Below are 72,089 nucleotides of genomic sequence, written 5' to 3'. Positions count from 1 at the left end.
TTACAAGGTGATGCCTCTCAGACTTAAAAATGCTGGGGTAACATACCAAAGGCTAACGAATAAGATGTTTGCACATCAGATCGGCAGGAACGTACAGGTTTATGTTGACGACATGTTGGTAAAAAGCCTTTATGAAGTTGATCACCTAGACGACCTCAGAGAGACATTTGACACACTTTGATCATTCAACATGAAGCTGAATCCAAACAAGTGCGCGTTCGGAGTGACTGCTGGGAAATTCTTGGGCTTCATGGTGTCCCAAAGAGAAATAAAGGTCAATCCAGAGAAGGTGCGGGCCATAATGGATTTGAAGCCACCAAGGACGGTTAAGGAGGTCTAAAGTTTAAATGGAAAGATTGCAGCCCTAAGCAGGTTCGTCTCAAGGGCAACGGACAGGTGTCTACCATTCTTCCGCACTCTAAGGAAATCATTCGAGTGGACGAATGAGTACCAGACGGCATTCAACGACTTAAAGGCATATCTCTCATCTCTACTGTTACTCAGTCCATCCATGCCGGGAGAAGAGCTTTATCTATATTTAGTTGTTTCACAAGCTGCTGTAAGCGTAGCTTTGGTAAGAGAGGAGGATGGATCCCAGAAACCAGTCTACTTTACTAGCCGAGCACTCCGAGGGGCAGAAGAGAGGTACCCTCAAATGGAGAAGTTGGCTTTCGCGTTGATAATCGCGACGCGAAGACTTAAGCCCTACTTCCAAGCGCATACCATCATTGTCTTAATGGACAAGCCATTGAGAAAAGCCATGAGTAGCCCAGAAGCAGCAGGAAGAATGGCTTTGTGGGCAGTAGAGCTGAGCGAGTTTGACATCCAATACCGTCCGCGGACGGCCGTAAAAGGGCAGGTAGTAGCTAACTTCATCGCCAAGTTCACTCTTGGAGATGGCTAGGTGGTGGAAGAGAAAGGACAATGGAATATCTATACAGATGAATCTTTGAATAGACGAGTCGGAGGAGCCGACGTAGTGATCCAAACTCCAGAGGGAGACAAGATCCAATGCATGATCTGACTAGATTTCCCCACAACCAACAACGAGGTAGAGTATGAAGCCTTAGTGGCAGGGCTAGACCTCGTAAAGGCTGCGGGTGTAGAAAACATAGTCGTACGCTGCGATTCACAGGTGGTAACGAGTCAGATCAATGGCGACTACAAGTGCAAGAACGATAGAATGAAGAGGTATTTAGAAAAAGTAAAATACCGAATTAGCGACCTCGAAGTCAAATTCATTCAAATCCCAAGGGAAGAAAACGAATGTGCCGACCATCTAGCAAAAGCTGCATTAGCCGAGTTTATGCTTGTCCCCGAACAGGTATTATCATTCATTCAACTCTCCTCACTTATCGATGACGGAATAAGTATGCAAGAAGTAGACTCTGAATGCAATTGGACTACGCCATTGATATCCTACCTAAAAACTGGCGTGTTACCAGACAAGAAGGGCGCCGCAAGAAAGTTGAAGGTCTAGGCATCACGGTTTGTGCTGATGAAGGATGTCTTATATAAAAGAGGGTTCTCTCGACCGTACTTGAGGTGTTTAGGCTAAGAAGAAGCAAATTACGTAATGAGAGAAGTACACGAGGGTATCTGCGGAAACCACCCAAGCGCGCAATCATTAGTACACAAGTTGATCCGAGCAGGATACTACTGGCCTACAATGCTGAAAGATGCACAAGCTTATGTCAAGTCTTGCGACAAGTGCCAGAGGTTCAGCAATTTCATCAGACAACCGTCCAAAGAACTGACCCCTATGACAGCACCTTGGCCGTTCGCACAATGGGGACTTGATATCATGGGCCCATTCCCGACGGCGATCAGACAACTAAAATTCCTGGTTGTGGGCATAGACTACTTCACTAAATGGGTAGAAGCGGAAGCCTTAGCCACAATCACGGAGAAGAACATCCGATGTTTTTTTTGGAGGAATATCATATGCAGGTACGGGATACCCAGAGTGCTGGTCTCTGACAACGGTAAGCAATTCGACAACAGCGCATTCAAAAACTTTTGCTCGGAGCTATGGATCAAGAATCACTACTCGTTGCCCGCACACCCACAAGAAAATGGGTAAGTCGAAGTCACGAACCGGTCCTTACTCAAGATAATCAAGACCCAGCTCAATGGGGCAAAGGGTATCTGGCCGGACGAACTACTGAGCGTCCTATGGGCATACTGGACCACAGCAAGAATACCCACTGGAGAAACACCATTTCGACTTGCATATGGAACTGAAGCTATTATTCTCGCAGAAGTGGGGCTCACGAGCTACCGGGTGGAGAGCTACGACGAAGATAAGAACGAAGAGGCCATGCGCCTCCAGCTCGACCTAGTGGACGAAGTCAGAGCGGTAGCAAAGCAGAGGTTGGCGCGTTATCAGAATCTCATGGCAAAACACTACAACACCAAAGTGAGGCATAGAGACTTCAAGGTCGGTAATCTTGTACTACGGAAAGTAATGGGTGCCGCTAGAGATCCTTCGCAAGGAAAGCTTGGCCCTAACTGGGAAGGACCCTACAGGGTCGCATCATGGCAGAGGAAAGGGACCTACCACCTCGAGACAATGGACGAACAAAAGTTACAGCACCCATGGAACACGGAGCATCTACGGAAATACTACCAGTAGAGATAATACGATAAACAGCGATGATCCCCAATTTCCCAGTTTATTTAATTTTAGCTACAATTACTAGTTTTCCTTTAATAATTTTTGCTACAATATTTTGTGCCTTTTAAGCCCAAGGGGGCAGGCACTTTTCCTACAAACGCATTTTCATTTAAAGAGGAATTATTCAGACACAACCGTGTTTTTCTACTTAAATTCTCAAAAAAAAGGGACGGATAACCATGGGTGCAGATGACTACCAAAGTCCACAAAGTGGACGAATCACCCATAGGGTGAAAATATTTACAAAGTTCACAAAGTGGACGGATCACCCGTAAGGTGAAAATATTTACAAAGTTCACAAAGTGGACGGATCATCCATAGGGTGAAAATATTTACAAAATTCACAAAGTGGACGGATCATCCATAGGGTGAAAATATTTACAAAGTTCACAAAGTGGACGGATCACCCATAAGATGAAAATATTAACAAAGTTCATAGAGTGGACGGATCACCCATAAGGTGAAAATATTTACAAAGTTCACAAAGTGGACGGATCGCCGATAAGGTGAAAATAGTTATAAAGTCCACAAAGTGGACGGATCACCGTAGGGTAAAAATATTTACAAAATCCACAAAATGGACGGATCATCCATAGGATGATAATATCTAAATATACAAAGTGGACAGATCACCAGTGAATGGAAATACCTACCTAGCCCACAAAGTGGACGGATCACCCATGGGTTGGAAATAATCACCAAGTCTAAAAAATGGACGAATAATCTTAGACGGGCAGCAGTCAAAGCCCATAAATAGACGGATGAAAATAAATTACGCTAAGTAGATGAATCGTCACTAATGCGAAAAAACTCCTTGAGTCAACAAAAATGGACGATTAGAACAAAATCCACAAAATAGACGAGTTGTCCTAGACGAATGGCGTTTAATATACAAAAACCACCAGTTGGGTGACAACTAGCCCATAAAGTGGACGAATGACAAAAATTCTAATTGGACGAACACAAGCCCATCAACTGCACGGATCACCCTGTTTGGTGAAAGTTTCCAAGTCCACAATAAAGGACGGGATAGGTTACCTAAATATTCAAGTAGGACGGATCGTCTAAAAAACAAAAACTATACAAGTCCATAAAAATGGCCAGTTCTCCGTATAGTGAACAACTTGAAGAGGACAGATATTTATGCATCATTCAAATAACAAAGATTGATATAGCAAGCAAATAGTTGCAAAATAATGTAGTAATGACGGATAAAACCCTCAAAGGGTAATTGTTTAATACACAAAATTAAGGACAAATCGTTCTCTAAAATAAATAAAAAATAGCAATCTACATTTTCAGGTCGGCATCTTGAATATTTTTTGCTAGAGCTGATTCTCCGTCGCCTTGAACTGTCTCCTCAGCAAAGAGGTCGTCTATGTTCTTTGAGGTGACGGGCAAAGCAGATGCCTAGTCTTGGTCGTTAACATTTATCATTGACACATCCAGTTCAGGGTAGGCTTTCTTAACTTGACAGAGCGCGTCATCAAAACCTTGAAGGAACGAGCCCCCCAGCTCGCCTAATAAAGCGTCGGAATCATGGTACTCTCGGACCGCTACCTCCTTAGCCTGACGGAGCTTTTCCTTCAAGTCTTGGATTTCCTTTTCTTTGACCTCTAGGGCCTTCCCCGCCTCATTCGTCTTTTGCTCAAGCTCTTTCCTTACCTGTTCTGAAAGGTCAAACTTCTTCTCTATAGTGGACTTCCACTTGCTAAGTTGACTCAGCTCACCCTCCGTCTGCTCTGCCTTTGCTTGAACACGTCCAGGGCCACCTCACGGTTAAGGCACCGATCCATTAGGCCTTTCATCATGACCAAGGACTGGAACAAACAAGTTAAGAGTGTTAAACAAAAACAAAGTAGAATGGATGGGCGTAAACCGACGGATAAACATTACCTGTGCAACAGCAAAGAGACCTGTCTCCCCCATTGCCTCCGTCGAGTAATTTCCCAAATCCTCGTAATCCTCAGACGAGATTATAGAAGAAAGCTTCTCCAGGGCAAATTTGGAGTCGTCACGAAGGAGAGGAGGAGGCTTCTCTTGGCTTGAGGACGGGGCTTTCATCAAACCTTTGCCTGACCCATGCTTTAATGGGGTGACGGTTTTCGCACCCTCGGCTATTAACCCAACGACGGGTTCTAGAGAGACTTTCTGCTGCTTAAGCGGACGGTCAGATTTGGACAGAGGCTTTCTTTTTATCGACGGAGCCGTCCCTTTAGGAACCACCTCGCCAGACTCTTTTCTTTTGGCAGACTGTGCCTTTATCAGAGCCCTCCTCTTAGCATCATCCATCTCTGTAAAGAAGGACATATAAAGTTATTAACTAAGTTGAAGCTGTTTATACAAAATGAAGGTTGACAGACTTATGTCTGTGAATTCTTTCGTTATATCTGACGGCTTCAGCAGTGGGTTCAGGACCGTCACAATACCAATGAATGGTGCTTGGATTTACCAACTTCGCCCAAGTCCTTTCTTCCGGCTTGGTCTTTTGAAAAATCTTCTCGAGGAAACCAAACTCCTGAATACTAACTTGTGGGCGCCGTCTACCTGCAGAGGAAATGGACGGTTAGAAGCAAGAATCATAACTGACGAATATAAAAAGAATTTGCAAATTAGGACGGATGCATACGAGATGAATGTAATACTCCCCAAGTTGTGTCGACGGGCATATACTCCGTCTCTCCTGGACGGCTCATCCACTCGTCACCCTCTAGGAAGAAGTAACGACTCTTCTAGTCTCTATTTGAGTCGGGTGTTTCAAAAATAACCTTCAACAATGGGCTCCTACTGGCAAAACTATACATTCCCCTTGACCTGTCAATTTCGCCTGGACGATAGCAATGAAGGAATTCACACACCGTCAATCTCCTAGCGCCGTCTGTCATAGCACCATAAAGAATCTCCATTACTATAAAGACCCTCCAGGCGTTTGGGGATATCTGGGTGACGGACAGACCCAAATATTTTAAAAGTTCTCTATGTAGTGTACTTAGCAGAAACCTAAGTCCCGCCTTCAGCATCTGCTCGTACACTCTGACACCTTCTACCCCCTCGTAATAACATTTCTCTGATACGTAGGGTAGACGGATTGGAATGTAGTCTGGAATTTGAAAGTTAGCCCTAAAAGTGCTGAAATGTTTCTCTTTGATGACGGATGTGAATTTATGCACCGTCCACTTTGGTAGCACGATGAACTCCCTAAATCCATCAGCACCGATGACGGATCCCAATGGTTGATCCTCGCCGTCATCGGACATATCTTCTAGCTTAACCATCTCCATATCCTCATTTGTTGAGGACGAGGAAGAGGCAAACAGGCTCCTCTCTTCGTCGGGACTCTCTGGGTCTTTATGACCGAACGGGTATACTTCCTCGTATTTCGCCCCGTCACGAACTACTGACTGATTACTTGACACACTAGACATCACCTATAATTGACGACAAAACCTAAGACTGACGGATCTAGTAGTGTTGACAGGTGTGTAGGTCTAGCAAAATATAAAGCACAAAATGCAAGACATGTAAAAAATAATAATAACAATACTCACCACTCTCTGAGTAACTGAAGTTCAACGATTGTATAGTTGACGGGTACAGATGTTCGACGGAGTGCTTTGACAAGGTTGATGATGGCGCTTTGACAATATGTTTTAGCTGAAAAATGTAGAAATGAGGGAGGAGAAGTGTGTTATATATATGTGAAATGCACGGAAGACAAAGCGACACTTCGATCCGGTACAAAATCCAATCAAAAAGTGACATGTGGCATGCCTCATAAGTGCTTGACAACCTATCAACAAATGATTACAATTCGTGTCCTCTTGAAGAACCGTCAACTTCAAGAATCTTTAACCGTCAACTTCAATAATCTTAAACCGTCAACCCTAAATAATCTTAAACCGTCAACCCTAAATAATCTTGGAGACCCCAAATAATATTGAACTGTCACCCTAATGGTCCGTCCACCTAAATCTTGATGGACCATAAGGTGAAGGGGGCAGTTGAAGGGGTAAAAATTAGCATAGCGAACCTTCACCATGTTGGGCCTGACAGATCCGAGCCCATAGGCCGGCAATAGGTGAGAGCCTAGGGCCTGACATGACTTAAAATACTTGTTACACACGTTTGAAATCCGGTAGAATCCCAAAGGAGATCAGAATCCTAGTGCAAGGAGAATTCTGGAAGATACGCGCAAAGACCTCCTTTACAAGAAAATGTCTTATCTATCACGTTTGGGATTACTCAAGTAGAGTCCTATAAGGAAAAGAATCCTACATCAAGGAAAAAGGCCAACCTTCTACGACTATAAAAGCCCCAATACCCTCACAAATCGAGGTATGCATAATTTCCCCTTCTCTAGCACTCTAGAGTTAAGAATAGTTCTAACTTGACATTCGGAGGGTATTTGGTCGGCACCACACCGGTGCCCTCTGTTAGATCACTTCTTTCTTCTTGTAGGTTGTTGGTTTAAGCGTGCGAGGATCGTGTAGCTCACTGGTGATTTTACGGCATCATCACAAACTTAGGGAAAATAAATTCTTTTGTCAATCCTAATTTCCATGACTTCACTAAGTATGAGAAAGAAACAAAACATATTGTGTCTCAAAATAATGGTTTGACTGATGACACCTATTCCTCCTTGATGGAAGGCTTTGCATTTGAAGTCACTACTTTTTAATTTTACTCTATATAATCTATATATATAATAATAGGTGAAACTGAGAAAAACTCAAATTAAAATTCAAAATTAGAGTTCCAATTTTGCACCATGTGTCCTAAATTATTTATTCTTAAAGAGTTTTATTTCTTAATTTTAGAATCAAATGTGGGACCATATTATAAATATTCATCCAAGTGAGTTATTAAGTACAAAAATCAAAGAGTCTACAATAAATGAATCGTAAAAAAATAATAAAAAAATAAAAAAGGACAATTTACATTTTATACCTAATTATATCCTTACAAAGTTTTATAAAGAATTAACAAAATATAAAATTGACTATCAATAGTATTTAATTTTATATATAGGAATTATATTATACATCTTATTGTATATCTTTAACTGCATCCATGCATATGCATAGGGTTACAAGCTAGTATCTAAATAATGGAAACTTAAAAATTAATTTTGTTAATCTGTCACTATGCCAAAATTTTTCCTTCTTAAGTGGTTTGGAAAATGAAATATGTTTACAAAATAGTTTGATATATAAATGAACATTTTAACCCAAAAGCCTGCTGAGGAATATTTCTGGTTGTGGAGGCGATGAAATAATGTTGTCGTGCGTTAATCATGGATTACTTAGATGCGGCCATTAAAATGGATAGCTCTTGGGTGTACATTAGAATTTGAATAAAATCTGATTACAATTAAAATAGTTTTGCCTTGTTTTTACAAAGACAAAATGCATGCTGATTGACTAGAATTACAACATAGGTTTGAGTGACTATCTAGTTAAGTAAGATTAACAATGGACTTGTTCATACCATTGACTATACTTAATAGATGATGATATGCTAAAACAGTCACACTTGAACTGTTTCTTCTCAAACTCCGGTCATAAATCCAAACTCAAAAAGTGATTTGGATGGGTACCCCGATCGGTTGGTAGTTATTTCTTACACACAATTTTTTCAGATTATTTGTGTATTGGATCTAAATTTTCTTGTAAACTTCAATATTCCACTATAATAGGTGTTAGGTGTCTGGTAGTTATTTATTTATTTTTTTTTATAGGAACTGGTAGTTATTTCTTACACAATTTTTTCAGATTATTTGTGTATTGGATCTAAATTTGCTTGTAAACTTCAATATTCCACTACAATAGGCGTTAGGTGCACCTAACGCCTATTATAGTGAAATAATGAAGTTTACCAGCAAATGGTAGTTATTTCTTACACACAATTTTTTTCAGATTATTTGTGTATTGGATCTAAATTTGCTTGTAAACTTCAATATTCCACTATACTAGGCGTTAGGTGTCTAGTAATTATTTCTTACAATTTTTTCAGATTATTTGGGTATTGGTTCTAAATTTGCTTGTAAACTTCAATATTCCACTATAATAGGCGTTAGGTTCACTTAACACCTATTATAGTGAAATATTGAAGTTTACCAGCAAATGGTAGTTATTTCTTACACACAATTTTTTCAGATTATTTGTGTATTGGATATAAATTTGCTTGTAAACTTCAATATTCCACTATAATAGGCGTTAGGTGTCTGGTAGTTATTTCTTACACAATTTTTATTCAGATTATTTGTGTATTGGATCTAAATTTCCTTGTAAACTTCAATATTCCACTATAATAGGCGTTAGGTGCACCTAACGCCTATTATAGTGAAATATTGAAGTTTACCAGCAAATTCAAATTCAATACACAATTCTTCCACTATAATAGGCATTAGACCTAACGCCTATTATAGTGAAATATTGAAATTTACAAGCAAATTCAGATTCAATACACACAAATAATTTGAAAAAATTAGATTCTTTTCTAATTAATGGAAAAATAATTTCATGCTTGTAAATGCGCATCATCTAGCATGAATTGTCTAGGAGTAGGCTTGGTAACTTTGGAGTATTGTAACTTAAGGTATGCTTTGTACTTGTGGAATCTTGTAATTTGGTATTTGTAATTCGTTACGATATCAATAATAATATATGTTATTGTTCTTCAATTCTTGGTTAATTTGTACTTTAAAGTCCTATTAAATTAGGCATTGACAAAGTCTATCTTTTTGGTGCCAAGTCCTTTCTTGCATATGGACACTTAGTACGAACAAACTTATAAAATTATTTTGTACTCCAAACAGATCTCAATATCAAAACAGTTTTCATTCAATTTCAGAAGAAATAATCCCTATACTCTTTTCTAAAATGATATCCTTTTATTACTTAATTATAAGTGGGTCTTCTAAAATAAAATTATAAGTGGGTTTGTTTTTTTAAAAGGATTATAAGTGGGTTGTTACTTGTTGGACTTAAAAGTAGAGTGTGGCTATTTTCGTAATTGGACTTAAAAGTAGACAATAAAAATAGAGTGTGGCTATTTTGGTAATTGGACTTAAAGTAACCTAAACATCTATTTAGTACTTGACATAATTTAGTTACAAAATTAGTTGTAATCTAAGGTTACAACTTTACTCAATAAAATAAATATTACTACATATTTTGAAAATATAATCGTTAAATTGCATATTTTTTACGCTCTTAATACACATGTCAAATTTTGTGTTAATCAAATATAAAAAATTTACAATTTAAATAATTTATTGATGAAATATCTATTGTTCTTTAATTTTTTAGAACTTTTGTGAGCATGGAGGGTATAAGAAGAAAATGTAATCTAATGATAGATTTGTCAAAATTTTTATTCACTAAAAAAATATTAAATAAGATTGTAATCTAAAACCCCAACCAATTTTGTAGTTAAATTTTATACTTTATTATTTTCTTTTCTCCCTCGCAAGTCTCCCTTTTCCCCCCTGGACCAACCCGCATCTGTACTGACTTCAGTCAACACTAACTTTATACCCATCTTCTTTTTTTTTTTTTGCTACAAATCTTTTACCCATCTTGTTAGCTAGTCATGGTCTTTTACAGTTTAGTCAATGTGAGCTATTTTTGGTGGGGTTGAGGGTTGTTGGGCACTTCACGCGGTTATACATATACTAGTAGGCTAGGATCACCATATTAATTAATTAGTAATTTAAGAAGAAAAAAAAAAAAGTATGACCAAATGAGTTTATACCCGTGCTTTGCATGAAAATTTTTATTAGTAAATATATAAATATTAATATTTAAAAGACAAAGTGTAACTACAAAATTAATTATAGTTCAACATTATAACCTTACTTCATATCTTTTTATTGGAAGTGAATTTTGACAAATTTATCAGTGAATTACATTTTCTTCTTATATCTTCAATACTTGCAAAATTTCTAGAAAATTAAATATCAATAGTTATGTTATCAATAAATTTTTTAAATTACAAGTTTTTTTGTAGTTTAAAATTATACATAAAATATAATCTTATAGATCATATAGTAAATAATATCCGATTGGCACAGAATTTGACATGTGAATTAAGAGTATAAAGAACATACAATCCAACAGTTAGATTTTTAAAATATATAATAATGTTAATGATATTGAGTAAGGTTGTAGTTTTAGGCAACAATAAATTTTGTAGCTAAATTTTGTCTATCTTTAAATAGCTATAGTGGTTTCTATTTTTTTTTTTTTTTTTTTTAAGATAGTTATAGTGTTTTTCCTACAACAACATCATTCAAACCTTATTTATTTAGGAAATGAGAAAAATTTATTGCCCTCATAATAAGCTCTAATAAAAAAATTTGTTATTGCTTTCATTAATAAGTAGCTCAAATGAGAATGTGAATGCTCTAAAATGTGTGAAAACACAAGAATTGTTCAGACCACAAGTTAAAAATTACGACTCGATAGATTTTACTCTAACTTATACTAAGTGCGGAAAAGAGTAAAAGTGAGCGGATGAACAAATAAACTACTTTAAGCCATAATCAATATAACACAGTAGTAATATGAAAGCTAAAAGAGTAGGGAAGAAGGATGCAAACACAAAGACAACATAGTGATGTGTTATCGAAAAGGAAATCGAAGTCCTTGGTGTAAAACCTCTCTGCTGCCCTCCAAGTGGTAATCGATCCACTAAACAATCAGTTGGGATACATGAGTTAGCAAGAGACCCTCTAAGCCTAATCTACCCGATGTACCTAAGCCCTCCAAGCTCCTACTCCAGCAAAGCTACTCAAAACCGTGTCTTGTCTAGCTCTCCAGATCCTGCAACAAGCTCCATTTTGCATCTACCATCCTTGGCTTCTTCCAATGCTTCCCAGCAGCACCAAATTCTCACTTGACACTCTAAAAGGATGTGGTAAGTGTTTGGGCTATCAACCTCTCAATGGTATGGAAATGGAGAGGTAGGAGTTGAGGAAATCCACAAGCAAATGTATAGAGATATGTGGGTATTACAATCTCTAACTCTTAAGGTTTGTGGTTAGGGTTTTCTCTTAGAAGCACTCCTCAACATCTGTGGGTAATATGGGTATAAATAGTGTAGGCACAGAAAGTGTGTATTAGAATTGACAGTCTGGCAAAACAGAATGTTTCGAGGGTGTCTCACGGGAAGGCCTTACCCACGAGCTACTCGCGAAACACAGCTGTCTCCATTTGTCTTGACTCTTTGCATTCCAATCATGTGCAGGGCACATGCATCATTTCATGGGATGCTTAGTTGCAAGCTACCCGTGAAAACTCTTCTTTCTTCAATAGCTTGAGTCTTCACACTTCTATCTCTCTATCACACAACCCTTACAACTAAATCCCACAATAAATACAGGGTACAAAAGATTGAATAAAATTACAATCAAACTTGGCACGGAATAAAGCCAACAAAACACATAGTTATAAATTACAACTTTACAATCTCCCCCTTTGGCTATTCCGTGACAAAACTCCTAAAACAGACTCTATACTTAAATGTGAGTTTAGGAACAGTGGCAAAACTCACTCACACCTAATCTAAAAGCTGTAAAGCACTTGCACATATATACCTGTAACCCGAAACATTCGCACACAAACAAAACTTTCATTAAGCTTATGACAAGTTGAATACACGGTACGTACATGAGCAAGTAAAGTGCGATCAAGATTGTAAGTACTATAAAAACATATAAGCATAGTTTGATCAAATAAGTTCAGTCATTAAAGAATGACCACAATGAACATTTATTAAGTAAATGCTCATCTGGACATGTAATGCAATAAAGACCAATCACAATGATCAATTGCATGTCCAACACACAACCAATGCAAAATACACGAAGTATTTGCATCTAGGAACAAGATCCTATTAGGGTACAAGTGTGAAGTACTTAAGACATAATAGCAATATCTTAAAAGTACTAAAAAATGCTACAAAGCATTAAGATAAACACAAATACTGAATATAAAACTGAAATTAAGAACAATGTACTTAAACATAAAGAAAAACAATGGAAACAATAAAACCAAATAGTAGCTACTAGCTTCTCCTCCCCCTATCAATAACACTAGCGTGCGTCTTCTCCCCCTATCAACAACACCATCTCCCCCTTTTTGTCATGGAATAGCTAGTCTTCATGTTCCTCTAACTTCCTCTGAATTTGGTCCATCTGAGTCTGCAGAGATGTGAACATGGTGTCGAAGCAAATGTGTTGGGAGTGCATGATGTTATCTAACTAGTCCAGATATTTTGGTAGTGATCTCTTGAATAGTAGTCATGATGTTATCTAACTGTTCATCATAAGCATGGGAGGTAGAATTTGAGCTTCCCTGAGTAGCATGACTTTCTTGCTTGGTACTTTTCTTGGTGTGACTCATACTTGCATGAAGAGTACGGATGTTAATTGGACTTGGCCTTGGGTATGGGCGCTCATCTTCCGAGGGATTCACACCTTTGAGTTTCAAAATCCTTGAGATAAGGCGACAAAAAGGAATACAATTCCTTGAAGCAGTCCGTTCAACAATTTTTTCCAAAATGTGGAAAATATGAGAGCACACATCAATCTCCACGTCAGTGATCAGATCATGCAAGAATAATGCTCGACCAAGATTCATGTAACCGGTGTTAGACAAAGGATAGAGGTTGCTAAACATGATCATTGTGAGCAGCCTTAATTTGGGAGAAAGAGATGCCACACTTATTGACTTCCCATTAGAGGAGAATTCCAAATTAGCTCATAAAGCTTCCCGAAGAACCTCTTCATCCGGATTCAGTTCATCATATACCGGTGGGATAGGTAATATTGGCCTGTTGATGTGTAGAATATCAGCCAAGTATACGGGTGTAACTAAGAACCGCTTTCCTCTCACCCAGCACTTGATTTCCTCTCCTTCCTCTATGGCATTGGCATAAAATTCTTTCACCAAGTTTTTGTATGCATCCTTAAGATTTGAGAGAATAAAGTTCCAATCCTTGGTGGCAAACCATATGGAATATTGGTGTCTAAGAGAGATGACTAATCAACAACCCTTTCAACTAGCAATGGAGCATCTCGAAAGTAGTTCGTATAAGTCTGAAATGCAGCATAATTAGTTCAAAACAAAAGTAAAACAACGCACAACAAAACATAACAAACTCAAAATAGAGAAAACAGACACAAAATAACATGCTATAAGTGTTTAACCATGTAAACAAAAACATAGTGCATGAATGAAGTAATTGTGATTGTGTGTGCTAGAGCTGTGCATGTGCTGATGCATGAGGATGCAGCATGAGATGCATGAGGTGTGCCTAGAGGGGCCTAGTGTGTGCATGGCATGGCATGGCATTGAGGCACAAAATGGGCAAAGTGTATAAAACACACAAACATTGACCAAAACATGGTAAACATGATCAATCATGACAAACATGATCGATCATGACTAAATCCAAGCCAAGGAACTTACTTGAATCCAATTCAACACAGAAATGTCACTAAGACATTTTGTCAAGCACCTAACGTGCAATAGAGTACACAACTTATAAAAAATGCATGAACATAGTGAAAAGCTGCCTCAATACATGCTCAATTTGCCACATAGGGCCAACACAAGAACAATCACAGCAAATGGGACTCAGCCCAATCAAAATTTTGGAAAAATTTTCACAAATTTAAGAACCCCAACCCATTTTCAAAAAATCCCCAAAATTTTAGAACCCTAACTTAAATTTCTGCATAAACTCAGGAAAAAAAAAATGAAGAAAATGTTTTAGAAAACATACCTTGAAGTTGGAAATGTAAAAAATAAGCTTGAGAGTGATGGGGTTTGAGTGAAAAGTGGTTTTGGGTTGAGGGGGGTTCGAGAGAGGCAGAGCGAAGGAAGTTAAGAGTGTTTGAAAACATGTCACATCTACTACATAAAAACTGAAAACACGCGTTTTTCGCGGGTTAGGCAGTAGTGATCCAGTCGTGAGACAGTCGTAAGAATGGCCACTGAAGCTCAAAAGCTTTCGCGAGAAGCTGTTAGTAGGGAATCAGTCGTGAGATAGTTGCGATAGCCTCTGTATGAATTGGAAAAATTCCAGTTTTTGCCTAAAAACATTTCGCGAGAAGCTATTAGTCGCAAAATACTCACGAGATAGTAGCGAGACCCTCTATATGAATTGACAAAAAGTTTGATTTCCCTTAATCAGCTTTCGTGGGAAGCTCTAAGTCGCAAGCTTCTCACAAAACTGCCTCTGAACCAGTTTTTGGAGAAAAACACAAAAATGCATTTTGATCAAAAACTAAAGACACAAATGTAAAAAATCACTTTCAAAAATATATAAAATACTCAAAAATATTTTTGGGTTTGATCAGCAAGTACTTAAGCATACACATCACATTTGAACATGTACAATCATACAAATGAAATAAGTATTATCTAAACAAAGTCTTGTGTGTTGTGGGTGAGTATCAAATGTGGAATAGTACTTAAACCAGAGTGAAGCTTCAATGATCAATTCAATCAAGTCATACATAACTGATACTAAATCAAATGGTCTATCTCAATTATAGAAATAAGCATATATGACCTCCCACAAGAGAATGATTACAAAACTTAGAAGCTTTTCATTTGGCTTCTGCATAAGTCATAACTTTTGATCCTTTTTGGATAATACATCTCTTTTTGAGATCGGTGCTTAAAATTTTTGATATTTCAACATTAAGAGTTAGCCTTTGGCTTTTTGAGCACCATACATTTCAAAACAAAAGTCGTTTTCCCTTTTTCCTAGTCAAATACTAGTATGTGTGACAGGCTTTTACAGCTCATAATCTCTTTTTCATTTTGAGATTTTCATTTGGTGAGCTCTAAAGCAAAAACATAAAAATAAAGGTGGAAAGATATATAGGCACAAGTCTATGCAAGTATCAAGACCTTCAAGACTATTGATCAATCATTCATGACAAGCTTGAAGATCTATTTACAACAATCACCCATAGATTTCAAGATTTCTCCCACAAAGATATATGTGCATGCAAAATAAGTTATGCTCATAAATGCACTACGCCATAAGTACGAAGGTACTAGGCCAAACTCACATGTGATATACACAAAACAAGCGATCAAACTTTTTGAAGATTTTTCAATTTTTATGGTTTTTGAATTTTTGAACACACTCAAAAAAAGAACAAGAAAAGTAAGATCAAAAACATTTGGAGTTAATACAAAGCAAACAGAACACAAAAAAAAAAAAAAAATGTGTGCCCTACAAAAGATAAATTTAATCAAGATAAAGAGATAGAGCACACATCACACATGAGATTCAAGGAATTGTACCAACACCAATGGTCTTACGGAGTGATTCGAACCATATACCATCAAGAGGCTTGGTGAAGATGTCTGCCTTTTAATTATCTGTATGTATGAATTCAAGACATACAACTTTATCTTCCACCAAATCCCAGATGAAGTGGTAACGTATCTCAATGTGTTTTGACTTTGAATGTTGAATAGGGTTCTTAGAGAGATTTATAGCACTGGTGTTATCACAAAAAATACACATTGTATCTTGAGGAATCCCGTAGTCATGGAGTAACTTCTTCATCCAAAGGAGTCGTGTGCAGCAACTTCCAGCTGCTATGTACTCAGCTTCTGCCGTAAAGAGAGACACGGAGTTTTGTTTCTTGCTCATCCAAGAGACAAGATTGTTACCAAGGTAGGAGCAGTCAACTGAAGTACTCTTTTGATCATCCACACTTCCTACCCAGTCTGCATCTAAATAACCGACAAGGCAAGCATTTGAGTCCTTTGAATACCACAACCCATAATTTGGAGTTCCATTGATATATCGTATAATTCGCTTTACTGCAGTCAGGTGGGATTCCTTTGGAGCAGCTTGATATCTAGCACAAACACCTACTCTAAATGCAATATCCGGTTTACTAGCTGTAAGGTAGAGTAAACTCCCAATGATACTCCTATACAAGGTTGGACTCACTTCTACCCCAGAAGAATCAACATTCAGCTTTGTAAACGAACTCATGGGAGTAGAGGCATGCTTTTTGGAGTCTAATCCAAACTTCTTGACAATATTTCTAGCATATTTTTCTTATGAAATGAATATGCCTTCCTTCTTCTGTTTGACTTGAAGGCTCAAGAAAAATGTAAGCTCCCCCACCATACTCATCTCAAATTCTTTCTTCATCTCCTTAGAGAACTCTATAGCCCGAGCATCAATGGTAGCTCCAAATACTATGTTATCAACATATACTTGAGCCACGAGAAGATAATCTTCATCATTCTTGACAAATAAATTCCGGTCAGCAAACCCCCTTTTTGAATCCTCTATCCAAGAGGTAATGGGTAAGCCGATCATACCAAGCTCTAGGAGCTTGTTTCAAGCCATAAAGGGCTTTCTTCAGTCTCAGCACATGGTCTGGGATGTGAGGATCTTTAAAGCCTTTTGGTTGTTCAACAAACACTTCTTCATTTAGGTATCCATTTAGAAATGCACATTTCACATCCATTTGGTAGAGTTTGAAATTCATAGTGCATGCAATTGACATAAGAATTCGAATAGAATCAATTCTTGCCACAGGAGCGAAGGATTCATCAAAATCTATTCCTTCTACTTGAGTGTATCCTTGAGCCACTAACCAAGATTTATTTCGGATGATCTTTCCATCTTCATCGGTCTTGTTTTTGAAGATCCATTTGGTACTGATGACATGAACATTTTCAAGCCTAGGAGCAAGTTCCCATACATCATTTCTCACAAATTGATTCAGCTCTTCATGCATTGACTCAACCAAATTTACATCTTGAAGAGCTTCTTCTACCCTTTTCAGCTCAAATTGGGCAAGGTAACAATGGTATGTTACATGATTGGCTAGAAGAATGTTTCCTTTTCTAAGTCGAAGACCTTCATCTAAAGTCCCAATGATGTTGCTGTCCGGATGGTTTTTAATCACTCTTGATGATGGCTTCTTTGATGTGGACACTTCATCATTCCGGGAGATAAGAGGATGAACTTCCGAAGGAGTGAGAGGACTTGCTGTTCTAGACATGGATCTTGTTTCCACTCTTGAGTTCACAAGAGTTGATTCCTTTTTCGGTGTAGGATCTTCAACTTCTATATCAAGAGCTTCAACCTCAACTGTGGGTTCTTTGATACTTAGTCCTTCTTCATCATTAACCATCTCTACCTTTGTTATGGCATCATCAATTTCTACATTAATGGATTCCATTACCGTCTTTGTTCTCTTGTTGAAAACTCTATATGCTTGACTAGTAGTAGAATATCCAAGGAAAATGCCTTCATCACTTTTTGCATCAAATTTTCCAAGGTTCTCATTTGCTTCCAAACACTCGGAAGCATTGTTATTAAATCCGTTCCATTCCGGCTAGAAAATTTCGTACCGGGATGCAATCTGGAATGGTAATACCACCCGTTCCACCTTAGCTCTAATTCCAGCCAGTTTCGGGTCATTCTAGCCATTCCGGAAAATTTTGGTCAATTTCAGCCAAAATGTAAATATCGGCCGATACCAGCTTTTAGAAGAAAAAAAGAAAAAAGAAAAATCCCTAAACTTACAAACTCATTAGCATAGGCATGTCATTACCTAGTGACGATCACCTAACAAACAAACCCAGCCATCGTAGTGGTCGCCCCTTCTCTTCTTCGCTTCATCTCAAACTCTCTACTAGTCTGCTCTTCTTTCCTTTTTTACTTTAGTTTTTGCTTTGTCAAGTATTTTTTTTTCTTGTTTCATATTTGTGTTTGCCTTGTAGACTTTTAGTTTTCTGACCCCACCCACGTGACAAAGTTTTGGAAATGACAAAACTGAAAAAAGCTGACAAAAGAGTTTGATTTCAAACTTATATTTGTTGAGTCTTGCCTGTCCCCAACGTGATATATATATATATATATATATTGTACTGTTTTTGGTTGTTATTTTTAATTTTTTAATTACATATTTATGTTTTAATATTCTAAAACAGTAATTGTTATGTAATAACTAAATGATTTGTGTTTTTTGAGGTTTACTTATTTGGATCAATAATTTTATGTTGTATAAGAAAATATAAATATATATTATTTTTAATTTTTTTAGAAACCCCGAAACACCTTGAAACGGTACACCGAAATAGACCGGTACCGAAATATTCCGTTCCACTAGACAAATCGAAACGGGGTCCGAAACGGTATTCATAACATTGCTCAGAAGTACTTCACCCTTGGCTTCTTTCCATTCCAAATTTCATAAGCAGTCTTCTTTATTCCCGCTCGGAAGAATATTCTATTACTAATGTGACATAAGGTGTTCACGGCTTCTCCCCAAAACTTTTGAGGAATTTGCTTGTCGAGTAGCATAACTTTTTCCATTTCTTGAATCACCCGATTCTTCCTCTCAACCACCCCATTTTGTTGAGGAGTTTTGGGAGCTGAAAATTCCTTTTTGATTCCATTCTTCTCACAAAACGACTCAAATCTAGCATTCTCAAGCTCCTTACCATTATCACTCCTTATCTTGACAATGGGAACCCCTTTCTCGTTTTGTAGTCTCTTGCAAAGAATTTCCAATCTCTCACATGCTTATGATTTTTCTCTAAGCAATTCAACCCAAGTGTATCTTGAGAAATCATCAACAATGACCATAATGTACCTTTTTCCTCCTAGACTTTTAGTTATTGTAGGCCCCATTAGATCAACGTGAAGAAGCTCTAAACAACGTGAGGTAGCAATCACATTCACCTTGGGATGACTTGCCTTTGTTTGCTTTCCCATTTGGCATGCACCACAAATAGTTTTCTCCACCTTTCCAAACTTTGGAAGTCCCTCAACCACTTCAAGTTTAGATACTTTAGCTACTTGTTTGAAATTTGCATGCCCAAATTGGTGTTGCCAAAGTTCCAACATATCAACACGAGCACTTCTACATGAAATGGGTGCCGTAGGAACTACTCCGTAGCAATTTTCGGTAGTCCTATTTCCCTCCAAGACTTGAATCCCTTCTTCATCAATGATTATGCACCCCTTCTTTGAGAATTGAACAATGAAGTCCTCATCACATATTTGAGTGATGCTTAAGAGATTTGCCTTCAGCCCTTTGATGTATAAGACATCTTTCAACAGAGGTAATCCCGGTATCTCAACAGTCCCTTTGCCAAGAACTTAAGCATGACTTCCATCGCCAAATGTCACATAGTCACCAACTTTCTCTTTGAGAGACTTAAACAATAGTTTATCCCCTTTCATGTGACAAGAACAACTGCTATCAAGATACCATAAACATGAATTGAAAACTTTCAAAGAAGTGTGCACAAACAAGCAAGCATGAGACAAGCACTCTTGACCTTCAAACAGAAACTTGTCTTCATTTTCCATGCTCTTGTTAGACTGAATTTTCTTTTTCAGATTCTCAACCTTATCACACAATATTCTATTTCTTCTTTTATACTTCTTAATCACAAAATTAGACTCACATAGACTATTGTGTAATATGTGATTCTCATTTTCAAAATATTTCAGCATGTGAACAAACATTCTAGCATGTTTCTTTGTTTTTAATAACTCTAGGAGTTCATTGTTAGGACACCCTTCAAACATACTCCTAGAGTCATTATCACAAACATTTAAGCCACAATTCAGCATAGCCTTTTCCATAGCTTCATCCATAGCTAAGGGGTCTAGGATCGCACTTAGATAATTAAACCACAGTAAGTGCACCTGCTCTGATAACAATTGAATGCTTTAAAATGTGTGAAAAAACAAGAGCTGTTCAGAACCCAAGTTAAAAATTACGGTTCGATAGATTTTACTCTAACTTATACTAAGTGCGGACAAGAGTAAAAGCAAGCGGATGAACAAATAAACTACTCTAAGCCATAATCAATATAACACAACAGTAATATGAAAGCTAAAAGGGTAGGGAAAAAGGATGTAAACACAAAGACAACACAGCGATATTTTATCAAAGTGGAAACCGAAGTCCTCGGCGTAAAACCTCTCTCCCACCCTCCAAGTGGTAATCAATCCACTAGACAATCAGTTGGAATAGATGTGTTAGCAAGAGACCCTCCAAGCCTAATCTACCTAATGTACCTAAGCCCTCCAAGCTCCTACTCCAAAAAGGCTACTCAGAACCATGTCTTGTCTAGCTCTCCGGATCCTGCAACAAGGTCCATGTTGCATCTGCCATCCTTGGCTTCTTCCAATGTTTCCCAGCAACACCAGATTCTCACTTGACACTCTGAAAGGGTGTGGTAAGTGTTTGGACTATCAACCTCTCAAAGGTATGGAAATGTAGAGGTAGGAATTGAGAAAATCCACAAGCAAATGTATAGAGATATGTGGGTATTACAATCTCTAACTCTCAAGGTTTGTGGCTAGGGTTTTCTCTCAAAAGCACTCCTCAACATCTGTGGGTAATGTGGGTATAAATAGTGTAGGCACAGAAAGTATGTATCAAAATTAACAGTCTGGCAAAACAGAATGTTTCGCAAGTGTCTCGAGGGAAAGCCTTACCAGCGAGTACTCGCAAAACACAGCTGTTTTCATCTGTCCTGACTCTTCGCATTCCAGTCATTTGCAGGGCACATGCATCATTTCGCGAGATGCTTAGTCATGAGCTACCTGCGGAAACTCTTCTTTCTTTAATAGCTTGAGTCTTTACACTTCTATCTCTCTATCACACAACCCTTACAATTAAATCCCACAATAAATACAGGGTACAAAAAATTGAATAAAATTACAATCAAATTTGGCACGGAATAAAACCAACAAAACACATAGTTGTAAATTACAACTTTACAATTTGGAATGGAAGACAAAAAGGTTCAAAGAGAAGATATTTTCTTTATAGGGAGGTTTTTTTAAGGAATAATTTAATTAGAGTAATTTGAGGAGACCCATTTACTATATATATTAAAAAAAAAATTATAACACCCATTTACTATATATAAAATGATATTGTACTTAATTAGATATTTAGATATTACGGAGAACTCCTTGAAATATTGAGCAGTTTCAAATTCCAACAAGGAATTGTTTCTCTATCGCTAAGAACGGTGGTCCTCCATCTTCTCTTCCCCTCTTGTAACAGTGTTACTTGTAGGGTTTGTGGTATATCTTTTTTCGAGGGCTGGGAAACAGTCTTCTTTCTTTTCTTTCATCATTATCTCCCATTCTTTCCACAACAAAACAATTCCGTTATACCTTTGTCCCATTTTTCTCCTATTATCATGGATGATCTCACAAAGCACTGGAATTGTCTTTCTCTCTCCGAGAGAGAGTGTGATGATATTTGTTTCAGAAAAAACCATTGTTCAAAGGAGCAAATCATAGCAGCAAGGTTCCTAACTCGACGTGCTCTCAACATGGAGCAGTGGCAAGGACGTTTAAACCACTTTAGAGGGCTAATAATGGTTTTACAGTCAGCAGTGAGGGTTCTCATAAGGTCCTATTTGTTTTTTATAACAAAGAGGATGTAGATCGCATTCTATCTAGTGAACCATGGAGTTTCGACAAATCTTTGGTTGTATTACAACGTTATGATAGGTTCACTCCCTTTGATGAGCTGACCTTGGACAAGGCATCTTTCTGGGTTCAAGTCCAAAATATTCCAATCGGATACAGGAATAAGTCAGTCGCAGAGGACATATGTGAATCTATCAATCTAGTTGATTGCTTAACTAATGCTCTGGAAAGTGAGTGTGGAAGCTATGTCTGGGTCCAAGTCAATCTCGATGTTTTTCAACCCTTGTGCTGAGGCAGGATAATAAAGCTCAAGGATGGAGAAAAGGTTTGGGTAAATTTCAAGTACAAATGTTTACCTAATATTTGTTATTGGTGTGGTTGTTTTGATCATGGCGACAAGGATTGCAACCTTTGGATTCAAAGCCCTTACTCTACAACCAACCTCACAGCAATTTGGCTCGTGGATTAGAGAAAACCAGTTAGGGCCGTCAAAGAATAATGTTTTTCGAGTTTTTGGTTTCTATAAAGATAGGGCTGAGAATATTTACACACGGGCGGGGAAGGGAAGGCAGACCAGCTACGATTCTAATACCACCATCAGGCACAATGAATAATCCAAATAAGGAATATGGAGGCGGATTCTGTGGAAATTCAAAATAAAAAATCCCATGAGTCCACGGTTTTGCAAGGAAACTCAATCCCACATTTTCAGGATCACAGAAATAAAGGAGAGTATTTTTCGCAAAAATTAAAAGAGATTGACAAGGATCTTGGGATTTATAAGGATCCCTTAAAATCAACTATTGCTGAGGAAGTTAATTCCTATAAGGAAACATCCCCATTCTTTAACTTGGAAAATTTAAAGAATTCCCTTGATACAAATCCGAGTTTTCCAAAATCTCCAACTCTAGTACCCCTGCTTCACAAGGAACGTACCACCTATCTTCACAATATAACCAACTCACCTAGTGCAAACTTGTTTTCAGAAACCTCTATGCAAGCCAAATGGAAACATTACCCGTGTATCTCTGAAGGTATCACAGCTACCATTGATGATCCAATCAGTTCAAATCGTCCAATTGGTTTGGTTATTGATCAAAGTGAGTTACCAAGCAAGAAGTATCAAGTTTCTCACAATGATAAAGAAAATTCTCCAATATTGGCAGAGGCTCGTTCCCAACCTCGCTAGGCCCAATGAGTTGCATAGTTTGGAAATGCAATGGGCTTTGGAACCAACTGGCAGTTCAAGAGCTTGTGAATTTGGTGCAAGAAAAAGTGTCCTCTATCTTGTTCTTAGCTGAAACACTGGCAAACGAAGCAAGGCTAGATTACATGAAGGATCAAATTCATTTTGATAATAAATTTTTTGTCCAGAGAGTTAATAAAGGTGGTAGACGAGTGCTTTATTGGAAAAATAATATTGAGGTTGATGTTGAGTCTTCATCTTTGAATCATATCAATGCAACAATAAACAAAAATTCGAGGGAGGCTTGGCATTTCACTGGCTTCTATGGTGTGCCCAAAACTCACAAAAGACAAGAATCATGGGATCTGCTCCATAGCTTGCACAGCCAAAGCTCACATCCCTGATTATGTGCCGGAGACTTTAACGAGATCATTAAGCAATTAGAAAAGCTTGGGGGGAGATTAAGACCTCATATACAGATGCAGATTTTTCGGGTTGCTTTGGATAAGTGCAGATTCATGGATCTAGGGTTCAAAGGTTTTCCGTACACTTGGAGTGAACATTACAATAGTGGAGTTTCAATTTGGGAAAGGCCAGACAGGGCAGTTGCATCGTATGAATGGTTTTTTGAATTTTCCTGGTACTCGAGTACATCATATTGATAATACGATATCTAACCATAAAATGCTGTGGATTGAACAATCAGACTTGGAATTCCAACAAAAGAAGAAAGTCTTCTGGTTTGAAGAGATGTGGTTGGCAAACAAGGGATGTGGAGAAATTGTTGAAGGAATTTGGCAAGCCAACTATGATGTAACCGAGAATAGAAAGGTGCTCAAGAAAATTGAAACTTATGGAAAAGAACTGACTAGATGGAGCAAAGATTGTTTTGGTAACATTTGAGGAAAAAAAAAAAGAAAAAAAAAAAAACCATCTCGAGCCGAGAAGCTAGCTGCACAAGGTGGAGGTTCAACAATTCTCTTACAGTTGAAAAAAGAAATAAATTCTCTAATGGATAAAGAGGAGAGGATGTGGAGACAGTGGTCACGTGCCTTATATATCAAAGATAGGGATCACAATACCCACTTCTTACACTATTGAGCCATACAAAGGAAGCACAGAAATTTCATTTCAGGTATTAAAAATCAAGCAGACGAGTGGTGCACCCAACCTCACCAGGTTTCAGCTATATTCCTAGACTACTACCAACAACTCTTTACATCCTCAAACTTGGAAGAACTTCTTGTAGACCTTGACTTAAGATTTGAATGTTATTATGAGTAGTGAATTTCAGGCACGGGAAGTTGAGAATGCCTTGAAGTAGATGGCTCCACTCAAGGCGGCGGCAGGTCCTAAGGGGATGCCACCGCTATTTTCTGAGAATTTTTGGGGTTTAGTAAGCAGTGATGTTATTAGCTCTACTCTGCATTTTTTGAACTCGGGCTCATACCCACTCCACTAAATCACACCTTCATCACCTTAATTCCCAAAACAAAAAACCCGAAAAGAGTGCTGAATTTCGGCCTATTAGTGTCTGTAACGTGCTCTATAAAAAATTTTCAAAGGTCCTCGCCAATAGATTGAAAAGAGTGCTACCTCATCTCATCTCTGAACATCAAAGTGCTAAAGGTTGCCTCATTACCTACAATATCCTGGTAGTTTTGAGACATTGCACTATATGAAGAATCATAATTTGGGTAGTTTGGGCTTCATGGCTCTTAAACTAGACACGAGCAAGGCTTACGACCGGGTTGAGTGGTCTTTCTTAAGAGATGTTATGATACAAATGGGCTTCAATGATAGATGGGTGGCTCTAGTAATGGAATGTATATCCTCCATGACATACTCCCTTTTGATTAATGGGGAACCTACGGGGAATATTAAACCAAGTCGAGGTATCCGCCAAGGGGACCCACTATCCCCTTACCTCTTCTTGTTGTGCTCAGAGGGTCTCCATAGAATGATTAAAAAAGTAGCGGGTAATGGTGACATTCAAGGTGTGTCTATTTGACGAAATGGCCCAAAACTAACACACTTATTATTTGTAGACAATAGTCTCTTGTTTTGCAAGGCAACATATGATTGTCAAAAGGTGTTAGAAATTCTCTCTTCCTATGAACGAATATCGGGGCAAAAGCTAAATAGAGACAGGACTTCTCTATTTTTTAGTAAACCCACTTTCGTTGAAATGCAAAATCAGATCATGGGTGATCTTGGAGTCACAATTTTGAAGCAATAAGAAGAATACCTAGGCTTGCCAACCATGGTGGGAAGAAACAAAAGAGCAAGCTTTGATCATTTGAAGCAAAGAGTATGGAAGAGACTACAAGGGTAGGAAGGAAAGCTCTTATCCCATGCCGGAAGAGAAGTTCTTATCAAATCACTCATCCAAGCTATACCTACTTACACCATTTGTTGTTTCAAGCTCCCAATCAGTTTGTGCCAGGATATCTAGTCACTTGTTCATAAGTTTTGGTAGGGATAAAGGGGAGATCAAAGAAAGGTACATTGGGTGAAGTGGGATGATACATGTCAACACAAAGATCAAGGGGGTATGGGATTCAAGAACCTTGTTATGTTCAATGAGGCTATGTTAGCCAATTTAGCTTGGAGACTCCTTCATGTTGATAACCCCTCTTTTATAGTCTTTAAAGTGAGATTTTTTCCTAGGGGGACTATCTTAGAGGCGAAAGATTCATCTTCAACGTCTTATGCTTGGAAAAGTATTTTAAAGGGTCGGGATGTCATATCTAAGGGAGCAATATGGGAGAGTGGGAGATGGGAAGCAAATTAGAATCTGGGGGGATAACTGGCTGCCATCAAGGAACGCAGCCGAAATCACCACACCAATTATGTTAGGACAGGAAAACTCTAGTGTGGAAGTGCTCATAAATCCAATCACAAGACGTTGGAGGTCTGACATCATTGACCACGTTTTTGGTGCAGCTGAAGCAGATGTAATTAAGAGTATACCACTGAGTTCATCGAGCCAACCTAATGTTCTTATCTGGCCTTTCACCCTGACAGGCCATTACTTAGTTAAATCGGGTTGTAGGTTCTTGCAGGAAAGTTCATATTCTGCACAACGATCAACTCCGGACTCAGCCTTCCGAAAAAAAATTGTGGAGTTTAGAAGTTCCTAGCAAAGTTAAAAACTTTGTGTGGCGTGCTTGCACGGAAGCTTTGCCCACCAGGAAGAATTTAAATCGAAGGACAATCACCCCTGATGGCCTTTGCGAAAGCTGTAAGGCGGGAGATGAAGACAGCTCACATGCTATTTTTTTCTGTTCTGATGTGCAGGTTATGTGGAGCTCAGTCACCCAATGGACATGGCTCTCGGCTTTGCAAGGTAGCAGCGTGAAGGAGATTTTCAACTACGCTTTCTCGAAAAACAAAGATGCTGCACTCCTGGCCTTCACGGGTTGGGCAGTGTGGAATCACAGGAACCAGATTCGGTTTAAGGAAAATGCGTGCCCTTTAAACCAAATCTTACCTTTGTTGAAGGAACGAAAAGCTGAGTTTCAGAGCCATCACCCAGCAACTTTGAAGATCTAGCACAGGAACCATACCAGATGGAAGCCACTTGATCGAGATTTTTGCAAAGTGAACTATGACGGAGCGGTTTTTTCGGAGTAAGGAAGAGCTGGGATTGGAGTCGTGATTTGGAATTCTGATGGAGCTGTTATGGCCTCACTGTCCCAGCAAGTCCACCTTCCAACAACAGTAGCTCAGACAGAAGCACTGGCAGCTAGGAGAGCCGTGGAATTTGCACTAGAAATTGGCCTTACCAAAGTGATTATTGAAGGCGACTTGGATATTGTTCACAAGGATCTCAGCAACGCTAACTCCTCTCTGGCTTTACATGGACACTTGATTCAAGATGTTAAAACTTTGATTCCCTATTTTTCTATCAGTTTTAATCATGTATGTCAGCAAGGAAATAATGTTGCTCATGAATTAGCAAGAATTAGATCGCCCAATTTAATTGTCTGGATAGAAGATGTACCACCAAACATCCATTCTGTTGTTCAGACTGATATTAGCCTGCTTTGATTTAATATAAGCACAAGTTTTTTCTCAATATATATATATATATATATATATATATATATATATATAGATATTACTATATCTAAACTTAACAATTTTGATGGGTGGTGGCTTGGGTGTGGAAGGTTGAAGCATTTCCTAAGATTCAATTCTTCCTTTGGCTTTGTCTTGATAACAGTGTGCCCACCGGGGAAGTTTTGGGTTCAAGGGGTTTAAGTCTTGATCCCATATGCAGTTTATGTCATCAAAGCATTGAAACAATTGACCATCTTTTAAGGGGCTGTGAGTTTGCTCGGGATTTTTGGCAGCAACTTCAATTCCCGATTTGCATGAGGGAGACCTTCAACTTACCGATTAGTGAATGGCTTGAAGCCAGTTGTAAATCAAATATTAAATCCAGATGGATGGGCATTCCTTGGAAGACTTTGTTTCCCATGGGAGTGTGGAATTTATGGTTGCATAGAAATAATTTTATTTTTAGGACAGGTAAGGTGGATCGGTCATGCTTTAAGAGAAGCATTAAAGATAGTGTTGAATTTTTCTCTGTTGGGTTGAATGCTAAGTTGCCTAAAGCTAAATCTGTTATTGCAGTGGGTTGGGAGAAGCCTCCAATGGGGTGGGCAAAGCTTAATTCAGATGGGTCTGCTTTTGGTAATACTGGACGTGCAGGTGGAGGCGGTGTTATCAGGGACCATGATGGGCATTGGTTGAAAGGCTATGCAAGGCCTCTTGGGTGCACTAACAGTTGTATAGCAGAGCTGTGGACCCTAAGAGATAGCCTTCTAATAGCAAAGGAGATGGGGCTAAATAATCTCGTCATTGAGTTGGATGCCTTAAGTGTTGTTTTGCTTATGAACAATAATACTGCCAACTTGTTAATGGAGTCATTGCTTATTGATTGCAGGAACCTGGTAAGAGAGATTCCCAACAAGTAGATAGTTCACATCTATAGGGAGGCCAATCAATGTGCTGATGCATTGGCCAAGTTTGGTGCTAATAGTTTAGATTCTTTTGTTATCTTTTTGTATCTGCCACCTGTGGTGGAAAATATTTTAGCTTATGATAAAGCTTGTTTACGTTGTAATAGACTTATTAATTCCTAAGTTTAATGATATATCCTTTGTTGACCAAAAAAAAAAAAAAAAAAAAAAAAAAAAAAAAAAAAAAAAAAAAAACAATTTTGATGGGCGGCCCACCATTTCAGAACGTGGTCTTTAATTTTTAGTATAACAAACTAAATTTTGTCATAAAAGTTCTTACCCATGCTACTAATGATTTCCCAGATGTTGAAGTAATGATCAAAATAACTAATTTCGATCCTTCCATAGTTCCATGCATACATCTTTTGTAATAATTTTTGCAAGGTCTTTCCACAATGTAATTCGAACCTTGTGATTTCTACATATTTAGTTATTTTAAGTATTAAATAATTAAATAATTTATTTGAAAATTTCCCATTCTAAGTATTAAAAAATAATTTGAGTTCAACTAACCTTTTGTCTTCAATCTCAACGATCCTTCTCTTCAACTGCTCTCCATTTACGTCTTTCTCATACAAAGGGGAAATGGCTGACACTTTCCAATGACATCTACATAATTTACATGGTCATAAATATTTAGCACATACAGCTTTTCCCCCCTTAATTGTACCTTGCAATAACCTAACTAATATGTATCAATACCTGTTAATTGGGCATTTTTTGTCGCATCGGTCACTCAGATGTTCAAATGGGACTAATTCAAATTTATATATGTTCATTGGTGACTATTTTGTAATTATTCTTGTTAAGAATCACAGCAAAACTATTTATGAAATAAATATTTCCTTCTTGTAATGATTCCCTAAATTGATGAGTAAATGCATCCTTGATCGTTGCATATATAAATAAGTGTATAAGCATGTACAGTAACAATTGTTCGATAACATAATAATAATGTGAGGCTCACCTGTTCATCTAGCAACACCATATCCAAGCTCATAAAATCTTTATTCTTGGGATTGAATACATCCCATAGCCGTGTGATTCGCTTTAATCTTCCAATCCTCCTTCTCACCATTGAGCTCATGAAGTAAGTTATAATGACCTGTCATCTTACCCATTGGTTGATGTTATGAACCGTGTCAAAGTAAATAGAGAAAATAATTTGAAAATAGATGCAAATGACTAAACCCAATTTGCTTAATATATATATAGTGCAAGGTTTATTAAGTTTTCATTTACTATTTAGGTTAATGGTGTTTGTATTTGGGTTAACGGTGTTTTGTTATTGTAGGAGACCAAGAGCCATGAGTTACTAAAGTTCATAGGACAATCCAATAGGCATGGATTACATGAACCGGTTTTTTTTTTTTTTTTCGTTGTATATCCCATTTGAATAAGCACTTGATTTAATGCACGTTTTTTTTTTCTTCTTCAGATATGCAATTGTATTATTTGTTCACTATTCAGATTCCTCACATAAATGGTTTTGAATAAGTAGTTGATATTCTGTAGGCTTGATTTCAGATTCTTGATCTAAATGTTTTTTTAAGGCGAAACTACAATGTTGATCCCTTAAGTTTACCTATTGTGCACTTGTGGTCCCTAAAGTTTCAAGTGAGTGGTATTGGTTCTTGAAATTTAAAAATGAGCATTATTGGTCATTCGGTTAACTTCAGTTAGTTTCTTTACCCATGTATCTAACAAAGCAATGACATGAAATTTTTTTAAATGGCGCGTGGAAACCCTTTTATTATTAAATAATTTCCCATTTTTATGCCCAATTGTTTTTTCTTCTTCTTTCTAGTTTCTCCTACTACACTACTAAGCACTGCAGTAGCTTTCTTTAAATTACGAACTTGGGATTTGATTAGTTTGAGGTGTTTGACTTTTGTTGTTTTATAATCATTTTGGTGAAAGAGATGATCAGTCCGTTAGAGTGTGTCAAAGTTTGGATAAATGCACAGATAAGAACAAGAAGAAGAAGACAGATGCCAGTGATAAGAAATAGAAGAAGAAAACAGATGCAAGTGATTCAAGTCAATTAAACTGAAGAATATGTAAAGGAGTTAGCTCAGGCAGAGTAACGAAACAGAGCATTGGAAGAAAACTAATACTGCTTGCTAAATGACTGAGATAGTATACAACTTGTAGTTTAGGCTTAGATTAAATGACAGATATATACTTGAACACGTGTAATATAGTGATTGGTTGTACAGTTGGATCCGAATAGTGTGGAGAGTTAGTTAGAGTTAGTCATTCTCTTTCCTGTGTTAGTTTTTAGTATAAATACATTGTTATACATTCATTTTGATTTATCAAATACAATTACAAAAATTCTCTCTTCAATCCTTTCTCTCTAGCTTGTTTTCTCTCTCCTTAGCTCTCTGTTTTTCTTATATGGTATCAGAGCTTTTATGCTTCTGTTAATGGCAAATCAAGATCAAGCTTTGCAATCTTCTACTTCTCAATCCATTGCTCATCGTGAGCTTTCTCCAATGGAGGATCCGAGAAGTCCTTTCTTCTTGCACCATGGAGAATCACCAGGTGCAATTCTTGTCACTCAGCACTTGACAGAAGACAATTACCCTAATTGGGCTAGGGCTATGCTTATGGCATTGGATGCAAAGAACAAGCTAGGTTTTGTGAATGGTTCTATCACAGCTTCCATGGCTATTACTCCTCTGGAAAAGATTGCTTGGTCAAAGAACAATTCCATGATTTCTTCATGGATCTTGAATTCTATTTCTCCTCACATCACTGTAAGTGTAATTTACAGAAACACTACAATGGAGGTTTGGAATTCACTCAGAAACCATTTCTCACATGCCAATGGTCCACGAATTTCACAGCTTCAAAGATTGATTTCAACAATTATGCAAGGAGATGCAACAGTGACTACTTTCTTCACTAATCTTCAAGCTTCTTAGGATCAACTGCTTAATCTCAGGCCTTTACCATCTTGTTCTTGTGGTAAATGTGTCTGTGAAGTGAATGACGAAATCACATTCTTTCATCATCAAGATTCCTTGATGAAATTCCTCAATGGCTTGAATGAAATCTATTCACAAGACAGGACTCAAATTCTGATGATGGAGCCAAGTCCCTCAATTGACAAGGCCTTCTCTTTGGTGATACAAGAGGAAAGGCAGGGGGCTTTAGGATTCAATGGAGGCACTTTAGTTGATTCAACTACTCTTGCAGTCAAGACTCAAGGGTTCAACCAAGGTGGGAAGAACAACAAAGGCAAGGGCAGACCTGTATGCAGCCATTGTGGCAAAGTTGGCCATTTCATGGAAAAGTGGTACAAGCTAGTTGGATTTCCACCAGGGTACAAGCAAAAGGGCAAGGTGTCTATGGCCAATCAAGTGATTCTTGATGGTGACTCTGGTCAATCTGAGGCTGCATCACAGTCAGGATCTTTTCCTTTCACAACTGAACAATGCTAGCAGTTGTTGTCAATGCTGAGCTCCCATGCATCTTCTTCTAACAACATTGATGCTATTCACTCAACCAATTCAACTCTCTCAGGTATTTCTTGTGCCTCTTTCTAGGATTTTGTTTACCTTAATTTGAAGAATTCAGTATTTGCTAAAAATCCTTCAAACAAAATAGCTCTCAATGAAGAAACTTGGGTTCTTGATACAAGGGCCACTGACCATATTATTCATTCAATTTCATTGTTTACTAAGATCACTAGTTCCATATCTTCTTTTGTGCATTTGCCTAATGGTGAAAAGGTCCTTGCCACACACATAGGCACAGTTCAAGTCACGGCATCTTTGATTCTTGAGGATGTAATTTGTGTTCTTGCATTTTCTTTCAATCTGATTTCAGTAAGCAAATTAACCAAGTCTTTGTCATGTTGCTTGGTTTTCCTCTCAAATTATTGTTGAAAGTTCAAATAGTGTAAAAACACCCTTGAACGTTTAGACCCCCAATTTACAAATTAACCAATTCAAGCTTTATGTCAAACAACTAGTGTGCGGAAAATGAACAAAAGTTATAAAACAGAATTGGTAGACAATCTAAGCCAAATTAAAATCACAACCCACAGCAGATAATAAAAGGTAAAGATAAAAGGGAAGGAAGATGCAAACACAAGGACAACACGCGACGTGTTATCGAAGAGGAAACCGAAACCCTTGGCGTAAAACCTCTCCGCCGCCCTCCAAGCGGTAAACAATCCACTAGAAAATGTAGTTGGGATACATGGATAGCAATAGACCCTCCAAGCCTAATCTACCCAGTGCACCTAAGCCCTCCAAGCTTCTTGCTCCAATGAGGTTATGCCAAACCTTTTTCTTTTCTAGCTTCCCGGATTCCGCTACTTGACCATAGCATCAACTAATGTAGATTGGTTCCTTCCTAACTGCTTCCCAGAACACCAAACAGCCCTCTCACAGTAATGAATATGGTGAGAACAATGTTTTGGTAAAATGCCTCTCAAGGGTTTGACAATGGAGAGGAAGAGAGTTGAGGAATTTGAAGAGACTCTAATGTAAAGATTGTAGATGAATCAATCTTGTTTTACTCTAGGGTTTCTCTCTCAAAATTCTCTCTGGAAGCTCTCTTTCATTTGTGGGTATGAGGGGTATTTATACTGGGGTAAGAAGAGAATGTGAAACGTTAGGTTTTTCAAAACAGGGGTGGCTCACGGCTTGGACTCGCGGCTTGACTGAGTCACGAGTTCCAGCCACGTGATAACAGAACGGTCAGTTGTCCTATTTTGTCCTGTAGTGCTCCAGCTAGCATGACGCTTCAACTTCTGGCATGCTTGGCACGTGTACTGCTTCTGGCGGCTTGCAGCCGCGAGTCACCCGCGAGATCAAGCCGCAAGACTCTGTTTTCTTGCACACTCTTGAGCATTCAATCACTCTATCTCACTCACTACCCTTACAACAAAACCCACCTAAATACAGGGTTACTAAATGCTGAAATACAAGCAAATTTGGCACGGAATAAAGCCAACAAGATGGTTGATTAAATTCAACCTTACAATTGTTTCATACAGGACCTTACTTGCTGGAAAATGATTGGAATAGGTAAGCTTCATAATAATCTGTACCTACTACAAGCCTCAACAAACTACAATTCTATATCCGAAGCTTCCATTGTCTTAGAGTCAGTTTTGCAATCTTTTGCTCATTCTGTCTCACATGTTCCTATTGTCACTAAACTTTACTTATGGCATCTTAGATTAGGACATGTTTCTGATGCAAAACTTCAACATTGTATATCTGATGTACCTTTCTTTCATTCAAATAAAGAGTGTATTGTTTGTCCAATTGCAAAGCATAAAAGATTGTCTTTTCCCAACTCTAATCACTTATCTGATCATGCTTTTGACTTAATTCATTGTGATGTATGGGGACCCTTTGCTAAAGCCACTCGTGATAGTTTTAGATATTTTCTTACTATAGTAGATGATGCTACAAGGTCCACATGGTTTTACCTTATGAAATCTAAAACAGAAACTAGGCGTTTGCTGATTTCATTTTACAAAATGATCCTCACTCAATTTCAAACCAATATCAAAGTGATTAGAACTGATAATGCCCAAGAGTTTTTCCTAAAAGATTTATACGCTCAACATGGGATTGTTCATCAACATTCTTATGTTACTACTCCACAACAAAATGCTATAGTGGAAAGAAAGCATCAACACATCCTAAAGATTGCAAGGGCATTGAAGTTTCAATCTAACATACCACTTTGTTATTGGGGAGATTGTGTTTTGTCATCTATTTACATCATAAATAGGCTGCCTAGTGTTGTTTTAGACCATTAAACCCCTTTTGAGAAGCTTTATGGTAAGGTTCCTTCTTATCATCACTTAAGAGTTTTCGGTTGTCTTTGCTTTGCTTCCACACTTGCTCATAATAGGTCTAAGTTCTCCCCTAGATCAATTCCATGTGTTTTTCTTGGTTACCCTTTTGGTGTTAAGGGTTACAAGTTGTTAAATTTGATCACAAAGCAGATTTTCATTTCTAGGGATGTTTCTTTTCATGAAACTGTTTTCCCTTTCATTACTTCTGTTCTTTTACCACATACTTCTATTTCTCTTCCTCATATCTGTCCTAATGTAGCTCTTCCACATGATCCCATGTTTTTAGACCCTATTACACCTTCATTACATGTTCCATCTTCTATTTCTGGTCCTAATTAGGTGTCTGACACTTCCCTTCCTGTCATATCTAATTATGTCATCCCAGAATCAATTACACTAGGTTTTGTAGAGCATAATTCTTTACCATTCCTCAAGGGACTCCTGTTTCTCTTCCTTCCTTAAGGAGATCATCTAGGCCTACCAAACTCCCTTCCTACTTGCAAGACTACAAGTGCAGCACCATCATGTCTAATAAGCTTTCCCAATCCAGTCTAATCAGCAACTCAGGTACTCCCTCAGTCTCTACCAAATATCCTCTCTCTGATTATCTTCACACTTCACATCTATCTCCTTCCTATGCACATTTTTGTTCTCTTATTACCTCTATTCCTGAACTAAGATTCTATCATGAGGCTATTAAGGATCCTAAATGGCCAAAAGCCATGAATGCTGAAATTGATGCTTTGGTTTCTAATAATACCTGGACCCTTACCCCTTTGCCTTCAAATAAAAAGGCAATTGGCTGTAAATGGGTTTATAGGGTAAAATACAAGGCTGATGGCTCTGTAGAGAGATATAAAGCAAAGTTAGTTACTAAGGGATTCACTCAACAAGAGGGGCTGGATTTTATTGATACCTTCTCACCAGTTGCTAAGTTGACTACTGTCAAGACACTTCTTGCCATATCTACTGTGAAAGGTTGGCATTTGGTTCAATTAGATGTCAATAATGCTTTTTTGAATGGTGATCTTCATGAGGAGGTGTACATGCAACTCCCTCAAGGCTTTCACAGCAAAGGAGGGAATGTTGTTTGCAAATTGAATAAGTCTTTTTATGGGCTTAAACAGGCTTCAAGGCAGTGGAATGCAAAATTTTGTTCTGTCATTAAGCATCATGGTTTTAAACAGTCCAAAGCTGACTACTCTTTATTTACAAAGAAGTTCAATGATTCCTTCATAGCTTTGATAGTTTATGTTGATGATATTCTCATAGCTAGCAACAATGTTCAAGCAGTTGAGGAGCTTAAGACTTCTTAGATCATCACTTCAAACTTAAAGATCTTGGAGGTTTAAAGTATTTTCTTGGACTTGAGATAGCTAGATCAAACAAGGGTATCACTTTGTGTCAATGAAAGTATGCTTTGGAAGTCTTGAAGGATGCTGGAATGTCAGCTTGTAAGCCTAGCAAGGTGCCAATGGAGGAGGATTTGAAGTTAAGCAAGTTTCAAGGAAAATTGCTAGCCGATCGTGGAGTGTACAGAAGGTTGGTGGGCAAATTGCTTTATCTGACTATCACTAGGCCAGATATTGCATATCATGTTCACAAATTAAGTCAATTCATGTCAAAACCCAAGAAACCCACCTAGATGCTGCATATAAAGTGCTACAATACATCAAAAGTTGTCCTAGTCAAGGTATTTTTCTATCAATTGGATTAGATTTCCATTTGAAGGCCTACATAGATGCTGATTAGGCCTCTTGCATTGATACCAGGAGGTCAACCATAGGTTATTGCATCTTTTTTGGTGATTCTCTCATATCATGGAAGTCTAAGAAACAGTCCATAGTGTCTAGATTTTATGCTGAAGCAGAGTATAGGGCAATGGCTGTTACTGTATGTGAAATGACTTGGTTATTAGCATTGTTGAAGGATTTAGAGATTTATCATTCTCAACCTGCTCTATTGTTTTGTGATAACCAAGCTGCAATATATATTGGGAAAAACCTAGTGTTTCACGAAAGGACCAAGCATATAGAAGTGGACTGCCATGTAGTAAAAGATAAGGTGCAAGATAATGTTGTTAGGCTGCTCTTTACTCCCACACATTCACAGTTGGATAATTTACTTTCAAAAGCTCTCAATAGTCAACAATTAAGATACTTATTAGGCAAGATAAGTGTGGTGAACATACATAGTTCAGCTTCTCATCTTGAAGGGGAATGTCAAAGTTTGGATAAATGCATAGATAAGAACAAGAAGAAGAAGACAGATGCCAGTGATAAGAAACAGAAAAAGAAAACAAATGCAAGTGATTCAAGTCAATTAAACTAAAGAATATGTAAAGGAGTTAGCTTAGGCAGAGAGCCAGAGTAATGAAACAGAGCATTGGAAGAAAACTGATGCAGCTTGCTAAACGACTGAGATGGTATACGACTTGTAGTTTAGGCTTAGATTAAATGACAAATATGTACTTGAACACGTGTAATACAGTGATTGGTTGTACAGTTGGATTCGTATAGTGTGGAGAGTTAGTTAGAGTTAGTCATTCTCTTTCTTGTGTTAGTTTTTAGTATAAATACATTGTTATACATTCATTTTGATTTATGAAATACAATTACAGAAATTCTCTCTTCAATCCTTTCTCTCTAGCTTGTTTTCTCTCTCCCTAGCTCTCTATTTTTCTTATAGAGTGTATTGTCATTCTTCAACTTTACTAAGTCCACAAGATGACATTGCCTGGAGAGTATAGCATCACGTAGAGAAGATGACAGATGATAGATGACGGTGTGATGGCAGGAGAAGGACTCGAAACCTCTTGTTAAAAACTGAAAACAAGCAAATACAATGACTATTTTAGTTTTGTTAAAAAACCAAAATTTCTCCCTAAAAAAAAAAAAAAAAAGTGAAATTTATGTATTTAAATTCACACATCCCAACGGCTCTCTCACCCTCTCTCTCCATGTATCAGATTTGTAAAAACCCCAACGACTCTCTCTCTCCACAAATCCCAGAGCAAAACTCTCTCTCTCTCTCTCTCTCTCTCTGAACATTCTCTTCGCTCTCCCTTCTATCCGAAACCACCAACCCACTCTTCTCCACTCTCCCAATCTCCACCTCTTCTTCTCGGTCATCCAATCATTCTCTTCGTGTCTTTGTCTCTTCATCCAACGGCCTCGATCTCTCTCAACATTCTCTCCGCTCTCCCATCTCTTTGGTCTGAGCCACACACCACCGATTTCTCACTTTTGTTCTTTGATTTTAGAAACTAAACTTTTTATGGATATGTGTTATTTGACTAAACTTTCCTCAATGTGTGGTTTTGTAAGATCTCTCTCTCTCTCTCTCTCTCTCTCTCTCTCTCTCTCTCTCTCTCTCTCTCTCTCTCTCTCTCTCTCAAGGTTGTCAAAATCGGGATCCTATGTAGGATCGTAGGAGGTAAGTGAAATCGTGAATCATAGTTGTAAGATCCTACATTATTTGAAAAAAAAAATACATTGGTATATTAAATAATCATATAAATTATACATTCATTCATAAAAAATAAAATAAAAAATTTGCATCCATTTGATGTAATTACCATATATCACTACATCCATTTGTAAGCATCATTTAAAGAAACTAAAAATCACAAAACATGACACTCTATTAGATGTTATTTTTCATTTTGGTCCAACTAAGCCTTTTGTCAAGTTAAAAAAGATTATAAGAAATCAGGATTGTTTGGGATCGTTAGAATCATACAATTCTACCAATCTTGAACGATTGTAGCGATCCTACCAAAAATCCTTGAAAGATCCGAATTGTTTTAAGCAGGTGGAATCGTAAAATCGTAGGATCCAGATCGAGATTTTGACAACCATGCTCGCAATTGATTTGGGTTTTCTTATCTAGGTTTTGTTTTGGGGATGAATTCGAACGCTTTTGTACTATTTCATGTGTTATTTTGATTGATTTTTGTTCTTGTTTTTCAATGCGTGGGGATACATCTAACTTTTATACAGACAAAACTCTAACTTGTTCTTTGTTATTTATATGGGTATTAATTTACGATTTACTTTTAACCTTTTGTGGATTGGTTGGATTGTTTGAGAATGGAATTAGAGGCTGCAAACATCTTTATGTTCGTTATTTTATGGAAAACTAGGATTTTAAATTCGTTCTATAATAATTTTGACAATTAATTTTTTGTCTTTCACCTTTGTGGGTGTGCTAAACCCTAACATGTTTCTTTGGGACTTTGCTTAAGATATTGTGAGTGACTATGGAACTTTAAATTGTGTTCAAGTCTACCACTTAAGGGTAAGAACAGAAGAAGATGGAGGCAGCAAGAACCGTAAAAGACGTTTCCCTCACGATTTCGTCAAGTCCTACGCCGCTCACCTCAAATGTTCTGGCTCTCTCTCTCTCTCTCTCTCTGTATTATCGGTTTGTATGGCTCGTCTCTATCTAATTTCACATTCTTTTCTTTTGTGCATTGCAGTCTTATATTGCCGCTTGTCCCTACTTATTATTTTCTGGTAATTCTCCAAATTCTTTTCCATCCACTTGTAACCCCTTTAGTTTAAAGTTACGATTTTGTGTCACCATTGGATATACACTTTTTTTATATTACAATGCTGAATTGTTTTGCTAAAAAAAAATGATCTGCTAGCAAGTGTATAGTGGGTTGTATTTGAAATTGTGATTTGCAAATGGGTTCATTTGATTTTGATTGGCCCTTGATTTGATTTTTAAACAAGAAAGACTTGTTTTTTGGATAACTGTAATAGTTCTTACTTACGTTGTTTGGTTGTTTGATTGTATAGTTTTGTTAATTAACTGCTCAAACATGTCGATAGTCAATAATTGTAATTGTTCTTACTTACACTGTTGGAATATATAGTTTCGTTATTTAATTAGTCTGACATGTCTATAGGGGAATTTCATAGTGAGTTGTGTTGCAGATGAGTTAGTTTGATATTATTTTTCATGTGGAATTTTTAAATTCTTCTATTATTCTATTTGGCCCTGAGAACATGTTGGAAAACCAACATCAGAAGAGAAATAATTGGAATAGGTGATATCTTTAAACGCTTTTTTGTTGGGTACAAATGTGCAAGTAAGCTTTGTTGCTTTTGATACAAGAGTAGTCCACGGAGACACATCCACCTTCACCTTCTCCAGTTCCAATGCTATTGCCTCCAACTATCAGGTCTCTGGACGTTGTGAAAAATAAAGTAATAATTCCTTAGACATTACTATTCTGTTCGATTGATTTGATTTTTTATTAGTCTTTTTTATTTGCCACAATCTAGTTATGTGAATTAAGAAAGTCCACAAAGATTTGGTCTTATGTGTATAAAGAAAATCAGATTCGATTCAAGACTGAATATTAAATCAGGAACTGTAACAAATCTAGTAGCTATTAATGTCAATTGTGCTAGTTCTTTGCACTATAGATTGTTTTATTAAAATAGTTAGATACTAGGAGAAAGGGATAAGATTCAAACCATAGACATGAGGCATTGCAAAGAATGTCATTCTACTTAACTATCACTTGAACCCCATTTGTACCATTTGTACTATAGATTCCACGAGTAATATATATATATATATATATATATATATATATATATATAAAAGCAAGTAATACCTAAACCTAATAGAACCAAACTGGATAACCATTACAACCCGTAAATAAAGCCCAATAGCAAAATAAGACCCGGCTGACCATAATTACAGCCCATGCTGCCAATAGTTCACTTGTATAGTTAGTTTCACCATCTCATTTACTAAGGGTATGTTTGGTACTGTTGTTTAAACAACAGTTTTCGTTGTTTAAACAGCAGTACATGTATCTCCACAACACTTTTTCATTCACATGTATTTCTACAACACTTAAACAACATTACTAGAAATCTCTTCCAAACGGGCCCTAAATGTTCCATTATTTGTGGAAATAGATTTGTTAAAGAGTTAATGTGGCTCTATGTTTATTACAGAGTTGCACTTCATCTTTAAGCTGCAAAATAAACCATAGCCATCAGACAAGCTTACCAAGACTAGTGAAAGTACAAAAGGTGGATCTCAGCAGTATGGTGGCTAACCTGGAGGGCTTTTACATGATTCCAAAGGGGTGGCAAGTCGGTGAATAATTTCTTCACAGAAAGCTTAGGAGACTTTACATGCTTGAAAAAGGTAATTTTCAAAAAGTTTTGCCTCTTTGCTTGATCTTTCACTACACACATTGCAACCATTTTCTTTAAAAGACTGATCACAGATGGAAATCATGGAATTAGAATATTATTCTATAAGATAGACACTGAAAGATGGCAACCCACCAAAGAGTAAAGTGCATATATCATTTTTTACTTCAGCCAGAAAGAACATGAATACCTTAGAGAACTTTTTATCACAATGACGCAAGACAAACCAAAACTTTGTAACAGGAAATTAAAGAACAGGAAAAATAAAGATGGATGAACTTGGAGTCAGCACCTAGGGTTGGCTAAAGATTTGATGCAGGACAAACCAGAACTGTACAACAAGAAAAATATGTAAATAAAGGAGTGATAAGAACTGTTTAAGCTAAGAAAAATGGTGAGTGACTAAGAGGGCAGCCATGCTTCTTAGAAGAATTCACATTGAATAGAGAGAGTAAAAGGATTAGAGAAGAATAGGATTAAGAATAGACTGAATTCTCATTGCATGCCTCTTACAATCCATCTCCACACCTTTATACAATTCATGAACACAACTAACTGACTAACACTAACTGCTAGCTGGCTACATTGATCTAATAGTCTAACTAACTAACTGTTATGCACATGGCTTCTAACTAATCAATAATTAAGCTCATGACACAGTCAATTAATAAGCACATGACTCTAACCTTCAATTACAAAGATGATACACAACTTTATTAATAAACTGCCTCTTATAATAAGCTGCTGGTGTCTAGTACTAAGTGTTGATGCTGCACTGTTGTTGTTACTGGTGCTTGCTTACTGATACAAAACTCTACTTACTCACGCTTACTGGGGCTGCATACATGATGCACTAGCTGGATTATACGCATTAAGTCAAGCTGCTGCTCATAGGTACCTAACATGGAGAAGAGGCAGCACCTAGGCTTGCTTGGATAGCACCAAGAAAGGGGGAAAAAAAAACCACTAGGAGTCAACACTTAGGGTTGGTTAGAGTCGGCACCAAACCAATGGACCCAATTTTAGTAGAAACTTTATTCATCAAAATAACCTCACTTTCTTGTGGGACATAATTAGCTTATATAGACTATTATATTCTAATTCATCATAAAGTGACACAATTCATGGAACTCATTACATAACAAATAACAATAAAATTAAAAATAGGTATCATTCATATAGAGATATTAGCAATGGCACCATTAAGCATCCATATTAAAGAAAGTCACATTAACACCAGAAATGTACACCATACCATACTTAGACGCCCAATTCATCATACCTTCAAAAACTTATCCAGAAAAAAAAAAAAAAAAAAAAAAAAAAAAGAAGAGAGGGTTCATGCGGTGTTTAATCTAGTACCAAATCCAAAAGATAGTATAGGTTCACACAGTGTTTAATCAGGAATTGTAGCAAATCTAGCAGCTAATAAATGTTAGTTGTGCAAGATTCTTTGTACTATAGATTTTTTTTTTTTTTTTTTTGGGAGATAGATAGATTCTAGGAGAGAGGGATGAGATTCAAACCACAGACATGAGACACTACAAAAAATGTCATTACTATTGAACTATCACTTGAACCCATTTGTACCATTTGTAGTATAGATTCTAGGAGTAATATATATGAGCAAGTAATACCTAAACCTAATAGAACCAAGACTCCATAGGTTTTTTAATACAAAAACCAGATAACCATTACAACAAATAAAGCCCAATAACAAAATAAGAGCCCACCATAATTACAGCCCATGCTGTCAATAGCTCACTTCTATAGTTAGGTTTCACCATTTCAGTTACTAATGTTCCATTATTTGTGGAAATAGATTGGTTAAAGAGTTAATGTGGCTCTATGTTGCTGCTTCCTTAACTGCATACAAAAAAAAAAAAAAAAAAAAAAAAAAAAATTCAAATCAAATCAAATCAAATCTGCAAAAGTGCTAAATCAAGCCAAGCACAAGCTTAAAGAAATATTAAGAAATATGATGCAAACCAAATATTAAGAAATATGACTAAAAGTTAAAGGAATATTCCAATATTAAGAAATATGATGCAAATCCAAAGAAATAAGTTAAAGGAATTTAATTCCAAAAAAGCCCAACTCACGCCAAACACCAATCATGACAGGATTAAGCAAAAACCAGTCTTATTCTTCTCTTAGCAACCATGTTTAGATAATAATCCATGTTAATCTAACTGCCTCACACCAAAAAGAAGTCACATTAAGATATGAGATTGCTAATAAAGAATGACTAAAAGTTAAACAAAACAACAAGACGAAGGAAACATAATTGAAATGAAAGTTTAAAACCCACACAAAAGTGGAATTCAAAATTCTCTAGGAAATGAAGCCTTTGAAGTGCAAATATAGAGCAAGTAATGGAAATAAATAAAACAAGAAGAAATTTTCCGTATAAAGTTAGGATTGTAATAGAAAATACCAAAAATAGGGACGCAAGAGAGAGAGAGAGAGAGAGAGAGAGAGAGAGCTAGCTTATCACCAACTATAACTCTGTTACTTGCGCAGCCCAGCACCCAAAAGAAAATTCCAGCTCCTGTTAACATGTAATTAGGGAGATTCTAAACATGCAGTCAAAAGTTGCAAAACAACAAATAGAATAACTCTTCTCTACGAGATGAACCCATATTTCACTGGAATTGGAGCAACCGTGTTTAAAACATGCAACTATTATCTAATGTGACTGTCCAAAGAAGATAAAGCACAACACTGACAAAGCTCCAAAAAACAAAATAGATTAAGTTCTTAAAAGTAGTGTTAAGTGAAATAGATGGTAGTAGAGAAAAGCAGGACAAACAAGCTGACTAGTGCCACAGAAACTTTACTTCTGAAATTGTAAAAATTGGAAGTGATGAAAGTACATAAGGCTCAATGCAGGGAAAAAATAAGTCAGAAAAATGCTCTAAATTCAATAAAGGCCCACTTAGGATCTTCAATGGTCTAGTGTAAGTGATAGTCTTAGACTAAATATCGCTATTTTTCTCTCAGATAGTTTTCCCCTGATACAGATTTGCTTATGGTTTCTAATATTTTACACCCTTAAAATGCATGGGGAAATTTTGAATATAATATTTTATTAACTTCTTTCAAAGCAGTTATTGAAATAGAGTTGCAGCATTTTTACAGTAACCAAACATTTCCTTTATATTCCAGCATTTTTGCAGTAACCAAATAGAACAACAGTAAAAAATAATTAAACCCATCCCAAAGCCTACGAATATAATTCCCAACGTTGCGAGTCATAACATTCTTTTATTTCCATCAACTGCTTAACCCAATAAGCACATTGGTATGAATAAAAAAAATTACAAAATTTAACTCCAAATTAGTTGTAGCCTAAGACTACAACCTTACTCAATATCTTTAACATTACTACATATTTTGAAAATCTAACTGTTGGATTGGATTTTTTTTTTTTGCTCTTACTACATGTCAAATTTTGTGACAATCAGATATTATTTACTATATGATCTATAAGAATATATTTTATGCATAATTTTAAATTACAAAAACTTGCAATTTAAACAATTTATTGATGACATAGCTATTGATCTTTAATTTTCTAAAAATTTTGCAAGTATGAAAGATATAAGAAGAAGATGTAATCAAATGGTGAATTTGTCAAAATTCACCTCTAATTAAAAGATATTAAGTAAGGTTATAGTTTTAGACTACAATTAATTTTCTAGCTAAACTTTGTCCATAAAAAAATGAATGAGATTAGTGTCAACTTCTTTTTTTTTTTTTTTTTTTTTTTTATGGAAAGTGTCTATTTATTAACCAAACATCTTTTATAGCAATTAAGGTGACTTATGACTAATTTTAGTTTTTTTTTTTTTTTTTGATAAGTAATAAGGATTTATTGAAAACGAAAAGAGAGAGACACCCAAGTACACATGAAGTATACAAGGGTATACATATCAAATACAAAAATTAGTCAAATGAAATTAGGAACACATTGAGATCAATTTTGTAAAAGATAATAAGTTCAAATGATGGCAATTATAAAACAACACTCTCATTGCTTCAATAACCTTCCATACAAATTCCCCTACATATGTAGTTTAACACCAGGCACATCTACCCATATCTATCATAGAAGCAAGCATATATAATGTCCTGAAAATCAAATTGATTAGTAGACAATTAATTAAATTTTCAAGAGAGATATTACAAAGAGAAATTATTGCTCTTTATCAATTTAGAATCATTTGAAGGATAAACGAATCTGCAAGCAAACATCAGGACAAAGTGTTACCATACAACCATAATTGAAAGATAATCTAGTTAGTATGTTGTAACCCAAGATGTAGAAGAGTAAACAAGATATCATCGCAAAATCATTTGGTATCTAACCCAACATGAGATCAAAATTCTAACAATGCATGCAAATCACAGTTCCAACAAATCATAAACAATACAATTGGTTCCTAAATGCACTATATTGTAAAATCATAGAAGAGGTGATTTAGTGCTCAGTTCTCCCAAAAAGAACTTAATCATGTTCAGATCATGACCAAAGCCAAAGCCAAAATCGTTGATAAGATACTAACAGTTGTTTGTGACGGGCTCTTATTTGTAGTTTGGCCTCACCATCATATGCATATGCCAATTATCTTCTTATTATTAAGCACAAATTATTTTTAAAAAAAGTTACCAAAAAAAAAAAAAGCCGGAGACCAATGAATACATGTCTCCTTGAAGATTTATTTCAATGTTAAATGGAGAGAGAGAGAGAGAGAAACTAGAAGTTCATCTCATGACCTTTAATCACTAGTCAATATTATCATATACGATTGGTAAGATTTTCATTCTTGAGTATTTAAGATTCCTGTAAGTGTAACCTATAGGATGTTTGAATTTATTGAGTAATTAGATATTAACCTTTTCTCCCATTTGAGGGTTTTTAAATTGTATATGATTTGTTCATATAATAAGAAAATCTCGTACTTCTAAGTGAGGCTACTAAAGCAAGCAGCTAACAATATTGTAACATTAAAAATCTCCTTAAATAAACATTGTGTTGCTATTGCTTCTTAACACAAATAAAGTTTGTTCATGGAATTAAAAACAACCCAAAAAAGTTACAAATTAATCATTTAAACTGTGCATCTTTTGAAGTATTGAAGGAACTACTTGGTTCAACATATGTGCCGTGCCTTGAAATTAACAACATACCTGAAGAGAAAATCACTTGAGTCCCAACCTTGAGAATTAAGCAATTAAGCATAGCTTTCTTCATGCCAAGACTTGTATGGCACCACGAAACATTAAGAGATAGTTCCAACATGTACATAAAGACCCAGTAATTGACATAAAATAATTAATAAGCTATGGAATCATTTAAATTGCAATAGGAAAATCTAATTGGTGAAACTCACTTGCGGCATTGTTGTAGAATGTTTACTTTGTTCCATAAAAGCAAATATAACAAAATATTATCTTTTAGAAATCCATGAAAACAGAAGTTATGTCACTTCTAGAATATAAAAATGTTTTGAATGAACCAGATGACAAATGATCAGGGACTTCACTACAAATTCATTCCCAACTTCCATATATGCAAGAAGAGCAAACACACAATAAGGCAAAATACTTGAAAAGCATAGATTACCAACTAGTTGTGTATGTTCATGAGTGGCATGAGAGATTTAATACATACAAAGCAAAATACTAGTCAGCTGTATTTCTTAGGCAGTAGATTAACAGGGAACATACAGATGACAAAGTAGTTTATAAGAGCTTGCATCAACATGATAAACATATGTCATACCACAACTTAGAAAAATATTGGAATGGAGACCACATACTTTATACAATCTATGATATTGTTCTGCCAGCTTCCTACTTTTTCGAACCAAAACTCAAAAATCTGGACCCATACAACTGCAAAAGACTTTGCATAGACTTTAAAATTAGGCAACAGAAATCGAAAAATAAACAGAGGATATATAGTAATAGGCCCAAGATAAACCCCTCCATAGACTGAGGTAAAAGTAGTAATAATATCTAGATGCTTGTTTGGGAGCATAACTTTTCTTCCTTTTTTTTTTTTTTTTTTTTGAATAAATAGAACTTTATTAAAAATATGAACATCTTACACGCAGGTGGTCAAATCAAGGGAAATTACAATCATCAAGAAACTTGAACAAATTAGAACTTGAATGCTATGATAAAGCAGTCATCCATTCACATAAGGAATACAATCAAATCATCTTAAATCCCGTCGTGGACCATTCTAACTCTTCAAGTGCTTTATTGTTCCGCCCTCTCCGTATAGCCTACATTAAACCTAAAGGTACAGCTCTACTAATTAACTAAACTAGTTCTGTCATCTGCCCTCCCCTAGAACGGCACAGAATTTTCACGCAACTCCTGACCCAAAATTCCCCGAAGAGATAAGTGTTTGAGAAAGAGCAAAAGGCTACAACTAACAAAATATGTCACAATGTTAGTAAAGGTCCAATAAAATAATTTAGGATGTAACCACCAAAATTAAAAGGATGATTAGTTAACTGTTGATATGGCAGTGCCATTGTATAAGCTGTAAATGCATCCTGGGTGGAAATTTCAACCTTCCACCTTTAAAATGAGCACTTAACAAACTCTATCTCGCACAAGAATGAAACAAACTCTATTCAATGGTGGCTGCCATTTAATGGAAAATCAACAATTTACGAGTGCTTACATGCACATTTGTACCTGACAAAAAAGTGTTTACTGCACAGACCACGTAAATTAGACGGTCAACTAATATTGACAAAACATACAAACGTCCTGAGTAATGCAAATGTTCTCCTTAGTTCCTCTATTTAAAAGACCATAAAGAAGCAAGTATGGAGAATAAAAAGGAATTTGTTTCCACGGACATGTAATCAAAGTAAAATTCACTTACACTGATGGCATTCTTTTAAATAACCTAAGATCTCACACATCTTGACATATGACATGTGTTTATTAAATCCTGAAAGAAGAATAGGAAACATATAAATGTACTCGATTATAGAAGGCGCCGCCTAATTGCTTAGAAAAAAGGGTAATGCAAATAGAGTGTGAGAACACAATTTAAGAGGATAGACGTTCTGGCACTCACATATGAAATTATGTTTCCAAGGAGCACCAAAGCAGCATCCACCGGCCTGGAAATTAAAATGAACATTAAAGTGGCAGCTCAAACAAAAAATTAGAAAAAACTTGCAGGCGATGTTAGTGAATTTCCCAACAATTAGACCTTTTAGGCTGTGTTTATTTCATACTATCAACAAACTAGAGAAAGGTTTTCTATCATCATAACTATAATTCAATAAGGCACTAACTAAAAAAAAAAACTATAATTCAGTAAGGCATAACTTACTTAAAAGTACAAACAAACAAACAAACAAACAAAAAGGAGAACAGTCAAGCTGGGTAAAAATTTAAGGTGCTCAAAGAAAAATAAGTTGAAGAAATATACAAGAACTCAAACCCTCAATATACTGAGACTATCAAAGAAGACTGACACTACCAAAGAAGATTGTACAAACAAAATTTACAATAGCTATATTGACAGCTATCTTTCTCTATGTGTGTTTGGATGTAGGAAGGAAAATAAAGGAAACAAATTATTTCCCTTGTTTGTTGTTTGGATTTCAAAGAGAATGGAAAGGAAAATAAATGTTTTTACTTTTAAAACCTTAAATTTATGACTTGTAAGAAGAATATAAGCACATATTGGTAATTTTAAAATAAAAGAAGTTAAAATCACCTCAAAGCCCCTCTCCCCTCCCCTCTCTCAGTCCAAATTGGGATGATAGCAAAAGTGTGGGCCCATGGAAAATGCTTCCATCCACATCATCCTAATTTCCTTTCTCTCATGTCAACCAAATCAAGGAAATGTAATCCTTTCTCTCCTCATCTTTCCTTTCCCTCTTTTTCTTCCCATCCAAACAATGTGTAAGAGAGTACATCCACACAAGGAAAAGAGGAACCCCTCACCACATACCCTCTCCATTCCTCCATCCAAATGGACCCTAAATTTCTTGGAAGACTTTGGTAACAAAGACACTAATAATGACAAACTGAGATATATGAAGGCATATATGTTTTAAATGTCAATGTATGTGGGTATGTGCGCGTGCGTGCATGCGTGTGTGCATGTACCCATAAGTTTTCAAACAACTAAGGAAAAATGTAGCTTGCTGTAAATTTACTGACTGAGACTTCTGCTGGCCCTGCAAATCATGCAGCTGAGGCAGCTGGTTCTGCATAAGAAATATAACAGTACATGGTTAGTGATGAAAATCATCTAGCAACAAACAATTATCAATTTCAACAGAGACTTACATAAGTCCTACTCAAATGCTGGAGCAGAACTTCCTAAGAAGGAAAGCATTCAGAGAGTTTAACATAAGACAAAATTTCTGGAACAGATTGTGATAAGAGGGAGGCAGATACCAAGGGAGATGATTTTTCCCCTTTTTTTTTCTCAAAATAGTTTACATCATGTGTTTCACCCATTTTCAATACAAGTATTTTCTTGCCTCCACTAAGTCCTGAAAACCCATCAGATTTCTAAAATTTAAATTTTATCCTAATAGAGCCAAAGTCGGTGTGGAAGTTCATTTACAAACATACATACAATTAAGCATGTTCTAGTGCAAGAAATTATACGTCCAAACTTCCATAAGCATCCTCAACTTTGGATGGAACACTGGAAGCATAAACATAACCACTTCAAATTCATATACTGTAGTATTTTTCCTCACCTGTCCCAGTCCTTGGATTGCAGATTGCCTAAAATGTTGCTGTGCAAGGAGTTGCTGCTGCTGATGCTGAGGTAGTTGCATCAGTTTCTGCCTTTGTTGCTGCTGCTGCAGCTGCTGAGGGGTATGTTGCTGAGGAGATGGTGTTCATCATGTTTGTACCTGACCTAGAAGAATTGGCACATTGTAGTGGAGATGTTGTTGTGTTATCAAAGGAAGTAGCAGTTGTGGCACTAGGAGATGCAGCTGATCTTCCAATAAGTTGTGGTGCAGAAGCCTGCTTAAAAAGTTTTTGGCAAAAGGAAAAAACACACACCTTAAGAAAAGAAGACCCTAACACTCATCCTACAGATGCAGAATATCAAGCTGCAACAGGCTGACACAAACCCCAAACCCCAAACCTTTATCTACAACTTGTTAACACAAACATAGCAAGATAAGGATAAAAGCATAACATGCCCCACTTATGCGCACTAGCATGTGTAGGATATCAGTAATTGTACTTAAATAATCAACAAAAATAATCAAAATTAGAGGACAACCATACGAATGATGTTTAGACTTTAATTCACAATTTGAGGAAAAAATGAATGAATCAATTACAACTTCACGATGTGAAACTTAAAAATAAAGTCAAAGATCATCCTGCAACAAAGTACTGTCCACTGATGTTATTTGAAGACGGGTATTCTTTGAATACATGCCTGGAAAAAAATTTGCAAAAGCCACCAAAATAGAATTGATATTCAATCCAATATATAAATTCCAAAAATAAAAATATCATACTTTAACAAGTGACTGATTATTAGTCAGTGATCACATCCACCAAATGGAATGGAAGTGCAGGTGTGATCTGCCTCTGGTTTCCTGTTATTCGTAATCCTACGTGCATAAACCAATCATTTCTAAATGTAAATTTACAAGTATTCCTAGACCAAGAGCATCTTTCTGGCACAAAAACTTGAAGCTTTTATTAGAGGTTATATTATTTTCAAGATATACTCCGGATTGCGATAGTCAAACCCTATGAAAATATGCTTTGTACACTGCCCTTAATATGCAACAAATTTTGCACCTCAACGTCCATTTTGACAAGCACCCACACTCACCAAAAAATTATTACTAAATTCAGTACTAGCCCTAAATTATAAGCAGACCAAGGAACCCATAATTATATACAAATGTAAAGATTATCTTAGAAAGTAAAGCCCATATTTAATGTGATGAAAGAATAATTTGCAACTTGGACTCTATATCAACAATTAAGATCATTTCAAGCAGGTCTAGACCAACCAATGCTCTTAATGAGGACACAATTATTTGACCTGTGGGATTGATCCATCAACCAACTTGTGTCTGGACAATTTGGAGAAACTTAAGACTCCATGAACCTAAGCAATCAATTCTATATGGCACTTTAATGTGTCTCCCATTAGTCATCAATCAGATTACTAAGCCAAAGGGCTGGTGCCAGAAAAGAATGTGCTTAATTAAGAACACAAAATGAGGCCCTTAAAATTCTCAACACTTTTGTCGTTGCTACAATAGCATACATCACAAAAGTAGATTATATATTTTCCGCGGGGGGAAGGGCAGGGGGTGGGGGTTGGTGGTCAAGGTAATTAAAACTTATTTATGAATGCACTGGAAGCAGCAACCTGTGTCAATGTTTAAGAATGTTACTAACTGCTAACAATAATAAGACAAGAATTTAGAAAGAACACGATAAGAGAAAATCCAGCTGCAGCTACTCTAATATGCACAAAGCATGAGTGAAAGCCGTCCTTAGTGACAAGCAACATACAGTAAATCATTTCTGTTGAACTTTTTCTTTATCATAGAGGTGGTACTATTTGACGACAAATTGCTGAAACTAAGTTACAAGACTAGATTGCATGAGAAATGCAAGACCTTTCATCTCAAGATACAAGAAAGCAAATAACCTATATAAATTTAGAGCTAGATGAAAAGCAGATAATCTAAAAGGCATTGAATGTAAAGAGACAGTTGAGAGTAAGGCCTTTGCCAAAATTTACAGCAGCTCGGAATAAATTCTCTTTCTCTTGAATTTTTGCAGCCTGACCCTTATCCAAAGTTGGGGCAATTTTTGCAGCCTTGACGGGTTCCAAACAAATAGGCTTTATGCATGTCAGCTAACATTTTTTCTGCAATTTCACAAGCTGCTCCAATCATATCAATTCTAGCCTGTAAAATGGAGATTTCTAAATGCATGAAATAAATAAATAAATACTGAAATTTGGATGCTCAACGAACTTTGAAAAACCTTTAACTTCTCAATTTGTGAGGATAATGGCAAGTTTTGCATCCCATGAAGCAACTGCTCTCTCTTGGAGTTGTCCTTCACTTCCATCTCAGGCAACAGTTTTGAAGAGAGCATAACTGGCAGTACTGTAATCACAGAATCCCACAAATTGGTTAAAAACCTTTGATAGCTATATTAGGTGTTTCATTGGAAAATATTCACAAAAGGTGTTCAAAGACCTAATTAGACCAAAGGTGGCAAGCCAGCCACCACTGGGTAGGGTGAAGCAACCGCTCTCTCTTGTAGTTGTCCTCCACTTCCATCTCAGGCAACAGTTTTGAAGAGAGCATAACTGGTAGTACTGTAATCACAGAATCCCACAAATTGATTAAAAACCTTTGATAGCTATATTATGTGTTTCATTGGAAAATATTCACAAAAGGTGTTCAAAGACCTAATTAGACCAAAGGTGGCTGGCTTGCCTGACACCACTGGGTAGGGTGATACCTCAAAAGCCATGGACCTTTGCAGCATAATTAACTTTCTTACCTACATCATTCCACAAAATCCCATTCATTAAGAAAAAAGATTCATCATTTATAAACTTTTAATTGATTCCCAAATAAAATTCAGAAACTAAAGTTAGGGGATGTCGTCAAAGAGCAGCAAACCCTTGGAAATCTGCAAAAGTTTATTAGGAGTGAAAAAATAAATAAATGGCCAAGATATTTTGCAGATAATTTTTTTTTGATAAGTAACATAAAAAATTTATTAAAAAATAACACAACCCAAGTACATAGGAAATGTACTATAAGGGCAACAACATCAAGAAACCAGATTACAAATTTTGCAAATAATTAGACATTAACTCAACTACAGTGAGCTTATGTCATCCATTTTATACAGATTTTACAAAATAACAATGATATGAGTTTTTTGCATGCTTACATAAGCTCAATTATCACCATTATTAGAACTAAATCACTCCAATTATTATGCATCATCACCAAGATAAGTTCATATGCTCATAATCCAGAAATCATTCAATTTCTTTGCATGGTGTACTTTGGAATGCTGATTCACCTACGGAAGCAGATAGAAAGATAAAATTAAATATTGAACTGCAACAATTTATGAGCCCTTGCAAAACTTTTTCTTCAAATTGTTCCAACTTCCCACCATAGTTGGAGAAAATGAATACTGTCCTTTATAATTATATATCAATATTTCACAATTGATTACCTTTTACCTTGATATCCTCCCTCCCAAACAGCCCTTCCACCAAAGAATGCCTAAAATCATAAAAATGAGGTATACTACCACAATTTTTCCCATCAACAGGGGGACTGAAATCTATAGAAAAAGAACAGTGATTAAAATACCGCATTCTGAAATATATGTAGGACAATACAGAAAATAAAAAAGCAAGATTGCAATAGATGGTTCAAAGACAAACTAGTGGGGTATGGTGGTAAAGGCCCGTTTGGATAGGTTGTTCATAAAGGTGCGTCTTGAAAATATCATTTTAAAAACCACATATAAGTGTTTGGTAAAAATGTGAAAATATGCATTTTTTATTTTTAAAGCTATATTAAGCATATGGATAAGCTGTTTTAAAAATGGCTGTTTAGAGTATAAATTCCAAAAAATGACTTAGAGCGTGTTTGGTTTATCAGTTTAAACAGTAGTGTTTAGTGTTTAAACACTAAACACTAGTGTCCAAAAACAAAAAAGGATGTTTGGTGTGTCATTCCTGTTCAGGGATTGTTTGAAAAATAGTGTTCAAAAATCAGTGTTTAAAATGATATTTTTGAAATCATCTTAGACCTGTTTTTAAACAACAAAAACTAGTGTTTTAGTGGCAATTGTGTAATTATGTTGAACATTGTATGGCCCACGTTAGACATCAAAGCTGTATTGTCTCGGCAGTCCCACCCATACAGTCCTGTTAGGCATTAAAAAAATATTTTTTGAATAAAAAAATGTTTATTTTGGTTAAAGGTGTCAGTTTTTTTATTTTATTTTTAAATCAAACACACATACCAAACACATTTTTATATTTTTTTGAACACTAAACATGTTATTTAAACTATGATACCAAACATATTTTTTTGTTTTATAAACACTAAAAATATGTATTTTAACAACACTTTTTAAACAACAATTTTCACATCTTTTTAAACAACAATTTTTAAACTCTATGACCAAACGGGCCCTTAACTATTTTGTTAAGGTTATTTTGTTATTTTTCCTTTAATTAGTGTTTTTTTTTAATTATTATTGAAAATATGTAATTAAGCCTGACAATTACATTAATAATAATAACAATAATGATGTCGTCGTTGTTGGAATCATGGAGAGAAATTTATATAATTTAAAATTGAAAATAAAAACCGTCAAGAGGAAGATATTAAAATGATTAGGAAAATAATTACTAAAAAAAATAAGCAGAGCTAATTGGTATAACTCAAGGGAATCAAACAAGTATTAAAGTAAATTTAAGATCATGAAATAAGTAGAGCTCATCAAAGTCATTGACAAAGAGTTGAAACTTGAAAGTGGAGGTAGATAATGTTGTCATTAAGTCATCCATTTTTTTTAAGATAAACAAGTTTTGGCCCTAAGGAAAAGGAACAGTAGTCAGTGGCGGCTCTAGAAAATTTTTCCAGGATGGTCATTAAGAAACCTAAATTATACAATATTTAATAAAAAATATAGTTATATCTCATTATCAATACTGCAAGCTATATTTTTTTTCAAAATTTTAGTTAAATAAAATTTTTTTTTTCTTTTTGTTTGTAAAGGCCCAATATATTGTTAAAATGACCAAAGTTTGACTACAAACTTATTATAGCCTAAGACTACAACTTTCACTAAACAAATTAACATGATTACATATTTTGAAAATATAACTGTTGAATTATATGTTTTTTTAAGTTCTTAAAACACGTCAATCAGATACTATTTACTATTTGATCTATAAACTTATTTTTTACATATAATTTTAGACTACAAAAACTCGAAAATTAAACATTTGATTGATGATATAAGTTATTTATCTTTAATCTTCTTGAAGTTTTGGAAGTATGGAGGATATAAGAAAAAAAATGTAATCTAATTGTGGAATTATTAAAATTCATATCCAATAAAAAAAACATTGAGTAGAGTTGTAGCCTTAATCTACAACCAAGTTTGTTGCTAAAACTTCCTCAAAAAAAAAAGTTTGTTGCTAAATTTTGTCCAAAATTTAATTATATTGGACCTAAAAAGTATTTAGTGTGGTCAAACATTTTTTTTAAGGTAAAAAAATCATTAAATTTTTAAATTTTATATATAATAATGATATTTTTTTCCAGGTTAGGGTGGAGCCGCCGGTGACAGTAGTGACCTCCACTTCATGAGGCAAAAGTCCCTAACTAATTATGCTTCTCCCTTCAGGTTGTTATTAAGTCATCCATATGGTTTCAAAAAAGTGAGTATTCAAGGTTGTCATTTTTTTTTTTATCAACCTCATCAAAGAATCTATACTTCTACCAACAATGGTAAAGTTTTTTTCCCAAAATCTCTTAGCAGCAATGAGCCAATAACGATCATTGTTGACAAATATATGATACTATTTAACTAATGTACAGAATATATAGTTTATTATAATATATATATTTTTGATAACCAGTATATATATACTATTGTACTCTTTTTTTTTTTTTTTGAGTTAAAGAGTAATACTATAAGAACATCCATAGTAGTGGAGCTAAAAATTTTTAACTCTACCAAAAGTTACTTTATCTATTTTACCTACATACATGTTGCAACAGTGGATCTATTTTAGCTTTCAACACAATAAAATAATATAACCACTACAATAAAATAATATATCCCACTACCCAAAAAAACATCCACAGCACCAACCACAACCACTTCTACCATCATCCACAGCCACACCCACAACCATCACCACCACCACCACCACCAGTCTAAATCTCCAATTTTTTTCCTCAACCTAGACCAAACAAAATCACCAATCACAAACAAAATTTAAAAAAAAAAATGCGGCACAACCACCACCAAGGCACCAACACAGCATCACCAACAAACTCACAACCTCCACAAAACAAACCCATAGCACACCACAAAACAAACCCACAGCTACAAATCACAAATTAGACCCACAAATCACAAATCGAACCCACGCCGATACGACCCACCACCACCACCATCTCCACCGTGACCCCTGAAATCCAGTAACCCAAACGCCGAAACCCACCAAACCCAAATCCAGCTACCCAAACGTCGAAACCACACACCGATTTCAACCTCAATACCAACACACACCGATCTCAACCCTGATACCAACGCACATCGGAGCACAACCATGACCCAGCAACGAAGTGGAGGTGAGGGAAGACACTTCGATCCACGAGGCCAGAGCACAACCACGATCCACAAGGCTGAAGCACAACCACGACCCAGCGGCCAGAGCATAACGTTGAGAGAGTTTGCTTGAGAGTTTTATGAGAGAGAGAGAGAGAGAGAGAGAGGCAAGGTTCGGTTTTTAATAAAATAATCGGGCCGGTAGAATAATTTTTTTTTTTTTAGCTCTCATGAACATCTATAAATGTGCACTGTAGCAATGGAGCTAAAAAAATTAAATTTAACTCCACTGCTGGAGCATCATTTTGATGTTTGAGGAGCTAAATTATAGCAATATAGCAATATACCTACAGTGCTGCAAATGCTCTAACACAGTTAAAGGGAATAAAAAATACACCATCTATAGGCCACGTGAGTGACATGACCATTTGGATGGGTAAAAAGTGAACTTGAAGACTTGTCTTTCTCACTTCCCATCACTGACCACAAGTTTCAAAATTTTGCATTGAGATTCACAGCCGGATAAAACAAAGAAAAAGAAAAAGTGGGGGAGAAGGAACTTGCTAGAAGTAAAAGAAGGAGAAGAAGCTCATGAGGTAGCATCAGGAAAATGAGAAGAAGCAGCAGCTTGATTGATCTGCAACGACAAGTGAAATTTTTTTTCAAAGATTCACAAAAGCCTCAACTGCTTCTTTGATTTTTATTCTTCTTCAAAGACCTTCAATTTCTTAGAAATCCGGTATCCAAAATTCGGTATTCACTCCGGTATTGCCGGAATGACTCCGGTACGGCCGGTATTTAAACCGGAACGAAATACTAGCGTTCCTATACCGGCCAAGGTTCCGGTACGGTATACATGGGGGAAGGGATAAAGCTGGTATTTCCTATCGTATTGGCACTATTTTTATTTTCTGAAGAAAAAAATAGCAGTTAGCCCATCTGCGTCTCTGAAAAAGAAAAGCTTTGCAATGTTTTGTAAACATGAAAAATCTGGATTTTGAAAACGCAAACGTGCTGATTTTGTGGAGCCAGACGATTTGGCAAATCACGTTTTGTCTAAAACGCGCGTTAAGGTTTTGTGAACAGCCTACCCAAACGGCCTCAAAAAAAAAAAAAAAAAGATGATAATATGTTTGGATGTCTTCCATCTATACACGCTATAACCTTGTTTTTAGTAAGCATCCAAACATGTGAGCACACGAGCATCCTAGCTTTTGGATATATGAAGGTGCAAACATCTGAGCATGTGAATAGTCAAGCATGTGAACATGGGAGCATTTGATTATCAAGGCAGAGCATGTGAGCATGTGGTCGTCAAGGCATACAAGCATGTGAACAAGACTTCCCTTAAATTGAACAATCAACTTTATATTTGAATTCAAATTTTCAAGACCAATGTACAAAGAAAGTATCATGCATGTCAACCATATTAAAAAAGGAAAGTAAATAAATCATGCAATCACATTTTAATCAAGTCATTGATTACCCAATTAAATGCAAGAATTTATTTGGAAACTCCATGGGCAATATTCAGCTATGTATGTCCATGCACAAGATTAAATTAGGAAACAGTGCAAGGGAGGATACATTGGCTGCCACGTTTAAATATAAAGTAAACAAAACATTGTCACATAACAAGGAAACTAATAACAGTTGTATCAATCTACGAATTACTAAATCACCTTAACATGCAAATCACCTTAACATGCAAGACCATATTCAATGCCATTCAAATTGATGAAATTAAGTCACAGAACCTCATTTTGCCAAGTCCACGTGCATAAGCTTCAATTGGAAACAAATCCATAATGGGAAACATTCTAATCATTCACATTAATTCCCTTGCCTATTCAAATCCTTACCCATTTGATTCTAAAAGACACTTAAGGAGGAAATAGTCAAAGCACCAAAATTTGCAATATCTCACATGCAACAAATTCTATTCTATTGTACATCAACGAATTCAAATTCAAGTAACATGTTGGAGAAAAGTTAATCAAAATCTATGACTGATCCTAATCAAATTAAAAAGAAATTCTAAGCCACTTATTTGAAATGAAATTAACTTATTTGTATTTATTAACTAAAAAGAAAAATAAAATAAAACCCAAACAAAGAGATATATACATACAAAAAGCAAATTAAGCTACATGAAAAAAGAAATAAAAACTATACAACATCAGTAAAATAAAACAAGTAAATGACCAAAAAATAAAATAAAAATGGAATCTAGGCTCTGCACAGAAATGCATACGTAGCATAATGAATGTGTACGCACCATTATGCTGATGTACTGTTTTTGGTATTTGGACAGTGGTTGTTCCAAGCATATGATAGGAAATAAAATTTTGTTCAAGACACTCTTTGAAAGAAAGATTGGGACAGTCACATTTGAAAATAGAAGCAAATCTTTGATCAGAGACATTGGAACTCTGGACATTCCAGGGTTGCCTGTTTTTTAAGATGTCTGGTATGTAGATGGGTTGAAGGCTAATTACTCAACATCAGTCAAATTTATGATAATGGTCTGAATGTTCTCTTCACTAAGTACGAGTGTGAGATACTTGATGGAGGAGGTGACTGTATGTGTATTGGTGTAAGGACAACTGACAACTATTATGGTATAACACCAAGTATAAGCAACAAGTGTTTTAGTGCAAAAAGCAATCAAGTTGACTTATGGCATCAATGGTTGGGACACGCAAGTCATAAGCAGCTAGAAAAGATTCCAAAGTGTGATGCAGTTATTGGTTTGCCCAAGTTTGAGAAGATAGAAAAGTGCTTATGTGGACCATGTCAATTGGGTAAACAAGTGAAATCTAAGCATCCATTTGTAACTGAGATTCAAACTTCTAGACCTTTTGAGTTGTTGCACATTGATCTCATGGGTCCTGCCAGAGTTCAGAGTTTGGGTGGAAAGAAGTATATTCTAGTTGTTGTAGATGATTTTACTAGATATACATGAGTTGTGCTTTTGAGAGATAAAGTTGAGGCTCCTGAGAAAATGATACATTTGTGTAAGAAATTGCAAATTGAGAAAGGTACTGTGATAGCTAGAATCAGAAATGATCATGGAAGAGAATTTGAAAATACAAAGCTGGCTACCTTTTACAATGATCAAGGAATGCAACAAGAGTTCTCATCACCTAAGACACCACAGCAAAATGGAATAGTGAAACGAAAGAATAGGGTTGTTCAAGAAATGGCATGTGTCATGCTACACAATAAAAAAATGCCCAAATCCTTCTATGGAGAAGCAGTTAACACTGCTTGCCATACACTCAACCGAGTGTATTTCAGACCTGATTCCAAGCAAACTCCCTATGAACTCTGGAGAGGAAAGAAGCCTGTGGTCAAATATTCAGGATATTTGGTAGTGACTGTTACATTATACGAGATAGAGAGAACTTAGAAAAGTTTGATGCAAAGAGTGATAAGGCATACTTTCTAAGATACTCTTCCATTAGTAGAGCATATAGAGTATACAATCTGAGAACCAAAATAGTCATGGAGTCTTCCAAAGTTGTGATCAATGATGAATTAAGTTCTAAAAATCCTTCAGAAAACAGTTCTCCAGTTCAAGAAAGGAATATGGAAGTTGATGATTCACTTCTTGCTGATTATGTGAGGAAGCATAGTGAGGAAGAGCTGTTGTTGTTGAATTATACAGCTTCAATACCATCAAGTTCAGAACCATTCACATTGGTTCATGAAACTCAACAAGAACAAAGTAAGCTTAGTCCTCCATTAGACCATAAAGGTACCTCCACATCTCTGGTCAAAGGTCCATCTTCTAGAGTTAAGTTGAATCACCCTACCACAAATATATTGGATAGTCTAAATGATAACATAAGATTGAGATCAAAAGACTTGAATGCTATCTATCCCAATTTGAACCGAAAAATGTGGATGAAGCACTTCAAGATGTTGATTGGGTTAATTTCATGCATGAAGAACTTCACCAATTTGTTCGAATTGATGTGTGGGAATTAGTTCCCAGACCTAAGGAAGTAAATGTGATTGGAACTAAGTAGATTTTTAAGAATAAGTTAGGTGAATATGGTACAGTTATCAGAAATAAATTAAGACTTGTTGCTCAAGGGTACATACAAGTGGAAGGGATTGATTTTGATGAGACATTTGCATCGGTATCAAGACTGGAATCCATTAGAATACTTTTGGCCATAGCAAGCCATTTGAATTTCAAGTTGTATCAAATAGATGTCAAGAGTGCTTTCTTGAATGGGATGTTGCAAGAAGAGGTATATGTTGAACAACCAAAGGGTTTTATTGATCCTCACAAACCAGATAATGTCTACAAGCTAAAGAGAGCCCTCTATGGTTTGAAACAAACTCCCAAGGCTTGGTATGATAGATTGACTACATATCTCACAGAGCATAGATTCAAAACAAGATTTGCAAATACTACTCTCTTCATTAGAAATGATAAGAATGGTTTTGTTTGTAACTCAAATTTATGTTGATGATATTGTTTTTGGTGCTACTAATGATTCTCTTGCTCACTCTTTTGTAGATGAAATGAACGCAATGTTTGAAATGAGTATGGTTGGTAAACTAACTTATTTCTTGGGATTGCAAGTGAAGCAAACGGACTCAGGAATCTACATCAATTAAGCAAAGTATGCAAGAAATCTAGTTAAGAGATTTAGATTGGACAAGGCAGCCCATGCTAGAACACAAATGGCTGCAAATGCAAAATTAACTAATGATTCATCAGGTGAGTCTGTTGATGTTACATTATATAGAAGCATGATTAGATGTCTTTTGTATTTGACTGCTAGTTGTCCTGATATTACTTTTAGTGTTGGTGTCTGTTCTAGATTTCAATCTAATCCTAAGGTTTCACATTTGAATGTTGTTAAGAGAATCATAAAATATGTTGATGGAACTTGTGATTATGGATTTTTTTATAGCAAAGATTCTAATCTGTCTCTTGTTGTTTTTATGATTCTGGTTGGGCCGGTAATGTCGATGATAGAAAAAGCACCACTGGTGGGTGTTTTTATGTAGGACCCAATCTTATTGCTTGGATGAGTAAAAAATAAAATTCCGTATCTTTGTCTACTACAGAGGTAGAATATATTACTGCTGGAAGTTGTTGCTCACAGCTTCTTTGGATGAAAAAGCTTTTAAGTGATTATGGGATATCACAAGATACCATGGTTGTTTATTGTGATAATTCTAGTACTATTGATATATCTAAGAACCCTATTCAACACTCTAAGACTAAGCACATAGAGATTAGATATCACTTCATTAGGGATCTTGTTGAAAGAAAGATTGTGTCTCTTGAGTATATCCCTACTGAACGTCAGAATGCTGACATCTTCACCAAACATCTTGATAGAAGTAAGTTTGAAACATTTTGTCAAGTAATTGGTGTGATTCTGTGTCCCTGATCATCCTTGGCTTTCATGGTCCTTGTGCTTCATCGCTTTACTCTTTGTGACCATTCTTCTTTGTTATTCTTGATTTCTTTGTTTTTTTAGGATTTGCATTGCATAACATTCATGCATTCATTCTAGGATTGTTTTTGTTTCTTTTTTTCATTAAAAAAAATGGGGCAAAATGTGTTTTGCATTATTTTCTTGAATTTGAAATCAAGGTTGGCCAATTTATTTTTACATTACATGTTTATGTACTTTGTTTAGTTTAGATGAGCTTATTTATTGCACTTTACTAGTTTGAGCTTTGTAGTGCATGTTGTGTGGGAAGATGTTTATAGTTTTTGATCACATAATCTTAATCTTGAAGTCACATCTTTTTTATTGTCGGACTTGAACTTATTGAGAAAGGCATAAATAACCATCTTACCACTGTTTACTAGCCAATCATGAACATCTTAGTGCATATCGTAAGATTTTGTGCTCGAAAAAGTGTAACACATGCACAAAAAGAATATAAGGTGTAGCATCAGTTTAAATGATAAAATTGGTGTGTACATTATTGGGCTTTAATAACTTCACAATCAAATAAAATTGGTATGTACAAACGAGGAAAATCAAGAAACTTACATGATTGTAAACTTTTATTCGAGAAGATGTGAGAGTTATATGATGTAACTCTTTAGGTGATAGTCTCTTTCAAATTCTACGTGATGAATTTTGTAGAAATTGTGAATGATTTCTATTTCCATATCACCTCACATGTATCTTAAACTTTTGCTAGTTGTACACACTACACGAGTTACTCTTTGCTAAACTTTGTACATGTTATTGTGTATGATTTTGGTTTGGCCAACCAAGTTTGAAAATTCCTTGAATTTTATGCAAATTGTGTTTGAAGCTTGAAAATTTAAGGAGAATTGTTTGAAAATCTTAATTTTGGGAAAACTGGGTTCAAAACAAGTGTTTTTGAAAAGTATTTCATCTCATACTCATGTATTTTATTCATAAAAGACTATGCTTTGAGAAGTTTCTACAAAAAATTGCTTTGTTTTTTCAAAAAACTGTTTTTTTCAGAATTTTGATCGATCGAACCTGTTTCTCGACCAATCGAAATTGCGATTAAAATTTTGGCTAGGCTCTGTGTGTTTCGATCGATGCTCGATTGGTGTTGGATCAGTCGAAGCACTTTCAATCGATTGAACCTATTTTTTCAATCAGTCGAAAGTCGTATAGAGAGTTTTTTAAAACCTTTGTTTCTCATGTGTTCTGTCACTTTCAAACTATTTCAAAAACTCTTTTCTATTTTGTTTTGTGCTAACTTGCAGTCTGCCCCTGGTTTTTCTTGTTTCCCTTTTGGTTCTTTTCTGTTTGTCTTGTCCTTTCCTTAACATCATGCCTAGGAAGACTAGAGTCAATAGCTCCACTTCTATTCCTTCCCCTTCTTTTGATCGTGAAAGGTTCTTGAGTGAGAAAAACCAGGAAACCTATGAGAAGCTTAAACTTAAGAAAAACATTTGGGCTGAGAGAAAAGTGTTGTTAGATGGTGAAATTAAGAGAAATTTTGAGCGTAGGGGTTGGCTTCCTCTGCTAGACATTTCTCATCCTCCTCCGGCTACCTTGATCAGAGAGTTCTATTCGAACCTCTCTGTCCACTCCTATAATGCCAACACTCTAGTGAGGAGTTGGGTACTGGGTGTAGGGTACATCATTACCCCTTCGGTAGTGGCTGATGCCCTTGGGGTGCCATTGGTCCAGTATCCAGTTTATCCTTATGATGAGTCTCCACCCCTTGATGATATTATGTCATTTATTACTGGTACATCTATCCAGTGGGGTTCTGATCCTCAGATCACCTCTCACGAGTTAACTAAGACTCATTATCTCTTTTTCCAGATTTCTTGCCATTCTATTTGGCCAATCTCTCATCTGCACACCATTCCTTTAAAGAGATGTGCGTTTTTGTATACTCTTATTTTCAATGCTCCTATGAATTTTTCTCATCTTTTCATTCGCTCCTTGATTGAGGTGCATAGGAGTAGTTCTATTGCACATGCTGTGTTCTTCCCCATTTTTATTCACCGGATTTTGTTACACCTTGATTTAGATGAGTTTCCGGCGTCTGAAACTGTCCATATCATAACTCCTATAGGTGCCACCTTTCTTAGGTAGAAGGCTGCTCAGATGAGAGATAGCTCTAAACGTTCTAGGGTTGAGCCTTCCGGTGTTGCACCTCCTCCTCCCTCTTCCGTTGATCCTGCTGTTGATGTTCCTCCACCTTCTACCTCAGATGATTCAGACATTCGACGTATGTTGGAGACTATCATAACTATTGAAGTAGCTCATGGTCAGATTTTGGTGGACATGCTTGATGAGTTTCGTGCCTTGCGAGTAGATTTGGAGCATTTGAGACGATCACCTCTACCACCTCCTTTTGATGATGGATTATGATTGCCCTTTGGCATTCCATCACAAAAAGAGAGAGTACATATGTAGAGGAGATTTTGTAGTTAGGGGGAGATTTTTGTATTTATGGAGCTTGTGGAGCTTTTAGATTGTATCTAGGTGCTTCATTGTGTATTTACATTTTTGGCTCTTGATGTATTCTTTGTTTTGTTTTGGTTATTCATGATAGGGGGAGATACATTGATTATATATGTTTCTTATTTCACATTGCTTATTGATTTATATTTATGAGGTTATTCATGATATATGTCTTTATTTTGCGTTATGTGAAATTAAGAAGTTAATTATGTTTTACTTATATTTTCCACACATGCGTTTATGCGTTTGTTGAGTGTTTTAGGAAATATACAAGTTGATTCAGTCGTGCTATTGTCTACTTGCAACTGATAGATAGTAGTTAGGTTGAATTTGTTGTGTTGGGCAATAATTTTGTAATGGGCTGTTTTTTTGTAAACTTTGAGCATTTTGTTTAAGTTTGTGTTTTGTCATAAATTGCCAAAGGGAGAGTTTGTTGGGTTCTAAGACTTTAGGTTTAAATGTATTAGACCTTTAATTTGTAATGTTGGCAAACCATGATCAAAACGTTTTAGTCTTTGTGAAAGTTCGAAAATATGTTAAAAACACAAGAGCTGTTTAAACCCCCAAATTACAGTTACGGCTCGATAGATTTTACACTAACATAATTCTAAGTGTAGAATAGTGTAAATGCGAGCGGATAAACAAACAAGCTACTCTAACACATATTCATATAATCACAGCAGTAAAATAAAATGTAAAAGAGTAGGGAAGAAGAATACAAACACATATAACACATCGATGTGTTATCAAAGAGGAAATCGAAAAACTCGGCGAAAAACCACTCCACCGCCCACTAAGCAGTAATCGATCCATTAGACAATCAGTTGAGATACATGGGTCAGTAAGAGACCCTCCAAGCCTAATCTACCTGCTGTACTTAAGCCCTCCAAGCTCTTACTCCAACAAGGTTTCTCGAAACCGTGTCTTATCTAACTTTCCAGATCCCGCAACAAGCTCCATGTTACATTTGCCATCCTTGGCTTCTTCCAATCCTTTCCAGCAGTACCAAAAACTCACTTGACACTTTGAAAGGGTGTGATAAGTGTTTGGACTATCACCCTCTCAATGGTATGAAAATGGAGAGGTAGGAGTTGAGGAAAATCCACAAGCAATTGTGTAGAGGATTGTGGGTATAACAATCTCTAACTCTCAAGGTATTTGGCTAGGGTTTTCTCTCAAAAGCACTCCTCAACATTTGTGGGTAATGTGGGTATAAATAGTGTATGCACAGAAAGTGTATATCATAATTGATAGTCTGGCAAAACAGAAAGTTTCGCGGGTGTCTCGCAGGAAAGCCTTACCAGCGAGATACTAGCGAGACACAACTGTCTCCATCCTATTCTGACTCTTCGCATTCCAGTATGTGTAAGTCACATGGGTCACTTTGTGGGATGCTTAGTCGCAAATACCCGTGAAAACTCTTCAATCTTCAATTGCTTGAGTTTTCACACTCTCTCTCTATCACACAACCCTTACAATCAAATCCCACAACAAATACAGGGTACAAAAGATTGAATAGAATTACAATAAAATTTGGCAAGGAATTAAAACCAACAAAACACATAGTTGTAAATTACAACTTTACACTTTATTTTTAGACATGATCAAAGTGTGTTTATTTGTAAAGTTGGAATCGAGTAGCTGCAGGATTTACTATGTAAATCTGCCGGGCTTGATTGATCGAAAATTAGGGTCGACCAATCGAAGCTCGTGCAGATTATTTTTCTGTAGAATTTTCCAACTTAGCCCAAGCCCGTGTGGCATGTAGGGTTTTATGTTTTGTCTTAAGTATAAAAGGGAAAACCCTAGCCACGTTTTTAAGTTGCTACTTATGTTGTGTTTGTGAATCGTTTGTGAAATCAAGAAGTGTTTGCCTTCACACATACTTAGAGTTTACAAGATTTAAGATAATATCAAGAACTTGGTGATCGATTCAATTGCTACTTTAAGAGCTTAAAGATACATAAGCGAGGGTGCTTGTACTTGCTGGGAATCTAAGAAAGAAGTAGTCCGTGGACTTAGAGCTATCACGTAGTTGTGGTAGTAAGTTTCCTACTCGAGGTAGCAATAGGATGTCAGTGGTCAAAGTCGCTATTGTGTAAACTTCAATTTTTTCATAGTGGATTCAGTTTTACCTTGAGGATAGCTAGGTTAAATCCTCCTCAGGTTTTTATCGATTTTGGTTTCCTAGGTCATCATATATTTGTGTTTTTTATTTTCCGCACTTTACATTGATATGATATATGTGTGTTAACCTAGATCTAATTAATTTGACTAAGTAATTACTTAGCTAATTAACTAAGTTAATCTGATTGTGTTTTAAGGGGTCTAAAAATGTACAGAAGGCATCAAAACCAGCGTGTAAAAAATGAGCGAAAATTTCTATCTTCATGCCTACCTTCATTATTTATTCATGGGTAAAAGAGCTCCTTCTTTTTGGGGTAATAAAGAATGCTTATATTAACCAACCAGAATTTGGTCAAGAAAAAAACCAACCAGAAGAGTTTGAATCTAATATCCAAGGGAGGATTATTAAAAACCACAAAATCCCGCTGCTTTAAAGCTCCTTTCCTTGCAACATTGTCTGCACATTGATTTGTTCCACGGAAACAGTGGCTTATCTTCAGGCTTGAAATTTGTTCTAGCAGCTTCCTGCAATCCGTAACGAGACCGAAGATAAACATAAAAAAAATTATTAAATTAATCAACACCGCATTGACAAAAGAAACCCAAGTTTGACTCAAGTGACTACACATCCAGAAACAAACTTTGGCTTAGCAAGATGAGATCAACTACACGCAATTCGCACGAAGGAAGAAAGACCAGGAAAAAGAAATGATAAGGGTATAACAGTAACCTTCCTTCCTAGCAAATGTTTTCTCATCTCAAGTTAATCTTCTAATGGGGAAATTATTGCCTGGTCCCGGACTACAAGGTCAGCATGCTGACCTTGTAGTCCCAGCCAATAGGAACATGCCAGCGAATTAAAATTTGCTTACCTCACCTGAACTGCTAGCTCATTGTAATAAAGGAGAATTTGTTAACGTCTGTTACCGTTTGAATTGCCAGCACATTTAAAATTTGCATATTTGAGTTGGCGGGTTATGAAGTAACACATGGGCCCACATCAATAAAATAAGTGATATAATAGTAGGGTTCTCAACTGAATGGCTTAAAAACCATAAAGACAACAAAACAAAGCAAAGGAAAAGACAAGCGACGGAGAGAACAAACCAGAATACTATTTTATTTGGTTTCAAGTAAAAGCATGGTACAAATGGACTTGGAGGAAAGTGATAAAGGTATATTTTGTCTTGTATTGTTTTGATTTAATTTATATTTTGCAAGAACATTTAAGAATTTGTGGTGATATACTTGCTCTCAAATAAAACTATATAAAAATGTGTTGAATTTGTTGTATTTACATGATATGAATTTTATAGTCTAGCCGAAGAAAAATATCATTAAGATTTTGCTTCTTTTTTTTTTTCATATATAAATGATTTATTTATTTTTGTTTTTTACTGTATTTATTGTTAATTTTTTGTTATTATAATATTTTTTTATTGAGTATCCATAATCAACCCAAAAAATTTAAGACTAAAATATTGTTGTTATTATTGTTGTTGTTATCCATAGTCAATCCCAAAAAAAAAAAAAAATTAATAAATAAATATTAAAAAATTTGGTATTAAAACATTGTTGTTGTTACTGTGCCTAAACATTAGAGTTTTGTGATTAAGTGTACCATAGGCGTTTAAGAAGAATGATATAATTATTGTATTGTAATTTTCTTAGTATTTTGTTTCTAATATTTATATTTGTCATAAAAATTGATGTAGTTATTTGCAAACCAAGTGATATTGAAGAAATTGAAGGGGACTGCATGTTTGTAGCAAGGCTAGAAAATAGTGATGAAAATTTGTTGAATAAGGTGGTCCATAATGTAGATGAAGCATATGTTTTATATAATGATTATGCATTGCGAATGGGTTTTAGTATTCGTAAAGGAAAGCCTAGATATTATTATGGGACGAAGAACATAAAGCAACGTGAATTTCTATGTTCTAAGGAGGGCTTTAAACTAGATGAAGATTTTTGTAAAGAGAAATATTCGAAGAGACTAGAGACTAGAACTGGTTGTAAAGCATTTATTCGCTTCACAGTTGAAAATGGTGTTTAGAGGGTTAGTGCATTTAATTCAGAGCATAATCATGAACTTGCACTACAATCAAAGAGGCATTTGTTAAGATCTGGTCGTCGTATTTCAAAACCTAAAGCAGATGTAATTGATACCATGGTGAATGCAGGTATAAGTACAAAGAATGCTTATTCATATCTAACAAAAGAAGTTGGAGGGAGTGAAAATGTGGGCTTTACTGAAAGAGATTGTTATAATCATGTGAATATGCAAAAGATGACAATGATTAGTGCTGGAGATGCTCAAAGCTTATTGAATCATTTTAAGTCTAAGCATGCAAAAGATCCCATGTTTTTTTACACAGTTCAAGTAGATCAAGAAAATCGAATGACAAATTTTTTCTGGAGAGATGGGAGATCAAGAGTTGATTATGATTGTTTTGGAGATGTAGTAGTATTTGACACTACATACCGTACCAACAAATATAATTTGATTTGTGCTCCATTTGTAAGTGTTAATCACCATTGGCAAAATGTGATGTTTGGATGTGCATTCCTTTTGGATGAGACCACTGATTCATTTAAATGGTTGTTTAAGTCATTCTTAGACTCAATGGGGAATCGATCGCCTATAACAATTTTCACTGACTAGGATCAAGCTATGTCAAATGCCATTGGGGAAGTGTTTCCAAATACACATCATCGGCTATGTTTGTGGCATATTTCAAAAAATGCTCCTTCTCGCTTAGGAGACTTAAACTCTAACTCAGAGTTTATGTACTTGTTCAACAAGTGCCAAAAATATTGTGATTCAGAATTGAAATTTCAATAGACATGGGATCAAATGACACAAAGATTTGATATTGAGAATCATCATTGGCTTAATATGATGTACAAAATTCGACATAAGTGGAGCACTGCATTCACTAAGGATTTTTTCACAGCTGAATTTAAATCTTCCTCGAGGAGTGAGAGCACGAACCATGTTTTGAATGGTATAGCAAATAAATCAATTAGTCTCACTAAGTTTGTAATTGAATATGAAAATGTATTGGCAGGTATGCGTTCCTCGAAATTGGATGAAGATTTTCGATGCAAGCAAGGTGCCCCACAAAAAGCAGTTAAGAAGAGTGGCATTTTGGGTCATGCAGCTCAAGTTTACACCTGTAAGATATTCAATTTATTTGAAAATCAATTTCTTGATAGTCTTGCAATGGTTTGGGATCAAGTTGATTGCCAAGATACAATTGGTGTTTTTGAGGTCAAAGAAGAAAATAGTGAAAGAGTACGCATTGTCCGGTTTGATCGTCTTAATAATAATATTTCTTGTTCTTGTAAGAAATTTGAGTCATTGGGGATTCTTTGTTGTCATGCATTGCGGGTTTTTAGTATAAAAAATTTAACTAGAATTCCAAGTCAATACATTTTGAAACGTTGGACAAAAGAGGCTAAGAAGGGGATGATGACTTATGAACAAGACAATCATTCACTTAGTAATGATAAAGAGGCAAAGATAGTATGGCGTAATAGCATGATGCGAATAGCTAATACAATCATATCTAAAAGTCAAGGGGAGGATAGCCTTAAGAGAATTTGCCAAAAATTGCTATTGGAACTTGATGAAAAAATTGAAAGGGAGTTATCAAGGGTCAAGTTTGGTGTAGATGCAAATGTGGAAGAGAATGAAGTCATACAATGTGACACCACTGATGAAATGCCTTGCTTGCCAAATGAGGTGTTAGTGTTAAATCCCCCATGTGTGAGATCAAAAGGTTTAAGAAATACTAGACTTAAAGGGCACTTTGAGAAGCGCAAGGCAAACACATCTAAAGATGCATCTTCTTCAAGTGAGTAACTTTTTGTTAAAAACTAAATATACAATTTAACATTTTTATCATCACTAAATATTTTTTGTATATTAAATTCTGATTTTGTGTGTGATTTTTTTTGTGTACAATTTCATAGGAAAAAGAAAACAACAAGTAGTTGAAGAACATTCAAATGTCTCATTTGGTGGCGCATACAATACACCAGTCTGTCAACCACCTAATCCCTACTCTTATACAGGCTTTACAAGTGCTAACTTATGTGGTCAATCTTACTCACCTTGGACAATGCATTCTCAGGTATATATATAATGTATAGTCATAATCTGATTGCTATACTTGATACCTAATTACGAGCTATTTTCTATTTAGGACATGAGTTATGTAAATGTACCATTTACATCTATGTTGCAAGGTACCGATGTTGTAGCCCAACTTAATCAGGTAAATTGGCACAATTCATTCATTCGATACTATGTGAAACTATATGTACAAAGCTTTGTTTTTATATAATGTGTTCTTATATTTTATTCCTTATAGAATTCATCTACTTCCCAAATGAGCTCATTGATTTATAATTCCAAGCAACCAGATTACAAATATAGCCAAGAGGTAAATTTGGAAATTATTTTGCATACTTGTTTTATCAATAGTGTCATTTATTTCTTGTTCTCAAGGATTACTTACTTTATACATTTTATTTATTTATTTTTCTTTAAATTAGGTTGTCAACCACATAGAAAAGTTAAAGAAGTAAGACATGGGCAATGGCTACAAAGAACTAAGTAAGAGAGTTCATAAGGTATTTTTTGAAAAAGGTAGAGTTTGAGCTGGAGCTGGGACTGGAAGAGATAGAACATGAGATATATGATGTGTACTTGGATCAACATTTGATGGATTTCATTTTTATTTTATTTTTTTGTTGTTGTTAGGACTTTATATTATTAGGATATGTTAGTGCTAGATTGAGGTTGATTGTGGTCGCTCTTTTGTAAGCTCTCCATGAGTTTCTTTTTTGTGTTGATATTTTTCAGAGCCATTGTGTACTCATGAGGCAATTTTGTAATGACCAACTTAATATTATGCCAGTGTTATGATGAATCCATATTGATCATTTTAATTTTAGTTGATGAGACCATTGTGTCTATTAGTTGATGAGACCATTGTGTCTATTAAGCTGTGAATTCCATCACACAAAGAGGGAGGCAAACTAGGTTGCCCACACTCTAGCCCGCAAAGCTATTCAGTTTGACACAGAGATGGCTTGGCTTAAGGAGATTCAATTTTTATTAAGTTCAATTTTTAACTTTAGCCCGCAAAGCTATTCACTTTATTTGTGTCTTATTTTTTAGGGAGGTTGTAAGTGAATATACGAAACACGTGATTGAACTAAGCAAAGCACTATTAGAATTACTATCAGAGGCTTTGGGACTTAACACTGACTACCTAGAAAACATAGAAGGCATGAAAACTAAAACATTGGTATGCCACTATTACCCAGCTTGTCCTGAACCAGACTTGACCCTTGGCACAACAAAGCATTCGGACCCAGCCTCTCTAACTATTCTCTTACAAGACAGTATTGGTGGCCTCCAAGTCCTCCATCACACAAAAAAAAAGTTCAAATTTTAATTTTGGGCTGTAGGCTCTGCAGTAGGCAGAATTGTTGTTGCATATCACAATCACCAAACTAAAATTCATCCACACTTTCAGTAGTCCTCTTACTCAACCATGAAACTGAACCAACATAAGATCAAAAGCAACATTTTTAACATTGATTGAAATATTCCGAATATATTAAAATTTTAAAATAATCCTCTCTAACATAATAAACCATAAAATTTAAGAAAATATGAATATAGCTTAGTTACACACCAACCGGCAGAAAATAAGCAAAACAACTACCACCGTCTAAAATAACACATTAGCTCAAGGCAAAGCCGTAAAGCACAAAGCATTGGAACTAAAGTTTTTAACAGGTATTTTCACAAACATCATCTGTGCATTTCAAAAACAACATTAAAATCCAATCAAATATAAATCAGCCACATTTGGGCTAGAGAGGAGATGAGAAAGCCTTAAGATAGGAGGTGACATGGGCAAGCACAGCCGGTGGTGGTGGTGTGGGACTCGGTGGCTGATGCAACCATGGAGATTCGGCCATGTTTTGTCCCACAGAAAAGTATGGTAGAAACAGAGATTTTAAAGTTTGGTGAAGCTGAAGAAAAAATGGAGAAAATGAACAGAGAAAGTGAGCTAAAGAGAAGAGAAAAGGGAGAAAATGGAGTAAGCCTTTAGTGTTCTCCGCCGCTTGCCTTCTGCCTTAGCTTTGTTTTGTTTTCTTTATGGCTTTTAAGCCATTAAGTTGAGAACTGAGAAAATGGAGTAAGCCTTTAGTTATATCAC

At 36.0% G+C, this 72,089-nt stretch overlaps 3 protein-coding genes and 2 long non-coding RNA genes across 6 annotated transcripts; 3 read left to right on the top strand and 2 right to left on the bottom strand.

Moving 5' to 3' along the window:
- Window positions 1–16,075: 16,075 nt before the first annotated feature.
- Window positions 16,076–16,711, bottom strand: LOC115980780 (secreted RxLR effector protein 161-like). Its single transcript, XM_031102997.1, has one exon. The coding sequence runs from the start codon at window positions 16,709–16,711 to the stop codon at window positions 16,076–16,078; it is 636 nt and encodes a 211-aa protein (XP_030958857.1).
- A 14,081-nt stretch (window positions 16,712–30,792) lies between these two features.
- Window positions 30,793–31,293, top strand: LOC115980779. Its single transcript, XM_031102996.1, has one exon. The coding sequence runs from the start codon at window positions 30,793–30,795 to the stop codon at window positions 31,291–31,293; it is 501 nt and encodes a 166-aa protein (XP_030958856.1).
- A 6,700-nt stretch (window positions 31,294–37,993) lies between these two features.
- Window positions 37,994–49,725, top strand: LOC115979736. 2 transcript variants are annotated; one of them, XR_004089176.1, is made up of 4 exons: window positions 37,994–38,580; window positions 38,674–39,409; window positions 40,175–40,370; window positions 49,161–49,725. It is a non-coding gene; the product is annotated as an uncharacterized LOC115979736 (long non-coding RNA). The 2 variants fall into 2 exon arrangements; XR_004089175.1 differs by having other exon boundaries at window positions 37,994–39,409.
- Window positions 49,726–50,986: 1,261 nt separating this feature from the next.
- Window positions 50,987–57,595, bottom strand: LOC115979426. Its single transcript, XR_004089055.1, has 6 exons — window positions 57,526–57,595; window positions 52,640–52,750; window positions 51,852–51,946; window positions 51,637–51,758; window positions 51,419–51,543; window positions 50,987–51,299 (listed from the first exon to the last, which is right to left on the bottom strand). It is a non-coding gene; the product is annotated as an uncharacterized LOC115979426 (long non-coding RNA).
- A 10,419-nt stretch (window positions 57,596–68,014) lies between these two features.
- LOC115980778 (protein FAR1-RELATED SEQUENCE 5-like) lies at window positions 68,015–69,712 on the top strand. Its single transcript, XM_031102995.1, has 2 exons — window positions 68,015–68,027; window positions 68,916–69,712. The coding sequence occupies exons 1-2, from the start codon at window positions 68,015–68,017 to the stop codon at window positions 69,710–69,712; spliced, it is 810 nt and encodes a 269-aa protein (XP_030958855.1).
- The last annotated feature ends 2,377 nt before the right edge of the window (window positions 69,713–72,089 follow it).

The sequence above is a fragment of the Quercus lobata genome, chromosome 3, assembly GCF_001633185.2.
Source record: "Quercus lobata isolate SW786 chromosome 3, ValleyOak3.0 Primary Assembly, whole genome shotgun sequence".
Lineage (NCBI taxonomy): Eukaryota > Viridiplantae > Streptophyta > Magnoliopsida > Fagales > Fagaceae > Quercus > Quercus lobata.
The sequence above is the reverse complement of the archived record's forward strand: the minus strand, read 5'-3'. Positions and strand labels throughout refer to the sequence as shown.

What these genes read in the sequence shown, in the direction of transcription:
- LOC115980780 (XM_031102997.1), bottom strand. Translation starts at nt 16,711, where the DNA reads ATGAGTTCGTTTACAAAGCTGAATGTTGATTCTTCTGGGGTAGAAGTG.
- LOC115980779 (XM_031102996.1), top strand. Translation starts at nt 30,793, where the DNA reads ATGGCAAATCAAGATCAAGCTTTGCAATCTTCTACTTCTCAATCCATT.